This window comes from Mixophyes fleayi, chromosome 8 (assembly GCF_038048845.1).
Source record: "Mixophyes fleayi isolate aMixFle1 chromosome 8, aMixFle1.hap1, whole genome shotgun sequence".
NCBI lineage: Eukaryota > Metazoa > Chordata > Amphibia > Anura > Limnodynastidae > Mixophyes > Mixophyes fleayi.
The window spans coordinates 37533293-37605381 of NC_134409.1; the positions used below are offsets into that span (position 1 = coordinate 37533293).

The following is a 72089-nucleotide window of genomic DNA, read 5'->3' on the forward strand; positions in this document are numbered from 1 at the left end:
ATGAGCTCTGTGCTTTGCTGGTGCATTGTGAGTGTAGAGAAATTCTGTGTACAGTCTAACCAGGTCATAGCAATGCACTACATATGTATGTTAATGTTAATAGATTATAAATGCATATGTGCACATTTAATGGTAGTGATCAATAAACTACATTTAAACAGTGTCAATTTTATATTTTTAGATTTTAATGCTTGTGCCCATGAGTCCTTAGTGTTATATTGAATGAGAAAGCATTCATTCTTTCTCACAGATTCACTCAAATTAATCACCATCATTTTAGACTGTACATCTCACACCAATGATTTCAGATGTTTCAGTCAATCTGTGTGTTAAATCTGTGACTACCATTACGGAAGTTGAAGGGGGGGGAGTGAATTTAGAGTATTCAGTATTTGTTTTGTGCAATGATACAAAGCTGAGAGCAACTGTTTAACTTAATCCAGCAGCACCCTAATGTCTCTGTACTCCAGACACTGACGGGGATGAAAATAGAGAGGAAAACTGACCTATAGGCTCAGACAAGATTTCGGAAACTCTTAACGTTCAGGAAGTGGATATTGTGGTTTTTGGCGGCTGAACACTGCTTAAAAAAAAAAATAAAGCATCATTTCAAAAATAAGATTCTTTTAGATTGTAACTGTTCACAGCCACAATGCCCAAAAGTAGCGCAGCATCTCTGATTTCCCTCGCCAAACGCTAGGTAAGCTAAAAAGGTTTTAATTTACTCTGTTTCTAGACTGCTCCCCCTCATTCCTTTCCCCTTTAATTATTTTTTTTCCTGCCAAATGTAATAACACTAAAATGCTTACAGGGATGCTGTTAATATATTCTTCTCTTTAGTATTATAGTTATTTTGTTTTGTTTTAATTGTGCACGTATGCACAGTTGCTAAAAATGTTCAATAATACTTAACTTGCCAGTTTAATCCACCTGCTGGTAGGGAAGACTTCTCCAGAACTACAAGGATCTATGGCATGGCACCAACACAGTTCTCCTAGTAGGGATTAGTGGGATGTTATCTACAAAATACATATTAAGCGAGATAATAAGAGTAGACAATGAGATATATATCACATAGAGTGTAAGCTTGCGTGCAGGGTTCTTTTACCTCTCTGTCTCAATATATTACAGTATTGTTTTATTACTGTTTATTCCCAAATGTAAAGTGCTATGGAATTTGCAGCCGCTATATAAATAAATGTTGATGATGATATGATTTCCATACATAGAGTAAAGAGGACTAAAACAGAATTGTGCTGTACACTTGGTCTGTCATAAAACATAGGGATTTAAACATGATTTGCTGAGGTTGTTGAAAATACTGATAGTTTCAATCTGTGACTGCCATTATGGGGGTATATTTACTAAACTGCGGGTTTGAAAAAGTGGAGATGTTGCCTATAGCAACCAATCAGATTCTAGCCTTCATTTATTTAGTGTATTCTACAGCTAGAATCTGATTGGTTGCTATAGGCAACATCTCCACTTTTTCAAACCGGCAGTTTAGTAAATATACCCCTTGGTTGTGGAAGAGAAGGGTTTGTGTCAGACTGTTTGATTAATCATGAATATTATCTCCCATAGTTATGATTTTATCACTGACAACAACTTACATTTTTGTCTGCTTAACAAAAGCCTGTGCAGTTTTAAATGCACCCATCAGCCACATGCTGAGGCCTCATCAATAAGTAATTGAGGGCTGTGGACCTGCAGCTTTAGTAAACAATAGGTTTGGTATGTGAGAGGTAGTGAAGGGGACAGCGGAGTCTTTGAAATGCCCCCAGTGAAATGTCAGATCTGCTGTCAGCTCTCCCATATGCTGCTGCTCCTGGTTGAGTCCTGCAGTGGACCAGGTGGGATGGGACATATATTTCTCACATTAACAGCCATCATTATCACTATATCTGGCCTTCACATTACAAGCCTGGAGAAAGATTTCCAGCTGGGTATAAACAGAGTTGAGATTAAGTCAAACAGTGAACACATTTTAAGGAGTTCATAGTTAATCAGGTACAAAGAGTTCAACATAAGGCAGACGTGGGGGAGGATGACAGAGGTATATAAATATATCAAATCATTACTAGCTCCCACACAGTTGCTTTATATCTGGGATGGAAAAGCCACTGGTCCTATTGCCTAGCAAGATGGGCTGTTTTTACACTAATGAACACACGGCTGTGACCTTGCCGGGGTTCCCCAACACCTCCTACCCTGGTCGTCCCCCCCCCCCTTTAATCCATGTTCTAGTGTACCTGTATAGATGTATGTGCAGACAGGAGGCGTGGATCAGGAACCACTGTGTTTTTCTAATGGCCAAAGCAGGATAGCTGGCAGTAAATGTGCATTTTACAGAAGTTATATAAAACATAGCTATTCATAACACCATCAACAATAAAAATAATATATAAATATCTTTTTTTCTTTAACCCTAGACTGTGTTAAACAATTTAGTAAGAACCAATTTTAAAATAATTTTAAGCCAATTTAATGAAAGTATAAATATTGGCTCAATGTCACAAATAGTCCTGCAGAACTAATTGCAGGTAAATTGTCCATTTCTAGGTGAAGCACATTTGTGCGTAGAGGTTTATGTGTGAGATTAGACCAGAAGCCGGCAATCACCCTCTACAGCACCCATCATATCAGACAGATATTGGAAGGGTGACTGTTGCTGTTACGGAAACTGTCCATTCTAGAACCAGACCAGAATTTTTGTATATTATACCCATTCAGGAGCTGTTTTGTGGCACACAAACTGCATTCTTGGCGTATAATGTGCTTTTCTTTACGTCTGACATGCACACAAACTACTACATTCGGATTTAGTGCTTTGTGCGCTTGCCCAGAAGCAAAAATAAAATAAACGTATTATACGCCAAGAATGCAATTTGCATTCAATTTAACATGAACCCCTTAATCTGATAGAGTTAAAGGTGACTGGATTATTATATTAAGACTTTCCCCTTCCAGGTATGGGTGACAGCAGATGCTTTATGATTTATACAGAGACAAATTATGTTGTGTCTCCACCTTCTGCTGTCTCTCCTGGTTCCATCCATCCCGCACATCCAGCGGTTGTATCTAGTATATTTCTACCTTATGTAAGTTTATGTAAATTGTAAGCTCATATTTACTTTCAGTTTTACATCATTGTATATAATGTGTTTGTGTCCTGATCACCTCAATATACAGCACTGTGTAATATGTCAGCACTTTATAAATACATGATGATGGTGATAATAATAATTCCAGAAGACAGATGCATGAGGAGCAGATAGAACATCCCATTTAAACTTGTGCTAATAAATATTATTATTCACTTATAAAATACAAATACGTTCTGGACCTGTTGTATAGAATTAAGAAATAGAATAGAAACATAGGATGGACATTTACAGACACAAATGGAAAGCATACCCTTGGCCTAGGAGCTTACAATCTAAAGACTAAATGACACAATTTTTATTGTCTATTTTGTGCTATTAACAGTATTTCCCTATAGTATAATAAAATAAAGCATGTTTGTGTTTAAAAAGAATGTACCTCCCCCTTTAACAATTAAAGTGACACAGTGTTTCTTTATTCCATGGTATACTCCATATTCTCAGTAGGTCTGGGACAGAAAATCTGCACAAGAGAAACTTGTTCATGAATGGACGTTGTGTAAATAGATTTATCGCAGTACTCTGATTTGTTCCTGTGTAGTTCTAGTTAGGTGTGTTAATCTCAAGGATAAAAACATAAACAGATGTGGTATAACAGCCACTCTCCCACCAGGTTGTATGCCACATCTAGACATGCATTTGTGCGCTATTTCAGATCCAGGTGGCTGTCTACTTCAAACCACAGGCTGACACTCCTGAAACCTACATATAGGCTGTCGGTAATTTTGTGACTGCACAGTGTCGGTACTTTTGTGACTGCCCAGTGTCGGTACTTTTGTGTGTGTGTGTGTGTGTGTGTGTATATGTGTCTGTGTGTGTGTTTGTGTGTGTGTGTGTTTGTGTGTGTGTTTGTGTGTGTGTGTATGTGTGTATATGTGTCTGTGTGTGTGTTTGTGTGTGTATATGTGTCTGTGTGTGTGTTTGTGTGTTTGTGTGTGTGTGTGTGTGTGTGTGTGTGTGTGTGTGTGTGTGTGTTTTGTTTTATAGACGGTTTTAATTATTGTTTTTACAACTTGAATAAGATTAATAATTCGCAATCAAACATGTAAGGAAATAATAATACATAATAGTTACGTATTTCTGGCTGTGGGACAACTAACTATTAACCAATAAATAATAAATGAATAATAACGATAAACGATTACCATATTTTATTAAGTAAAAAATGTCAACTCATACTTAATAAAATAAATATTTAAATATGTAACATTTTTGAGTTCGAATACTGGTTGATAAATTGCTTATTGATCCTATTTTGCCTTAACCCCTAAATTTCGGTTGGATTCTGCTATACTAACACTCGGCCAGTGAACAAAATACTTCACCTGCACAGCACAAATACATCATTACCTAGATCATGAACCTAAAAAGTGCTAATATATTTATAGATGCACATACTAAATACACTGCTGGTATAACTTCACTTGTTCAATGTACTGAACGTAATTAAAAGATTTGTACCAAGCTTAAGCAATTTGCGCCTCTCCAACTGCTGCGGATCTATAAGACCCAAAATGCTGACATGGGGTGCTGGGACTTGTAGTACTACAACAGCTGGAAAGTTGGAGGTTGCCTACTTCTGATTTATGTCATATTTAGTGACAAATAAAATAAATGTGAAAAACGTTTGCACATAAACACAGACATCTAATAATAATCAGCAGCAGCGCCACCCTGTATAACGCAAATATATTCCGTAACGGTGTACATTCAGAGACTTGTAGCTGCTATAGATAAATATTTGCCTTCAGCAATCCTCTGGCTGGATGAAGGTGCTGGGCTCTGCCTAAACCTGGTTTATCTCATTCATCAGTTATTAGTGAGGAATAGGGAATGTATTTTTTTTTTACAATGCAGATTTAGTTTTTAAAACACTCTACATATTTCAAACAAAGATTTGACTCAATGTAAAACAGGGCAATACATCTATTTAGTTTGCAGCTGTTCTGGTTGATTTGCTTATAAATCAAGATGGGTTCATTAGTTCATGATGGAACAGATTTTACAGTGCAGCGCTCACTATACCCGGTTAGAAACCGCTCATATATTTAATCTTGTGTTATGAGTCAAACCTTCCCGTCTGCACATCTGGGGCTCTAGCTGAGGCAGTGGCAGTATGGTGTGAACATGTAGCAAGTGTGTTTATTTGTAATACTTTTACAAGATGATATTCGTTGACTATGCATTACTTGCTCGAATGTCTCTATAATGTATTTCATTTGTAGCTAATTGTACAATGGTTGTAACATTGGAGCCTGTAGGCGTCAAGTTATTACACACTATGAAAGTTGGTGGGTTTGCAGTGGCTTGAGCTGTCATAGCGTGATTCAATTGTACAGTGATATTTACCTTGTATAATGATAGACTTATTTGCGTTAAATGAAAAATGCTTCTAACTGTAATGTGTTATAATGATGGTCATCAGATGATCACATTAGAACAAATGAATCAGTAAAAGGCTTCTGCAGAACATCTTAGGATATATAGCCTTCAATTTATTTTAAATATGTAATATAGTAATACGATCTATCTATCTATCTATCTATCTATCTATCTATCTATCTATCTATCTATCTATCTATCCATCCTAATCTAAACTCTGTCATCTAGCTCTGTCTGCAGCCACGACATGACTCAGGCACCTTATTGCAGGATGTCTGCGGGTCTCCCGGCCACAGGCACTATGTGTGTGATATTTAATGCCCCAGTTTTGCAGATGACGGTCTTTGATAGTGTGCCCCATGGTGTGTGCACCGGCACCCTGCCCTTAGTCAGCTCGGGTGCTGCCGGCGATTGGGAGACATGATTGGAGAAATGAGAGGCTCTATGATGTCTCTGATAATGACCTATATCTGCTGGCTGGCTCCTCTGCTTCCATGTCCTGCAGAGACAGACAGCAACCGACTGGATCGGATATCCTTACTGATCTCCTCCAGCAACGATCTATGGAGCTATGCCCTACCAGCAAATCCAGCACCAACCACTTAGCACCCACAAAGTGGGCCAAAGATGCCTCATTGCATCCTTCAATCTGCATTATGTGTAGAAAAGATATGATTTATGTTCACTGCAGTACTAAACATTAAATGTGTGAAAATGCAATGCAAATATAGTTAATATTAAAATTAATTGTGTGTGTATATATATATATATATATATATATATATATATATATATATATATATATATATATATATATGACAGCTTTTCACAGTGTAAAGATAACGTGCAAAATAATAAGTGAGGATGCAAATGGTTAAAGCACTGCGATTTTCTTAGGAAGTCGTTTAGGTATTGCTACACTATAAGCACAAATCCCTTACACAAGTGTAGAATGGTCTTATCTCTGTGCTGCTTCTGCCTCTGCTGGTGTCCCACATCTTGCTCAAGAGCCTGCAAACTACTCTGTCACCAGCCCGGCCTCCTGATGTAAGATAAAGTGGGATTGAGTAACATGGTTTGGGTAACACAATGTCAGACATTGAGCATGGTGGGTTTGATTTCCCAGGTGGGCTGCGAGGAAGCTATAAGAAAGGCTGAAGACCCCCCCCCCCCCCCCCCCCCCCTCCTTTTCTGTGCATTGTTGGTGCATGGTAGGGAGGGTGATAGGAAGATGTCAGTGTGCAGCCACCTGTCTGAATGCCACCTGGTGAATGGAGCTTGTAATCTGTCCTGAAGCCCAGCCCAACGTGCTCTACCCCCCCCCCTGCTCTAACCACGCCCACACTCCTCTACTTCTCCCTCCCCAGCTCCTGTCTCCTCCTAACCAATGGATGTCAAATCTCTTGGCAGATAACAGGCAAGATTTTGGACTCTGAAGATATAGAAGCAGCTGCTGGTGGGTTTATTTGGTCTTTCTGGAACTTCTTGATAGTGGTGGAAATAGGCCTCAGAGCTGCAGCCATGCCGAGGTCATTCTTGGTCAAGAGCAAGAAGGCTCACAGCTACCATCAGCACAGGTCTACAGATGGAGACGACTACAGCCTGCAACAGGAGACTGTTCTGGCGTACATCTGTGCAGGTATGAAAAATCAGGACACCCTCTACACTTTCCTGTGACTTACTGTTCTTACTAGCAATGCCAATTAACGGTGGATATATGTATATATATATATATATATATATATATATATATATATATATATATATATATAAAGAGAGAGAGAGAGAGAGAGAGAGAGAGAGAGGTATATTTATAGAGGTATATTTATAGGTGTATTTATATATAAGTATATATGTATAGGTATATTTATAGGTATATATATATATATATATATATATATATATATATATATATATATATATATATATATATATATATATAGCTCCTGGGAGACGTTCTGATCTCTATGTTTTATATTGACACATATCACACTGTATATTTATATATAAATTAATCTATATTGTTACGTAGGTTACTGATTAAAAGTGAATTTACTGTTTGATATCCTCTTTTACTGCTGATTTCAAATAGTTCAGTTAACGAGTTTCAAAATATAAAAGAAAAATATTTTGACTCCAATACATCCGCTATATAGTTTAATTTCTATGAAACTGCGATTTGTGGCAGTCAAGATTGTGAATCTAAACATTTGCTTTGTTATACTTTTTCCGACCGGTAACTATTTATATATTCACTTACATACAAACCGGTTTCTGGAAGGGGTCTAGTGGTAAATACATCGCTCGATCTTTACAATGGGAACTGTCACGTGACTACACATCTGGCTGCCCTAGGCTTGAGCCTCGGTGGTCTGATCGACAACCTAGGAGAGCTGGTGCTTCTGCCAGATTATTTTACTCAAATTGTTTTCAATGCCATTCATAAATTAAAGTGATTGCTAATAATAAACGTAAGGACAACCTGAAAATTAGAAAAAAATCAAATTAAACTGGAGTAATATTATTTAATAACACATTCTGCATTTGTCATCCAGTCCATGTGATCAAGGTTGTTAGATGGGAGTTGAGTTAAATATGTTTTGCTCGGGTTATAGTTACAGATTTTGAATAATTACTTTCTGGGGAAATTAGGGAATTATTATTAATTCATTTATTCTTTATTTTCTGCAGAAAGCAAAGCTCTACCTGAAGTTGAAGGCAGCTTTTCCCCTGTGTCCTCTCACCTGGGGGAGTCTGGAGACGCGTCCTCAGACTCTCCCCGCAGCTGTGAAGACAGTGTCTGCGACACCACTGCGTCTGAATTCGAGGATTTCTGGAGACCCCCTTCCCCGTCTGCCTCCCCAGGTAATAACTGCCAGACTGGGGTTATGTACATCCTGGATCTGTCACTGCTGCATCTGATAAGACACCCGCAAAATACAGCAGACAGGTGTCTCAGTAATACAGACACAGAATAAATATACTCAGTGATAAATGTGATTATAAAACGAGCTGCCCTTATATTCCCCAGCTGCAGCTATAATATTATCACATATAAAACTCCTGTTGGTCTGCACAAATCATCGCAATCCTTGAAAACAAATACGATCGTTGTTCGTTGGTTGCAGTTATATTACAGTTCACTGTATTGCACACATTCTTAATTGTAACCAATGGAAATAATCTGTCTGTTTTGGATTTTATATCTTCGAGTTCCATATGTGAATCATGAGTAAATAAGTCTGGCATATTAAGAAATCTGAGGTTTGGTGTTGGGAAGTTAGATGGAATTAATACAGTGTAGATTTTCCCTGAAATTCCCATAAATTTTGATGTATCTTTGTTGTTGGTTGTCGTTTGTTATAGTAACAAAGTGTAAGAAAATAGCATCTGAAATGCAATGCACTTGCGCAGTATTAATGTATATGTAAATATGTAAAATATATATATATATATATATATATATATATATATATATATATATATATATATATATATACATCTATACAGACGTTTTTAAAGTCGCGATGTTTTGATCCAGAACAGACTGTAATTTCCCAGATTTTCTTATTTACATACTTTTCTATAACATTATGTGCACCAAACATTCTATATTAACCAAATACTGAGCAATATAGTAATTTTTTATGTTCCCATTACTATTGATTCGTACGGGGCTGCTATGAACAGTAATGCAGTTATTTTAATTGAATCTTATATTGGTTACATCTGAAACAAATGTAATTTTGTTTTGTTTTTTAAAACGTGTTAAAAGAATATTTGCACAATATGAAGAATTATTTTATAATAACCATGGTCCTGTTTATTGTTTGCTATAAAATCCCAGTTTTATTTGGCTGGAGCGGAAGAGGTTAATTGTGAATGAATTTACAACAATAAGGGGGGGGGGGGGACTGCATGCAATGTATGGTGATATAGTGAATTTGGTTTTGGCTGCTCATTTTGTGATACGGACATGGTAAAGTTATCGATCCCAAATCCCGATTTTGGGAAGAATCTTAAGCGTTGTATTTGTAATAGAAGCCTGTACTGCATCTACTCCGGACGTGTAGAGGTGGTAATTACAGTGTACAATTCAGGGATGTAACAGAGGTGTTATATCTAGTACACTCTATATACAATCTACATAGTTCATTCTAGTTGTATAATTGGCATGGTAATACTGTAATTTCTCCGTACATTTTTTAATTAGACCTTATGATGCATTGGTCACTTCATTATTTTATCAGTACCTGGCTTCTAATTTCTTTGCACCATTTGTTCAGAATCCAGTGCTTATAAATATATAATATATATATCATTACAATTTACATACCTCAATGTGGACTGGCCAATTATCGATTACCGATCTAGATACCATTCTCCCCTAATAATATGAGTACACCATGCAGGATTCATGTATGGCTGTATATCTATATATGACTGATTACTAAATTTCATGTAGTTTCCTACCTCCAGTAACATGATTGTTGGAATGAAGCCAGGAGTTGTATTCTAATAATAATTCAAAGGGAGGCTATCACTGAAATAATAATAATTATACTAATAGGTTTATTAAAGCAAAATAATACATTTTATATATTATTTAACATCAAAAATGAAAAATATATAAATAAGACTGGTATGTTCATAGTATATCTTGAATTCTAGCTAGGCAGCTGCAGGTTTCTGATTTTCTAAAATAAACAATTACAGTAGGCAGATAAAGTAGTATATTAAACTTGCATACATTTGTTATTTATTTTAAGGGAGGAGCACATATATATGCCCCAATTTGTAAATTATTTTTCTATAAGGATTATATGTATACACCCTAAATATTGCTTCCTTTTTATTTACATAATGTGAGTTCCACTTTCTTACAAAATTGGGAAATATCTGTGTTATAACACATACTGAGTTTCTAAGTACTTAGTTTCTTTTTGTGTTCTTCTAAATGTATTTAAAAAATAAGCAAAGTTGTGTCATGCCAAACAGTTTGCACCAGTGTCGTTCCTGTGTGCATGTTACATACATTACACACACTGTGTTGGCAATTACATTGAAGCCACTGATTGTGGGCAAGGCAGCTATATTATATTTTAGGAATAGGAAAGTAAATAATAGAATCAAACAATGTTAATAAAGGGTTGATGTTCCTTTTTATGTGAATAAAGTTATGGTGTTTTGAATATATATATATATATATATATATATATATATATATAGACTTGTTGACCAAATTTTAATTATCAAAATAGAGGGAGATGCGCTAGGAGAAAAAAACATCAAAGAAAGCAGGTTTTGGACCCATAACTCCATAAATTATATGCACTTATAAATTTGTGCTGAATCAAACAGACATTGGCCACTTTGGCAGTCCCCCCGTCCCTGGATGCAGAAGAGATTTGTGCAAAATCAAACAGAATATGGGCATTTGGACAGTCTCTTCTCCTATTTGAGTAACTTGTCCAGGGAAGCTGAAAGGAATCACCAGGGCTTGCCAAGCGGGAAAACAATTTATTTTAGATAATAATACAAATCTATGCACTTTTTTCAGAGATAGAGCACTTTGAGGCTTATGGTAGCCGTGAACCATGTAGAAAACAGGTGACCTGTATGCAGGTATTCGCCCTGAGACTGATTTCGAAGTGCAATACTTGTTCCTCAAGCATCAGGTGCACATATCAATGGATATATTTAGGGTTTTTACCAAGAATTAGAATTCCACCAACCAAATTTAAATCCTGATTTCCCTGCAATTTCCAGTACAAGACAGCAAATAAATTTGTTCCTGGAACTAAAAAAAAATAATGATATTATTTTATCATTCAAGATTTTCCTGCCCCATTTAATATATAAAATGGGGTATACAATTTGACAAAAAACAATATTTGGTATTTAGCTGAATTCTAAAATATGAATTTGCTGGATCCCTAAGTTCAAACACATGGTTATTTACTAAACTGATTTAATTTTGTGTTTAAGTAATTACCTTATACAGCATGATCTGCATTCAGTATGATATTATATGTTTGGCTAAAAACAGATATGGAATTTTGTTTAGAATATTTGTAACAGACCTATTACTTTTCTAATGTGCGCCAAAATATTTCCTAGCCCAACTTATTTAATATGCACTATTGTGTTGTTTTGCTACGGTTAGAAGTATTTTAACGTGAGTAGTAATGGTATAAACAGACAGATAATATATGAAATTATATTTTAATATTTGTAAAAAAATTTCAAAGTGTACGATTAGGCTACAGAGGAATAGGATGTGTTTATACTCTGTTATTTAAATTGTCGCCATCAAAGTGTTTAGGATGCACCACATTCAGGATTCTGTTTAGGATATGGCTAAATGTAAAAGGATGTTAGTGAATTTTGGATTCAGCCAAACCCTTAGTTATTAGCCAACTGAATCCAAAACGTGTCATTGCTCACAGAGCTAAAACTAAAGATAAGATCTTATCATTTGGGTCTGGCCACCTTCATATGAATATACAAATTAGGATTTGGTTTGGCAATTGGCTGCACAGAATGCAATATGGATTCAATGCATCCTTAGTATAAAGTGTAATGTTACTAAATCAAGGCAGCAGGGCCTTCATTGCCTGTCTGTAACTAGACATGTATGATCCATGTAAATGTAATATAGACATATCCTTTATTTTTTCTCTTTTACTTTCATTCATTTCCCAGCCTCAGAAAGGTCCGCCTGCCCATCCTTGGATGATTCTCCAGCTTTTCCTGTGTCCTTCAAGCCATATATGTGGAGCAGCCTGGCAGGGTCTGAGCTTAGACAGCTGGTGCAGAACTACAGGTCATCAGGACTGGAGAGAAGTTCATCCCTGAGCCTGTATGGAGACAGGGATCCACCAGCTCATCCTCCACCTCTCTACAGCTCTGACAGGGGTGTGCATGGGCTCTATGGGGACTATGCGCAGGGTGTGTCTCGCTACAGAGATTCCCGCGCCGACCCCGCTTTGTATGGAGAGAAGACACAAGGCATTAAGGTGGAGTCCGATTTGCTGTGCACACGACTGCTGCTTAACACCGACTCCTACAAATGTATAAAGTGCAGCAAGGTAAACATATATCATGGATACACCACATAACAGAAATTTTAAGTCAAATATCTTAATGGATTCATGAGATAGATTAGCCATGACTTATTCTCCAGATTGATTAATCATGTCTTCCTTTAGATTACATTATTAAGATAGTATTACTGTAATATATTTTCATTTGAATGACCACTCACTATTCCCCCTTTACTCCCAGGTTTTCTCCACACCCCATGGCCTGGAAGTGCATGTGCGCAGGTCCCACAGTGGAACAAGACCCTTTGCCTGTGAAATGTGTGGGAAGACGTTTGGCCATGCTGTCAGCTTGGAGCAACATAAAGCAGTTCACTCCCAGGTATAAAGGAGGAGAATCAGTGGTGCCAGTAATGGGGTTCTTGCATGTACACACAGAGGCTGTTTCTGGGAAGTGTGGAAAAAGGGATCTGTAATCTGTAATAAGAAAGCATATTAACAAATGTCTTGCAAATCACTACTACAGAAAGTAAAGGGGGCATTCCGTAAAAGGCAAATTATAACATTATGGCTGTGCAATATTATGAATGCGCCTGGCCCCTGTTGTATACACAGATACCCCGAATGACTGGCATGTGTGACAGCAAACTAGTCACCACAATTTTACATTATGAATTCAACATACCTTACAATGGGGCAATGATACAAGAATCCAGCCAATGATTGAGCTCGTCCCTTTGCTTTGCACTCTTTGTAGACATATTCACTAGAAACAGCTTTTTACGTTAACACCAATAAACTTCTTCATATGGTTTGCAAAGTAACCAAAATACTGTAGGAAAGAGTTTTGTGCCACTGTTTCAAACACACCATTACATATACATGAATACTTTTTCTTTTGCAGGAAAGAAGCTTTGACTGTAAAATCTGTGGTAAAAGTTTTAAGAGATCGTCTACCCTCTCCACACACTTACTCATCCACTCAGACACAAGGCCATACCCCTGTCAGTACTGCGGCAAGAGGTTTCATCAGAAGTCTGACATGAAAAAACATACCTTCATACACACAGGTGAGTCCCTAGCACTATACGCCGTACCCTTATAGCCTACCTGTAGGCTACATTTGTGGGGTTCATAGAAAAACAAACTTAACATCGTTGGACGTATTTTCCTTATTAACAAAAATATATTCAACTTAATCAAGAATGCATTGCTGGGTCCCACAGCAAAATTTGCATAGATCCCTGGTGATGCTGCTCTTCCCTTCCAAGGACCCACTCTCTGCTCTTAATAGATCAGAGCAGGGGGCTCTTCTGGGCATGCGTTGTCCAGCACATGCACTGGACTGGCAGATTATCAGAAAGGTCCTCTCTCTGATCTACTGAGAGCAAAGTGGGGGCATCTGGTGAGGGTGTCAGGGGGCAGTGATGGGCGGTAGTGGTGGGCTCAGAGATGTGGGGGGATCTGACATTGCTGCCCCCCCTACCTCCGAGCCCCTTAGCCACCACCCCCTGCAGCTAATCAATTTACCAGGATCTAGGATCCCAGTAACGCTGCATTGTTGTCATTGGTTCCTAGTGAATTGGTAATTTGTATCCTTATGGGTGGATTGTACCTAATATGTGGCTGCCTCAGCTATATGTAGGATGAAGGTTCCCCTTTAAAGCCTGTTTGACATGGAGGTAAAGCTGGATCAGTGACTCATTAATTAGATTCCACTGACAGTACTAGCACATATGTTTGCTGGATGTTACATGTTAACATTAGACTACTTTATAACATGTCTTCTATTTATTGGTAATATTGCCAAACATAATTTATTGGTATCTTTCCCTTTTAATCGTGAAGTTCAATTTTATTTATTGTTAACATCGTCTTCACATTAGATTGGCTTAAAGCTTTTTTTTTTACTGTACAATGATTCAAAAATACTCCAGTATGTGAAGTTTTACAACACTGACTTTGGTCTGTGCATCTCTTTGTGTCTCTACTAAGCTGAACCTTGACACCCGTATCGCTGTCAGTGGTTGTCAAGGAACGGGCAGAGTACCCGTACTGTACTGGTAAAGCCTAGCACCAGCTTAAGACTTGGATCTTTTGAAATAAATGCTCTGACTAGTTTTGTGGATTAATGAAACGGAAAGGAATTAGCAGATAATATGCTTTTTTTTGTCACCAGTGAATAAAATTAGGGTTAATTTCCATGTCTAAGTAAATGAAGGCAGAAGCCAAGCTGATGCTGGATCATAGGAAGCAATCCAGTGATTAGAATAACATCTCTGTACTTTAGTGAGTCCTTTAAATGAATATAGCCTTAATACAAGACACTAACCAAGAATTCCATGGACCAACCATCCTTCTGCCACCCAATAATTTTTTCCCTGTCTCTGTGTTTTGTTGGTTAAGAAATACTTTTGTTCAAATGTTAAAGCCATTTCTCATAGTGATTTGTCCATGAAGGGCACTATATTATTGATGTCTAGGAATGATATTCACTTAACCTCTGCAGTACAAATCTTACTACCTACAAATACAGACTCATATGCTCCCTTACAGGCAGCAGCTTGTGTCCATCTATTTTTTTAAACATTTGTAGAAAAATCCATTTACAATAAGCACTACTCATTAGTAAATTAATTGTATCATATGTCTTGTTTATTCTACTTCCGCTTTCTGTTATAATAAAATTGTACTGTATATTGTTGTATTTTCACGGTCTGGGCAAACTGTAAATTGTATTTCGGCAACCTATTGTGGGAGCCATGTCGTTTCACATTCTGAATTAAGCCCAATCCTGCTTTCTAGTTCATAACCTAGTCCGTCATCAGGGTACTAAATTCAGTGTATGAACAATAGTTGTGGAGAGATCTTCCTTCATTACAAGCATCTGTTTATCAATTGAATCCTAGCAATCCAATCAGTGTTGTTTTAATACCATCCAGCCAGTGTTTGCTCACCAGGGCTTTTGTAAAAGACGATTTGCAACCTATTGTTGGGCCTTGATTTAAAAGGACACTGAGAATGACAGGTGAACGGAGTTGACTGATGCTGAGCAGTGCCCCCACACACACCCCTGGGCTCTAACTCTCCATTGTAATATGTAGCTGAGTAAAAGTAAAATAGAGGGCTCTTTAACTTCTTCACTGCTAGTGGTAATTATGGTCCATTACTCTGTAAGAACATATGCTCTTACCTGGCAATGAAGAGACTAAGCAGCAACTAGTATATTTTCTATGTCAGAAACAGATAGAAACACTATGATTTGGTACTATAGGAGTTAAGTGCTTTTGTCCTAGTGTAAATATTTGTCTAACAATTGTCAAGCATCTATACAGATAAATTATGATTAAGAGTGCTTCAGACACGCATGAAATGATTATCTACAGCCTACTCAAGTTACAGTTCCTATATAAGAATTCTCATATTGTTCTACGTCAGGCAAAAATGGCATTTTAGTAATTTGCCTAAACAGCCGATCACTTGAAACTAGGAGTTCAAAAGCAGAATTCTAATCTTTAATTAATGATACATTGGCGTGTAAAGCTGGGTACACTGTTTTCGTCCAATAATCGGCTCAAACTGCAGACATACGACCACTCGTTCAAAAGTCGGGTCAGTGTGTACTGTGACACGATGGTCGAAAGTCTGCCCAAGTGGACGATTCTCGCCTCATTTGGTTGGTCGTACCGTTTAATATTTTCGTTCCAGTCTCGTTTCCGCTGTGCAGTGTGTATGAACTTCCGACCGATCCACGACAATCCTCCGATACTTCCTCGACCTGGGGGGCGTGTGTATGTAAATTTTTATGTCAATCCCAGTCCGCACATCACTGTGTTTTGTATAGATGTATATTGCACCTGTCTGGCTGCAGACCATTACACTTGTGTAAAGCACGTGTGTTATTACCCTTTGCGTCTATGTCGGAAATGAATGAAGAGACAGTGTAGTCTTCTCTTTTTAGGCAGCTTTGGGAGTTAACTATTGCGAAAGCTCCGCCCCTTTATGCTAATGTCTTTGGTATCTCGTTACATTTCCCGCAAATGTCGCTGCAGTGTGTACGAAATTACAGTCATTGCTCACGACAACATGGCTGTAAAAAGTCGCTAAAGGGACGTCCGCTCTTCCCTTTATCGTCCTAAACAAGGCTAGTGTGTATGCAGTCCATGGACCGAGCGATCGAACCATCGGTCGCATGTAAAATCGCTCGGCATAAAAAGTTGGTCGAAATTTCTGTAGTGTGTACCCAGCTTAAGAGTGACAAATGGCAATATTTAAACTCCAATATCATGTAAGAGCTATATATGTACTCAGTATGTAAACCACATATATGTGATGCCAGTTTAATTCCCATTTGCCACTTTTCTTTCAGGAGAAAAACCTCACAAGTGTCAAGTCTGTGGCAAGGCGTTCAGTCAGAGCTCCAATCTGATCACACACAGCAGGAAGCACACAGGCTTTAAGCCATTTGGCTGTGACCTATGTGGCAAGGGCTTTCAGAGGAAGGTAGATCTGAGGAGACATCGTGAAACACAGCATGGTCTCAAATGATCGAGAAATGAAAACTCCATTGTACCACACAGGAAACCTTTGTCAGCTGAGAACACTAGGTGAACTTCAATATGAAAATCTGCGGTGTTGACTCACTGAGCACTGATGAGGGTGGAATATGCAGAAATCTCAGTTCAGAGAGTGTTCATTAACTTGTATCATCAACAACAGTATCTTCTGAAGAAACAAGTCTTCCACGACCAAGATCACTAGCAGACTCCAAGGTCTATAGTCCGGTACACTTCCACTTGCGACTATAATAACTCTAAAGTATACAATTATGGATGTATGCTTCAGGTCTGGAGGATGTATACAAAGGAGTTACCAGGGTATTAAAAGCGTGCAAAGAGTGACTCTTGAACAAAACAAAGTGGGAATTGAACTTCTAAACCCTGACTAAATTAATTAGTAAAAATTATTTTAATGTGTGTGTTTATTTTTCTAGTCTATAATGGCAGGCATATGTTGTTACACACATACAACTGAAATATTCCTTTACTACAGTACCCTTATAGTGCAGTTAGAAAACAACTTTGCTTTGGTCTTTTAACAGTTTGTTCAATGTGAATCTCCCACCGACTTACTTGTGGTCTGGACTAGAAGTAAAAGCAATCTATCACTCTTGTGTCTTCTGTTGGGAAGGAAATGTCAGGGGACAGATTTAATTGTCATGTGCAATTGTGCTCTATCTGCATCTGGTGATGATACCAACAAGATGACATTTCCTATTCTCTTAAGTGCCCTTTAAATTATGTTTTCATTTGCAGATACTGTCACAATCGTTATCCACTTGTACCTATCATGACAGATGCAGAATCCTACTTCACTGTGAACCTAAGGGGGTGGGGACACCTCCAGATTACTTTAATTTATTGGCTTGCTCCTGTTGTCCTGAAACTTTAACGAAATACACTACTTTATCTTTCTTCTAGGTTGTTTATTTGTGTTGCCCTTGAAGACGGCACAGATTTGCGTTGATCTCTATACTGGATACAGTTATACTTATAGGGCAGCTCTGTGTTATATTTAAGGGCATCAAAAATAAACAACATTATTTTTAAGGGTCACAAAATAAATAACTCTGTTTATATGATATAAAGAAACTGAAAAGTACAGATGTAAGCCAGAAAGATAAAACAATGCATTTAATAAAAGGACGTTTACAGGAGAATAAATTGCATTTTGCTAAATTTCCTTGTTACATCTGCATATATGGAAGTCAAACAGATGTCGCTGGATGTAGCCCCCATCTATGGCAGATCACTCAACAAGCCAGGTCCATTTATTTTTTAAAACAATGGACGGTGTAGCACGGTCATACTGTTTATTTTTATTCTACTGTACAGGGACCCAAAGTTTACTATTTGTACCATACAGAGTGCCCTTATTTTCCTTCCTAGCAGTGGCTGAACTACCGTGGGTACAGGGGGTGCAGCTGCTACGGGGCCCGGGAAGCAGAGTCCTCGTCTCCCTGCTCTTTGCAGACCTGCATTACTGTACCCCTATCCAAACTATGTTATGGGGCCCAGCGATGCAGAGTTCCGCCCCTGTCTAATGTGCATACAGCTCTTTCTGGTGCATTTTTCACTATCTGAGAGATACTGTTAGGTACAATGTAGGATGAGATGTAATAAGATATGCTTCACACTCTTTGATTTGGTCATTGAAATGATTTGCCTTAAACAGAAAATATTTTCTGTGTAACTCACAGGTAAAGCTGTACTTGTAAGGCTGTTTGTAAATATATATCGGCATTGGACCGTTCTTGAGTGTGATTTGTTTAATGTTGGCTATTTATTTGGAAAAAATATATGTTTTAAATAAAATACAATTTCTTCATTGGTTGATCATGTTAAATTTTTTAAAATAATCAAATCTATCAATCTCAAATCTTTCTCATATCTTTGTATCATCATCATCATCATTTATTTATATAGCGCCACAGATTCCGCAGCGCTGTACAGAGAACTCATTCACATCAGTCCCTGCCCCATTGGAGCTTACAGTCTAAATTCCCTAACACACACACAGACACACAGACAGAGAGAGGGAAAGAGACACTAGGGTCAATTTTTTGATAGAGCCAATTAACCTACCATTATGTTTTTTTTTTGGAGTGTGGGAGGAAACCGGAGCACCCGGAGGAAACCCACGCAAACACGGGGAGAACATACAAACTCCACACAGATAAGGCCATGGTCGGAATTGAACTCATGACCCCAGCGCTGTGAGGCAGAAGTGCTAACCACTTAGCCACCGTGCTATCTATCATCTTTGTATCCATCTATCTATCTATCTATCTATCTATCTATCTATCTATCTATCTATCTATCTATCTATCTATCAGACCATCCCATAGTTGGCAATATTTGAATATAGTTTTCAGCGAGACGTTGCTTCTGGGTGGTTGCATCTCAGCAAATCCAAAACGGTGTTGTCACGGAGGACATTGAACACTATTATTATGACATTTTCACTCAACATCGTTAGTAATTAGAACACTGTATTCTATCTCATACAGCCTTGATATGCCAGGCTAAATCTGTACTAGTTCCAATACAAAGAACAAGAGAAATAGCTCTGTTACAGTCAGACACAAGTGTAAGCGGAACTTGCGATTGAAAAAATCACATTCAAGTGTATATGTTTGTATGCCGTATTCAGAGTGGAACAGACACCTCAGATACTTCTATCCAACGTGCAAACATATACATAAACCTTTTATTTTTTATGTTATGAATGCAAAATTGAATTACCTAGCTAATACAGCAGGAATAAGTTACATACATAAAAAGCAAATTTTGTTTTTATCTTTGCTAAAACATGCTCCACAAATTCTAATCTATGGCCCAGTGACCACTAAAGTCTCAATTAGTGTCTGTGAGTCAATTGTAGCCCTCTAATTACAAACAGTTCGCTAGTTCGGGTGTTCATCATCATCATCCTCTACTTATACCTGCATCTGACCACCCACAAATAAAAACGATTTTACAGCCATATCTGCTTTCTCGGCCTTTTGGCTAAGATCAAGTGAGTACCTGTCTGAGTAAGGCCTCGCCCAACCTGAAAAGACCATGGGAAAGCTTGGTCTGGCCAGAAGGCCGGTAGCTTGGAAGCCTGAGTTTAAAAAGTGCCCCTGGAGTGGTGACCCAGGGGTGCCGGATATCACTTGAGGTCTAAATTATCCTCACTTGACACAAAGGCACAGAGCACAATCTCACTTCCAGCTACCACCACCCTTTCTTGCCCCGGCCTTTTGGCTAGGCAGGAACAATTTTTAACATCTCGGCCGAAAGGCTGGGGCCGTCATGCACGGCACTATTTATTTACTCACCGTTTTGTCCCTATCACCTTTTTATATGTTTTTTCACTTGGATTTTATTGGTGCGGGTTAGGCCCTTATGGGCTCTCCCCCCGAAAGATCTAGGGGGGGCTGTGAGGCCCTGAGGTTCTGGCCCCCCTGAAAACACTGGAGGTCCTCCCCTTAGGGGTGGACTAGACGTAGAGCCCTGGGTGAAGCCTCGGTGGACCCCAGGGCCAAAGGGACCCCCCCTAGCTTTGCGGCGAAGGGGGGCCTGAAGACCCTTGCCCCCTAAGGGTCCTTTTTGGATCCGGGGGTCGGGGACTAGGGCCCTTCCTTTCTTAAAGAGGGCCACGTACCGCACCCTTATGCACGTTTTTTAAAGTTACGCACTTTTTTTTCGAGCACTAGGGTGAAAGCACTGCTTTTCAGGCTTTCAATAAAAAAAAATAATCTGTATAATCAAGTGTCGGATTATTTACTTTAGCACTTTGTTAGGACACAGCCCACAATGAGTCAATAAGTGCTGCATGCTTGAAAGTAATACAGAAATGCTATGGAACTATTTGTAAGTAGCAGGTATGGAAGGTTATATTGTATAAGGTGGGCTTCCTATCTAGCTGGGTAGATCAGGTGACACATGTGGGCAGTGCCTGGTTGTTAAGTGTAGACAAAGGCAGATTCTGATGAATACTAAGTAGCTTTACCTTCAGATTCAGCCAGCCAAAACCTAATTATTCAGATTGTATCGTTCCACCCATCCTGCTTCATTTTCATGCTGTAAATAATAGATTGCAGGACTCACATTGCAGGGGTGTTAAGCTAGTTGTAAAATACATTAACCACTTCTTAAACACTTTTCAGTGTTTATGGGTTTTCCAGTTTCTCATAAGAGTGGAGTAAACTAGACTTAATCATACAGCCAACTTAAACCTGCTGCAGTTCTCACAATACACAAAATGTTCTTGGAAATATAGTGGATCCTGGTTTATGTTGATATTAGCCTAATATTTGTTTTAGCCTTACCACCTATATAACACCAGGCTTCAAATAAGCAAATCAAACTGACCTCTGTGAACTTGTAAATTGTAATTTTATGCATGATAATTGGGTAGCCATTAATTCTATCTACAATGTTATGATCCCATTAGCTGAGAATAGTGATGCAAAGCTAATCAACCACTGATCAATAGTTCCACCATAAGCAAAGTAACCCCTGACCCAGTGGAGCACTGTATACATTACACACTTTCAATTTAGTTCCTAAGGCTGGGTACACACTAAACAGTTTTCAGCCGATTATCGGGTCAATCACACAATAAACGTCCAATATCGCATTAGTGTGTACGCTCCAACAATGAACGATCATCATTCCAAAGCCCATCGTATCGTTTAATTTGATTTTAAAACTGGACTAAAAATGTCGTTCAACAATGCAACGAGGTTCTAATCCTGCAGTGTGTATGTACTCATGACCGACAGTGTCCCTAGATCTCTATGGAGTGTGCAGAGTAATGGGGGTAAATGTATCAAGCTGCAAGTTTCTGGTGAGTTTGAAAAGTGGAGATGTTGCCTATAGCAACCAATCAGATTCTAGTTATCATTTCTTTAGTACATTCTACAAAATGATAGCTAGAATCTGATTGGTTGCTATAGGCAGCATCTCCATTTTTCAAACCCGCCAGAAACTCGCATCTTGATACCTTTACACCCTGATCTTTACAGCTGATTGTCGTGAACATAGAGAACTTACTATTATTTATATGGGTTAACCCATCATATAATTGTGAGGAATAAGGCCTACATCATAGCTGCAGTGTAAATATGGTATATCAAATGAATCCATTGATAAACTGAGCTACTAAAGTTTAAAATGTCAGAGAGTCTGTTATGTGTGTATTCGGTGGCTCTGCACATCCCTATGTTAGAAGATAGCAGTGTCCCCTGTGGCAGCTTCAAATGTCCCTGCAGTGAGCTATATCCTGGCTTGGGATGGAGTTTTGACACCTGAACAGACCTTTAGGAACCACTCAGCATGGTGTCTGGTTCAAGGAGAACATGTGCTATATTTTATGTAGACAAGAATAATTCAGTTTTAAAATATGACATTTAAAATCAATAAAAGTAGTGATCAATCCCATATTCCTCAATAGCATGACGAGGAGCAGCTCATATGTCAAATTAAGAATTCTGCCACACAGAGAAGTTGAGGAAATGGGTATAATGATACCCTGTACCTAGGCCTGTTTGCTATCAATAGATGGGTAAATTCATAGGGGATCTATTAATAATAAAATTGGGTCTGTGTGACACTTCACAGAAAAGTTAGGTCACATAGTAGAATTGGGTAGTAAATCAGGTAACATGCAAATGGAGATTGTAAAAAAGTGTCACAGACCACAACCTCCCTGGAGGTGGGGAAAAGGTAAAGGTGTCTTTAAAAAGCTGAGATCAGTTGCAACAAAGTGTGAGTTTCTTTGGGATCAATCTAATTGAAGGACTGTCCATCTTTTCTGCCAACCCCAAGGCATACAGATTATTATACGTAAGTGATGCTCTGTACTTTCATCCCATTTGTTTTCATAACTGTTTGCTATTTTTTATATGTATGTCAAATCATTATCTAAGTGTTTTATTATCTGTAAGCATTGTACCTTTTGTATATTAAAACTAACAATTTAATAGTTCTGTCCTTATTGCTCTAAACAGATCCATTGCCTCTGTAGAAGAGATAAGATTGCTTGACCATGCTAAAACCTTTCATTGCTGAGGTGTGAATTGCGAATACATTTGTATACCAAGCCTAGTGATGGCTGCATGTACATTTGTGTAATAGAGCCTTGAGGGGTTAAGGGTTAACCCTTTGATTGCTGGTGCCTTGCTAACAGTGTGTAACAAGGAGTGCTCATTGCGTGTCAGTGTGGGACAGGATATTGGGGTCCTATTGCCCGTATTCAAAAGGTGGTGGCAAGGCCAAAGTGGGTGTGGCTGTTGAGTGCTGTTTGGGGTGATTCAGCAAATCTGTAGCCTGTGTGATAGGTGAAAAGAAAATGGAGTGCTGGAATCCTGTGTAACCCCATTCAGTAAATACTTCCAAGTCACAAGTGTGCAAAGTGCGGTTTGTGACTGGTAAAGGTAGTTAGAAGTTTCCTGACAAAATACAGGCGATATATTGTCTGACTGTGTGAATATATGATAAAATATTAAATCAGGGCGTAGCCAGAGAGGGCTATACCTGACACTGATGGTAATTACAGATGAATAGCACAGATCTGAAGGTAAAACGTGTAAAGCGTGTTTAGTGTGTACACATGAATCGAGATGTTGATCGAGACTTTTTTTCTCTGTCGTTGGTAAAATCGTTAAAGATGTCGCATCGGGAGGAATTTTCTGTAGTATGTACCCAGTCTTACCCTTATAATCTATCCTCAATTCTTAATCTCGTTTCCCAGTCCTTAGCTCCAATCTCGGTCACCAAATTCACGCCTGTCAAACTGTTTCAGGGGCTTTTATTTAAACTCGTCTACCAAATTGTTCTAATTAGAATGACAAATAGTCATTAAAAATAAAAAAAATACTCCATGATAAAACATTTTAATAATTACTTCTTCTCAAAAGCTGCTGCAGCCTTTTTGAGAAGCTTTGTAGTTCCTTTTAAGTAAAGGATATACCCTTGAGTTTCCCAGGTTTGCTTATTTATATATGATGCTTGCAAAGTCACCATTGTTTGTGCTTGTGCCCTGCACCTGCCACACACTTTAGAGAAGCAAGTATGAATGTTACAATGTTTACTGAAGAGATTGAAAAGTCACAACATACAATATGGGGATAAGTTAGCCACTGCCCACCCATCCGTCTGTACATAGTCATCAATAGCTAGTTTGGTCAGTGGCAAATTAGGACGCTACTTACAACAGTGTGGACTATAGTATTGTTACATACTTAAAGATATAACAAAATAATGTATATTGCAGCCACAGAAAATGAGAGGTAACCAAGAGCTTATACAGGCAATAGAGGAATTTCAATATCTCCATCTACCCCAGTGAATATAGGAACTGGCATGAATTATAAAGACGATGTTTGGAGTATATAGTGTGTTTGTGCAGATCTCTACTCCACCTCTGGACCAACTCTTCAACCCAAGATGGCAGGAATAAGACCCAAGTCCACAAATGACCAACATGCTTTATCTGGTATTCCTACGGTTTACTCCAGAAAATGCATTTACACCTACTGTATGTCCTGCTATGATTGCCCATTCTCCAATTTAATTATGTGTTTACAAAACTGTCATCTTCACATGCAAAACTGTAATTTTCACACGCATAAAAAAATATAAATACATATATAACATTATAAAAAGCACAAATTATCTTGAACTTCCTCTCTTTCCCCCCAAAAAACTAATGAAAAATACAGAAGGAAACTCTTTGGTTTCTAAACCATACTTGTTTTCTAGGAAGGAAGTGAAAGACTATGAGAGACATTTTCCCAGTCACCTAAATGTCATAGAGCTTACAGATAAATCTGGCCTAGAGACAGTGCACATGTTTAAGGGAAGCGCTTCACTTACCATGGGAAGAAAGTCTGGTTACCCATGCAGAATTAGCGGTTAGGTCAGGTGACGCTTCTGTATTACATACAGAACAACCTAATCCGGATCCCAGTAATAAGTTATTTTATGTTTCAGTGTAATCTAATTGGAAACTAAAGTTAATGGCTTACAAACGATACACATTTACTATGTGGAGGTTCTGTAGAACTGCCGATTCCCGGCGCTTTCGATTCATTCTTTAAACCGGCACTTTTATTAAAGACAAAGCCCATCGGATTTTCAGTTTGAAGAAAAGTACTTCAAAGCGCCGGGAGTCGGTGGCTCTATGGAACCTCTGCATAATAAATGTACCCCTAAGAGTTAAAAAAAAGAAAAGCACTTAAATATATTATCAGACAGAAATATATATATTTATTGAATTAAATGTTTGTTAAAGCTTTGGGATAAAAATGAAACTGACGTTGGGTGCAGTAAGTGTTCCTTTAAACCATGTGCACAGACACATTCATTGTATATGTCATTAACTGTTTCAGACTTGGTGACATCTGAAGCCCAAAGGCCCAGAGTAATGTTTGTCTCCTATAAAGAAAATACAATACAAGAGACTTGCTAGGAATTATTATTCCAGACCAGATTGGCAGCTGGTTTGGGCCTGATCACATGCTGTGCAGGTGCTGGAAGGAATAGCGGTACTTATAAGATCCATTCAGTGCAAGGAACCTCTGCCAGATGACTGAGTCTCTCAGACCAGTGTCCTGTAATCCTGTGACCAGTATCCTGATCCTGCTTTGCACAGACTGCTGCTGCCTGCCAGTCTGACCCTGCATTGTTTATCATTTATTTCCTCACCTGTAGTCTGTGTCATAATGACCTACTGTCCCGGAATGTCTGGGAGACTCATGAATTTCTGGGACTCCTCCCGGACTCACAGGACTCCTGGAGAGCAGGGCAATCTCCCGGATCCCGGACAGTTTGGTATTTTAAATGGAGGAAGTGCGGCTTAGTGACGCGATTCACACGTCATTGTGACCTGTCCCTGCTGGTATAGAGCAAGTACGGTCTGTGTGCATTTGTTGCTGTGCTCTGTTCCTGCATTGGCTGTGTCTGGTTCATCTGCTGCTATCTAGTACTGATCTATTGCTGTGCTCCGTTCCTGCATTGACTGTGCCTGGTTCCACCTGCTGCTATCTAGTACTGATCTCTTGCTGTGCTCCGTTCCTGCATTGGCTATGTCTGGTTCCACCTGCTGCTATCTAGCACTGAGCTATTGCTGTGCTCCGTTCCTGCATTGGCTGTGTCTGGTTCATCTGCTGCTATCTAGCACTGATCTATTGCTGTGCTCCGTTCCTGTATTGGCTATGTCTGGTTCCACCTGCTGCTATCTAGCACTTAGCTATTGTTGTGCGCCGTTCCTGCATTGGCTATGTCTGGTTCCACCTGCTGCTATCTAGCACTGAGCTATTGCTGTGCTCCGTTCCTGCATTGACTGTGTCTGGTTCATCTGCTGCTATCTAGTACTGATCTATTGCTGTTCTCCGTTCCTACATTGACTGTGCCTGGTTCCACCTGCTGCTATCTAGCACTGAGCTATTGTTGTGCTCCGTTCCTGCATTGGCTATGTCTGGTTCCACCTGCTGCTATCTAGTACTGATCTGTTGCTGTTCTCCGCTCCTGCATTGACTGTGCCTGGTTCCACCTGCTGCTCTCTAGCACTGATCTATTGCTGTGCTCCGTTCCTGCATTGACTGTGCCTGGTTCCATCTGCTGCTATCTAGTACTGATCTCTTGCTGTGCTCCGTTCCTGTATTGACTATGCCTGGTTCATCTGCTGCTATCTAGTACTGATCTCTTGCTGTGCTCCGTTCCTGCATTGACTATGCCTGGTTCATCTGCTGCATTCTAGCACTGAGCTATTGCTGTGCTCCGTTCCTGCATTGGCTGTGTCTGGTTCCACCTGCTGCTATCTAGCACTGAGCTATTGCTGTGCTCTGTTCCTGCATTGGCTGTGTCTGGTTCCACCTGCTGCTATCTAGCACTGAGATATTGCTGTGCTCCGTTCCTGCATTGGCTATGTCTGGTTCCACCTGCTGCATTCTAGCACTGAGCTATTGCTGTGCTCCGTTCCTGCATTGGCTGTGTCTGGTTCCACCTGCTGCTATCTAGCACTGAGCTATTGCTGTGCTCTGTTCCTGCATTGGCTGTGTCTGGTTCCACCTGCTGCTATCTAGCACTGAGCTATTGCTGTGCTCCGTTCCTGCATTGGCTGTGTCTGGTTCCACCTGCTGCTATCTAGCACTGAGCTATTGCTGTGCTCCGTTTCTGCATTGGCTATGTCTGGTTCCACCTGCTGCATTCTAGCACTGAGCTATTGCTGTGCTCCGTTCCTGCATTGGCTATGTCTGGTTCCACCTGCTGCATTCTAGCACTGAGCTATTGCTGTGCTCCGTTCCTGCATTGGCTATGTCTGGTTCCACCTGCTGCATTCTAGCACTGAGCTATTGCTGTGCTCCGTTCCTGCATTGGCTATGTCTGGTTCCACCTGCTGCTATCTAGCACTGAGCTATTGTTGTGCTCCGTTCCTGCATTGGCTATGTCTGGTTCCACCTGCTGCTATATAGCACTGAGCTATTGCTGTGCTCCGTTCCTGCATTGGCTATGTCTGGTTCCACCTGCTCCTATCTAGCACTGAGCTATTGCTGTGCTCCGTTCCTGCATTGGCTATTTCTGGTTCCACCTTCTGCATTCTAGCACTGAGCTATTGCTGTGCTCCGTTCCTGCATTGGCTATGTCTGGTTCCACCTGCTGCTATCTAGCACTGAGCTATTGCTGTGCTCCGTTCCTGCATTGGCTGTGTCTGGTTCCACCTGCTGCTATCTAGCACTGAGCTATTGCTGTGCTCCGTTCCTGCATTGGCTGTGTCTGGTTCCACCTGCTGCTATCTAGCACTGAGCTATTGCTGTGCTCCGTTCCTGCATTGGCTGTGTCTCCTTCCACCTGCTGCTATCTAGTACTGAGCTATTGCTGTGCTCCGTTCCTGCATTGGCTATGTCTGGTTCCACCTGCTGCTATCTAGCACTGAGCTATTGCTGTGCTCCGTTCCTGCATTGGCTATGTCTGGTTCCACCTGCTGCTATCTAGCACTGAGCTATTGCTGTGCTCCGTTCCTGCATTGGCTATGTCTGGTTCCACCTGCTGCTATCTAGTACTGATCTCTTGCTGTGCTCCATTCCTGCATTGGCTGTGTCTGGTTCCACCTGCTCCTATCTAGCACTGAGCTATTGCTGTGCTCCGTTCCTGCATTGGCTGTGTCTGGTTCCACCTGCTGCTATCTAGCACTGAGCTATTGCTGTGCTCTGTTCCTGCATTGGCTGTGTCTGGTTCCACCTGCTGCTATCTAGCACTGAGCTATTGCTGTGCTCCGTTCCTGCATTGGCTATGTCTGGTTCCACCTGCTGCATTCTAGCACTGAGCTATTGCTGTGCTCCGTTTCTGCATTGGCTATGTCTGGTTCCACCTGCTGCATTCTAGCACTGAGCTATTGCTGTGCTCCGTTCCTGCATTGGCTATGTCTGGTTCCACCTGCTGCATTCTAGCACTGAGCTATTGCTGTGCTCCGTTCCTGCATTGGCTATGTCTGGTTCCACCTGCTGCATTCTAGCACTGAGCTATTGCTGTGCTCCGTTCCTGCATTGGCTATGTCTGGTTCCACCTGCTGCTATCTAGCACTGAGCTATTGTTGTGCTCCGTTCCTGCATTGGCTATGTCTGGTTCCACCTGCTGCTATATAGCACTGAGCTATTGCTGTGCTCCGTTCCTGAATTGGCTGTGCCTGGTTCCACCTGCTGCTATCTAGTACTGAGCTATTGCTGTGCTCCGTTCCTGCATTGGCTATGTCTGGTTCCACCTGCTGCATTCTAGCACTGAGCTATTGCGGTGCTCCGTTCCTGCATTGGCTATGTCTGGTTCCACCTGCTGCTATCTAGCACTGAGCTATTGCTGTGCTCCGTTCCTGCATTGGCTGTGTCTGGTTCCACCTGCTGCTATCTAGCACTGAGCTATTGCTGTGCTCCGTTCCTGCATTGGCTGTGTCTGGTTCCACCTGCTGCTATCTAGCACTGAGCTATTGCTGTGCTCCGTTCCTGCATTGGCTATGTCTGGTTCCACCTGCTGCTATCTAGTACTGATCTCTTGCTGTGCTCCATTCCTGCATTGGCTGTGTCTGGTTCCACCTGCTCCTATCTAGCACTGAGCTATTGCTGTGCTCCGTTCCTGCACTGGCTATGTCTGGTTCCACCTGCTGCATTCTAGCACTGAGCTATTGCTGTGCTCCATTCCTGCATTTGCTGTGTCTGGTTCCACCTGCTCCTATCTAGCACTGAGCTATTGCTGTGCTCCGTTCCTGCACTGGCTATGTCTGGTTCCACCTGCTGCATTCTAGCACTGAGCTATTGCTGTGCTCCGTTCCTGCATTGGCTATGTCTGGTTCCACCTGCTCCTATCTAGCACTGAGCTATTGCTGTGCTCCGTTCCTGCATTGGCTATGTCTGGTTCCACCTGCTGCATTCTAGCACTGAGCTATTGCTGTGCTCCGTTCCTGCATTGGCTATGTCTGGTTCCACCTGCTGCTATCTAGCACTGAGCTATTGCTGTGCTCCGTTCCTGCATTGGCTGTGTCTGGTTCCACCTGCTGCTATCTAGCACTGAGCTATTGCTGTGCTCCGTCCCTGCATTGGCTGTGTCTGGTTCCACCTGCTGCTATCTAGCACTGAGCTATTGCCGTGCTCCATTCCTGCATTGGCTGTGTCTGGTTCCACCTGCTGCATTCTAGCACTGAGATATTGCTGTGCTCCGTTCCTGCATTGGCTGTGTCTCCTTCCACCTGCTGCTATCTAGTACTGAGCTATTGCTGTGCTCCGTTCCTGCATTGGCTATGTCTGGTTCCACCTGCTGCTATCTAGCACTGAGCTATTGCTGTGCTCCGTTCCTGCATTGGCTATGTCTGGTTCCACCTGCTGCTATCTAGCACTGAGCTATTGCTGTGCTCTGTTCCTGCATTGGCTATGTCTGGTTCCACCTGCTGCTATCTAGTACTGATCTCTTGCTGTGCTCCATTCCTGCATTGGCTGTGTCTGGTTCCACCTGCTCCTATCTAGCACTGAGCTATTGCTGTGCTCCGTTCCTGCATTGGCTATGTCTGGTTCCACCTGCTGCATTCTAGCACTGAGCTATTGCTGTGCTCCATTCCTGCATTGGCTGTGTCTGGTTCCACCTGCTCCTATCTAGCACTGAGCTATTGCTGTGCTCCGTTCCTGCATTGGCTATGTCTGGTTCCACCTGCTGCATTGTAGCACTGAGCTATTGCTGTGCTCCGTTCCTGCATTGGCTATGTCTGGTTCCACCTGCTGCTATCTAGCACTGAGCTATTGCTGTGCTCCGTTCCTGCATTGGCTATGTCTGGTTCCACCTGCTGCTATCTAGCACTGAGCTATTGCTGTGCTCCGTTCCTGAATTGGCTGTGCCTGGTTCCACCTGCTGCTATCTAGCACTTAGCTATTGCTGTGCTCCGTTTCTGCATTGGCTATGTCTGGTTCCACCTGCTGCATTCTAGCACTGAGCTATTGCTGTGCTCCGTTCCTGCATTGGCTATGTCTGGTTCCACCTGCTGCTATCTAGCACTGAGCTATTGCTGTGCTCCGTTCCTGCATTGGCTGTGTCTGGTTCCACCTGCTGCTATCTAGCACTGAGCTATTGCTGTGCTCTGTTCCTGCATTGGCTGTGTCTGGTTCCACCTGCTGCTATCTAGCACTGAGCTATTGCCGTGCTCCGTTCCTGCATTGGCTGTGTCTGGTTCCACCTGCTGGGGGACTTGGGAGGGGTGACCTCTCGCAGAGAGGGGGAGGGGTGTTTGCTCAATCAGTCTTACTATATATGAATAGCTAATACATGTAACAACAAGATAGGCTATGAATTGGTTACTACATTTAGTATAGCTGAACCAGTTACAGTGAACATTACTAGCATTAGACAACTTACTTCTCTTGGGAGGATTCATGTAGGGGTGATAGTGAGAGGGCCGGGGAAGGGGAGGCTAAGCCCCTAGTTGCTCCAGCACCCTCAGTTGTATATTTGTGCCACTTAAACAATTTCATAGTGGGAGCTGCTGCTATATATATATATATATATATATATTTCTACTTCTTTGAAGTGTCAAGTTTTTATCTATGCATCTCGATTCACCTATACTTCAGGCCTGGATCTATATTATGAAAGGAGTATTGGATATGACCTAGTGTTCAATTTAAGAACTGGACTGTCCTTTTAAACTTTGTCATCTTGGTATTGTGCTGCATGGTGCCAGAGGTTGAGGTTATCAGCATCTGGGGTCTAATCCTGCTTGAGTGTAAAATAATTCCTGGCAGTATAGAGGAACATTAAAACCATAATTACTTACACAAGGCCATGACACTTCTCTCTAATTTATATGAGAATGTTTCACATTTATAAGTAACATCCACAAGCTTCACCTTCATGCTATGTGGGGGCATGTATATACCTATACCCCATGATTGCAGAGAGACATGGCTTGACACATTTGTATACCTGACAGAGAAATAATGCTGAACGCATCTTGAGATACACGTGTAAGGCTAACTTAGTGCCCACCATAGCGGCACTGTCCTATACAGCAGCCGCAGCACTGTCAAAGAAGCGTCCGCGGCGGTGCTGTATTGTATACAGCAGCGCCGCGGACGTTTCTTTGACGCTTTTTACGCTTATGTTTGGAGCACAAAATGCGTCTAGCTTATTGTGTATTCCTCATTCCCACACACCAGGGCTTTGGTGGGGAAGGGGGGGGGTGAGTTTGCATAGCCAAGCCCCTTCTTCACTCTGACTGGTTGGCCCCATCCCCTTTCCCCCGATGATCGGATCTCTCCACCGCAATATAATGGGATGAAGATTGCTTCTAAAGGGGGTGATTGCCCTGAATTCCCCCCTTTGGACCTGCTAGTTGTATCAGTAATTACTATCAGTAGGGACCTATACTTATCGGATGTGGTGCCTCCCTCCAAGTCTTCTTCAGCAGTTCTGTGGGGATGTGGTTTGGGGGCACCAGTGGCAACCTGTGAAATCCCTTGTACCAACACATAAACAAGAAATAACTAGTAATATTGCTAATCTTTACTCAGATAAACTACTTTTAGACACTATAAAGGCAAATATCTGTCTCTGTGTTACAATAATAGGAATGAAATAGAGTATACAAATAATACTTAGTTGCTCAGGGCATCATGACTAATCTGATACTGGAATGCCCACCCTTTGTTACAAGGGCTGTTATAATCTTCTCTTCATAAAATTCTGCCTCTTCCTCAGGTAAATATTTGATAAAACACTAATCTGTGAGGTACCTTGTCATGGTCTCTCACATAGGACAATTTGGCTCCTCTATTCACCGGGTCCATTTGATATAAATCTGTGATTGCTCCTTCCAGTGTCAGACTCCTTGTGCCAGGTGGTCTCTTTGTCTCTCCTTGTATATAGGGGACCAGAGCTCGACTTTATGCCCCCGTCCCCCTTTTAATACTGCCCTCTTGCACGAGGTCTATTTATAGTATTAGGGGTTTCCCACAACAGCGTGGGAAAATCACCTAATACTATAAATAGACCTCGCGCAAGAGCTAAGTTCATTGCGTATCGGAGCTTCTACAGTGTAGAAGCTGTTTACGCCGTCTGTTATCTTTTTATTTTATTTTTAACCAAGCATGTTCTGGATTAGATTTTACAAATATGGGGCCCTCCTGGCTGAAGATAAGAAGACTGCAATCAACAAGGGGGCCCTCCTGGCCAGAAGAACTGAAGATTTTTCCAAGCATGAACTTTTTGATATAAATTTATTTGAGACATTTACAAGCTGGACTATTGGAATTACAAATTTATTTGGGACATGGTCAAGCAGGGACTTTGGATAGAAATATATTTGGAACTTGGTTTACACACATTTTAGGATTAAAAGCTGCTGACGACAGATGAAAACATCACTGGTGAGTATATTGGGCTTTTATTGTTTTTAATAAAATGATGTGGTATAAATGAGGGTGTTTAGTGTCTTTATTGGGGTTTTATTATTTTTATTAATTGTATGTGGTTTGAATGAGGGAGTTGTGGTTTTGTAAACTTTTTATTTTATGGAACTGCATGTGTCAGCAAGCCATGTGTGTCAGGGCATGTTGGCACTTTTGGTTCTCCAAGTGCCAGTATGCCCTGACTGCCATGGGTATGCTTGTGCTTGCAGTTATACAAGTGTCAGCATGCCCAGACTGTTTATGGCACCCTGGCTGGCTGGGACTTGTAGTTCCACAAAACAAAATGGTGTCCGTTTTTTTAACTATACAATCTCTGTTATTACCCTACACCCACCGCCCAGGGGTATAGGAAGAGCCCTAGTGCTTTCAACACTGGGCTAGTTGTCCCTAGAGGGGGGGCCTGCTTGTTTTTTTCGGCGGACCCCACCCCTAGGGAATCCAGCCCAGCGCTGAACAGCCTGGGGTTGGTTGTCATTATGGCAGGTGGACCCCTGCCGCGTGTCCCCCTGCTATAGTGTCAGCCACCCCAAGCAGGTTTGTGGTTTGCCTAGTGCTGGTTAAGTGAAAATCGGGGGGACCCCATGCTAAATTTTTCCCAGATTTTCACGTAACCAGCAGTAGGCTGGCAACACTAGGGTTAATAGTGGCTGGGTTTTAAAAAACTTTTATCTATTTTTAACACTTTTGACAGCTGCCGGACCTCCCGCTATATAGACAGACAGTGTAACAGTGATGTGTTTAATAATCACGCTGCTAGGATGAGGAGAGTTTGCTAAATCGCAGCTTCATACATTTGTATAGCTAGAGTGGCAAACAGTTGGGAGTTTGATCTCTATCGATTTTGGAAATAGCGATTTTGACAGGAATACATTTCTGGCAATTTTACATGAAATCTCAGGTTAATACATCTGAGAATTTCAACTCTCCTGAGAAAATCACTGGATTTGCAAAATCGCACCTTGATACATTTACCTCCTGGGTTGTATTTACTAAACTGCGGGTTTGAAAAAAATGGAGCTGTTGCCTATAGCAACCAATCAGATTCTAGTTGTCATTTTGTAGAATGTACTAAATAAATGATAACTAGAATCTGATTGGTTGTTATAGGCAACAGAATCGTGTAAAAATTAGCATTGTAATTTACTAATTTTGGCTTGAAAAAAGTTGACTTTCCGGGGATAAATGTGACACATAGAAGCCCTAACACAGTCCTAGCTCGAACAGGAAATGTCATTTCAGCAGGTTATCATGGTGATTTCAAACATAAACAAATGCAATAATGGACAAGCTGCTATGTCAGAAAATAAATATATTTGTAGTGTCGCACAAGGTCTATACTGATTTATTGGGGTATACACTATTAAAAATAAAACAGTTTAAAAAAATATAGTAGTTAAAAAATGTAAAATAAAACCCGTAAACTAGAACAAATTACACATACTACATAGAAATAAACAGCAGAAATTGGGGAATACATTTTAGGATATATACCCTGGGTGGACTAATTGCTTCAAAATCATGTGTAGTATAATGTATGTATTTTTTTTTTTATTTAGTCAAAATAGGATACTTTTTGTTTACAAATACAACCATAAAAGCTCTTTGTTATTATTTGGAGATATATGTCCATGCTTCAGACCACTCTCATGTCATTATTTCTATTTACATTGAAATGTGTATTGCTGTTGTTATGCCTATTATTATATTTTTATTTCTATTTAATTGTTTTTGTAAGATTATTCACCCTTGTAATAAAAAAAGTTAATACAAAAAATTAAATACAACCAGAAGAAAGACCTATCTCTCACTAAAAAAACATAAGATTCCCTCTAATACCCTAGCAAATAAAAAAGCTTATTCTCATTTAGGGGGTCTATGCAACAAGCAGTTTTGACACTTAAAAGAGTGTAGTTGCTATGCATTAACTACCTAATGGATGGGATTTCATAGAAATCTACTCCGCAAATACAGTTCAGCATCGCAGTCTCCATAGATTACTACGGGGACTGCGATGTTCTGCAATGCATGAAGCTTTGATAAGCTTTGCATTGTACTGACAGATAACGCCATCTCAGGATGGCGTTATCTGTCATTTCCTATGGGATTCTGCTGAAGCCTCTTCGGCTTCGCAGAACCCGTTACTGTGGAAGTGCTGTGTGCATGAGCACAGAACTGGCTCCGGTCACCAGCAGCGCTAGGCTGCTGGTAAGCAGGAAAATACTTCGCTACAGAGGGGTCACTTCGCCGGGACTCCCAGAGTAGCCCCGGCATGGTGCATCTCAATGGTACATAAATATACATCACTGAGATGTACAGCAATGCATATTTAGTTGTACCGCAGTCAATTGATGCATAGACCCCTTAATCAGAAAAGTGTCTGGCCCCAAAGCCACAATATGCTCCTGATCATGAAGGTGTAAACATTAATAAACAATCAACATTCTATACAAACGTAGGGGAGATGATGCATGCAAAAAAGAGCAAACTTAGATATGATGAGTCGGATATATAACAAGATGTGTCAAGCTCTAAGATGGTATTTGCACCAGGCGTGTGCCAAGCATACAAGTGTGTATACTTATGCCCAAGGATAGTGCAGAGATGTGCCCTGACAACGTTAGTAGTAAATGCTAAAGTAACATTACCATATACTGTATGTATACTATGCAATAGAGTATACACAAGATATATAATATTTTATTGACAGCTATTAATATATCTAAAAGTATAAACACCTCCATATCTATTGTTTATACTGTTAAAAAGGAAATAGAATTCTTCTTTGCGGCAGTAATCCGAATTAACATGTCCATTAAATCATGCGAATAATTGTTTACAACTTGATATAATATGGCAGTAAAGCTAATGATTAAAGTACTAGCAACTGGAGGGGTCAATATGCAATTAGCCAGAAGCGGCTAGATAGTGCTAAATTGCACTAGCCCCCCACCACCCGCAAAGGTGTACACCTCCTAAAAGGCGTATCTGTGGATGCGTCAATGTCTAATTGTGTCACAATTAGGTGAACACACCCTTAGTGTACCCAGCCTACCATTGCCCACTCTCATCCTACCTCATGAGCCATAAGCCGTAACAATTTCTGCATACCGTTGACGCAAGTCAACGATATGCAAAATCTAGATACGGACGTATGCATACACATTGCTGGTGGCATGTGCAGTATGGAAATGCGGATCTTATGCAAAAACAAATGGTGAATGTCCAACTCTGAATGAGCCGCATTATCATTATTAGGTAATAACTTAATCATGTTATAACACAGTTCTCCAAAAGTAAAAGTAGAGAAGTCATAAAAAATAGTAAGGAAACTCAGGTATAAAAAGGAGATCATCTATGATCCCAAAGCCATTGACTTGACTGTAATTTTACTGACTTACATTATTTTTTTCTGACAAGTGAATTTTGGTTTCAATTAAATTTACTGACAGTAGGCAACCCTGGCAATAGCCCACAGCAATCAATCCAGCATTTGCTTTTATTATCTAACTTGCACTACACAGATCAAAACTAATTGCAGACTGCTTGCTATGAGTTAGGCTGGGTACACACTACAGGTTTTTCCCCCGATTATCTTGCTAATCACCGTTATGTCCGATATTGCATTAGTGTGTTCGCTCCAAAATTCATGTTTTATTGTACCAAAGCACATCATATTATTTGATTTGATTTTATAAACAGACTAAGGGCTAGATTTATAGGTTTGAAAAGAGGACAGAATCTTGACCTATGTAGCACTCCAGGTGTAAGGTAAATAATCAATTAATACTAATATTTTATTGGTATGCATTAAAAATAGTATATATAGGTATACAACCTGTATTAAAAAAGCAAAATATTTAAAAGTAATAGTGTTGAAAAGAATAGAGTTAAAATTAATATAACCCTGTGGTGGAGCCAATCTTTAGAATACTAATAGTAAGGGAAGGTCTGCCAAATATAGGTCCCTTTCACATGTATGTACAGGATAGGTAAGATGTAGAATAGCCAAGGAATATAAACCAGGTTATAAAATCCTATAGTATGGTAACAATATTGCTTTCACCAAAGCACTATTCCTGTTATATGGGCTAGATTTACTAAACTGCGGGTTTGAAAAAGTGGAAATGTTGCCTATAGCAACCAATCAGATTCTAGTTATCATTTATTTATTACACTCTACAAAATGATAACTGGAAATAGCTCATAACACTTATAATAAAGCAATGAAGGAATGAATGCAAAATATATCTAGTCATTCCAAATCTCCTTTTGCTTATAACACAAAGAAACAATGGCTAATAAACTACAAGTATCAGTCAGCATCAGGTCATAAATAATTTGCACCACACCTGTGTGCAGAGTGCTGGCTTTACATTGTGCGCAGTTCAGTTGGAATCTGCATTTTATACAGTATCATTTAGATTCGGCTAAACTACAATCAGTACACATTGCTGAACTGGGTGCAGTGTGACATTTTAAGATTGCAAAATATCTACCTTAATGTTATTACCTTGCAGCATTAAAAATTCAGCCAGTATATTACATAACACATTATTCATGAAGTAGCTTTAATACCTTTTGTCTGCTAAAGTAACAGTAGAGAAGGGCAACACGAGATACTGGAGCACACCTTTGTTTCTCCCTGTAAATTTTTAATAACACCTCTAGCGAGCCATTTGGTAGAGCTCCGATCCCTGCATAAGAGTGGAAAGGCACAGCTATCCCTGGGAAGGCTAAACCTTTCAAGAGCCCAGCTCAGTCTGTGTTCACCCACACTGTGGCTGATTATATTACATATCAAGTGTTCTCTGCTAATAGAATCCAAGCTAGTGTCAGCTAGCTAAACTACATCTGATTGATCTGTTCCATTTCTGAATCAGCCCAGTGAAGAGAATATAGTTTGTTTCTGGAAAGTTAGGTGACTAACCCCTTGAGTGAAAATGTGCATTTCAAGCAATATGACAAGAATATTGCAATAACAAGGTGAATCATTTCTGGGTATAAAGAAAAAACCCCCCCAAATATATGAAAACTATCAAATAATCATAATTGTTGAGTTTTGGATTTCAGTTTTGCCTGTTTCTAATGTCTTACTGTATATATTTTAGTTGATCAAAATAGCTTCAAACTCTAATGGTGAGAAAATATATTCACCGACTTCAGGGTTGGCTGAAAGTAGCTGTGAGATGTTTTCATCTGTTAAATATTAATTTATAACCTTATTTACTAAACCATATAGGTTTAAATTATTCTCCACAGATAACTATATATAATTATTATCCGTAGATGTTTGGACTTATTAAAGAGGTTCTCCAATGTAGAGATTTTCTTCTTCCAGTTTGACTAACCTGGCATACTACCCTATACCTGTGATTCAGAGCCGACTGCTACTACTGCTCTTAACTAGTTACCGGTGGTAGTGCGGCCCTCTACCCAGCAGCTAGGGCCACTTTTATTCCAGGGCACCTCAGCTCTATTACCAGCCTCAGGTGATACCTGGGAGAAGGGAAGGAGTTTGAGCAGGAGGACCAATCACAAACTGCAATGAAAAGATTGCACCTTGTGATTGGTCCTTCCTCTTATATACTCCTTCCATCGCCATCTAAAGGTGGGAAATTTAATTGAATTGATAGTTCTGTGTTTCAGAACTAGCAGAGTCCCGGTTAAAATGGCTGCATGTAGCAGCTCCTATTGCTTTTGCAAGGGGATGGGCACCCCTGTAATAGCACCTTTTACTATGGGGTAGTGCAGCTGTAAAGCAATAACCCTTATTTGAATATTAGGGGCATATTCAATTAGGTTTCCGGTCCGCGAGAACATGCCGGAACGGCCCGCAAAGTCAATCCACGGTACCGCAACAACGTAGATTTTCGTGTGCACCCCATGGGGTTGCGTAGGAAAATCAGCGTTATTGCAGTACCGTATTACTGTCAATACTGTGCAGGTTCTGGGGTAACGCGCGTTACTACGGACCAGAAACCTAATTTAAATATGCCCCTTAGTGTCTATACATAATAGCTTTGTGCCAAGATTTAACACTTACTGCTACCTCTGCTGAGTACAAACTAAGCACTGTCTGTAAACCGTTATGTGTTTTACAGCATTAGACCCTCAGGTCCTTTGTGCGCTACTAGTACCTATAGCTCATTATAATGTATTATACTGTGATAGATTATAATTTGCCAAAGTCAGGAGAACACTGCCTATCAAATAATGTGAGTATAATATTTTACAGCGCGGATCTGTGTACAGTGCAGAGCCTGCAGCAGTAGTGATTAGTGTAGGGCATACAGTCATGAGACAAGGAAAATACACCTTCTCTGAAATCTGTGTTTTACATATCAGGAAATAATTAACAATCATCTAATCCTCACCAAATCCTAACATTTCTATTAATCTAACCTCAATAACAAATAATCTATAACAGATTTTACATTTATGCAACACAAAATAATGAACATGAAGAAGCCATGTAAGAAAAGTAAGTACATCTCACCGCTTCCATATCAATAAAGATGGTATTTCATACTTGCCAATAATTCGTTTTTGTCCTCCGTGAGGGGACGGGTCGTGGCAAATTGCGTCATTTTGCCCCCGCCCCCGCGATGAAAGTGTCATTTTGTAGCAGAGGGTGGGGCCAAAATGACAGAATTCACAGCAAATCGCGACATTGAGGCTCCGATGCGGCCCACTTCACTAGGAAGTGGACAGGATGCTGGAGAATTTCCTGCTTTCCTGGGAGTCCGGGAGACCTACCCAGAATTCGTCCATATTAGTATAAATGGTACTGCATCTTACACCTGTGTTCTGTAAAACCTTTTACATGTACATTTAAGATGTTTTATAATTGAACCTTTATTTACTTATGCATATGTTTGTAAAGTACACGGAATAAACCACACATTGCAAGTCCAAACGATTTAATTTTGAAATATGCTGCAAAAATTAAGAGTTGAAAAATAAAAAATAAATCAATATATTTATATTATTACTATAACATTTGACTTTTTAATTGGTGAAAGTGGCTAGTGCTTTGTAGCATAACCTTCTGAAAAAAACTGAAACTTCTCCATAAAGTTTTATTTTTTTTACATCACTGACGATTGCCCTTAATTCTTTAAAATATTCATCAAGCTTTTCCATCTTCTCTACCCCACCCTGCAAAGAACTACCAAAATGTTGTTCTCCCTCCTAACTTTCATCTGATATGACAATGGTATCTAAGAGGAAAGGAAAAAAAAAAGTTTAGCATTTAACTTCTATATCTGTAATAAAGTTTAGTTCTTTTCCAACACCAAGTAAAGTCCCAATGTGCTCATCTTCTACACTGCTCTAAATAAGTTTATGTTGTGGTCCCTCTTGTTGCATCTCAGCAAAGATGCCCTTTACCTACATAGGTTCTGTGAAACAGGCGGCATTTTGGTTATTATAACGATATACGTTTCTCCCCAAAACATTTTACAGTTTCCACTTGTCACTTCAAATACCTTCTTTTAATACATCATTTTTTCTTCAAAGTCGGTATCTATTTTTTCTGCTTTAACAAGTATTTGTTCAGCTTTAACATTTTCTGTTCTAAACAGAACACGTCAAATAATTGCCCTTCCTTAGCAAAATCTGTAGCCATATAAATAAACTGTGGAATTCATTTACAGATGTCGCTAAGGGAGGTGAGTTATTCACAATCTATAATGTTATAATCAGTAATGTTTCAGTACTATTCCAAGTATCAGAAGTTATTCTAGTAAATTGTGGCAATCAGTATAATTAATTTATTTGGGTAACGTCATTTTAAGTAAAGAAATGATAATCTTTCTTATACCCATTTACCAGAAAGCTGTATACTTTTGTTTGATGTGGAGGAACAATTAGAATTCTCTTCTAGTTGTTATATACATAATAAGTATTTTTAGAGCACCCTCCTCTACACACAGGAAACTGCTTACAGAACTGTCATTTAATTTACCCGGCCCCCAGAATAGCACCTATTCAGTCCTGCTAACTTCTTCATATTAGTACAGGCGTAAGCAATATGTGTCTCACCAGATATGGTGAAAATGCAAGTTTCAGTATATAGCAATCAGCACTTTGGGACTTGTAATTCCACAAGAGTGGATAAGCTGGGTTGTCGAAACCATCTCATAGCAAAGTCAACCAAAATTGTACAATGTAATCCAAAAGTTTCATTTTTGAACATAGTTTCTTCTGTGTTTTTTTTTTAAAGTTTCCCTTATGACCTCTTTATAGGGGTGTTTCCTTTTGCAAAGGTGACAACTAAACAGGATACCATGAATAAGGCTTATTGACAATAGTGCGAACATCCAGCACAAGTGCCGTTTTGTGATGTCAAACACCTACTTAATGCTTCTGATTTTATGGCAGAACATTTTGCACATTCTTATGGGATGAATAGGGCAAAGTGAGAGTATTTCATTGTAAAGTGCAGATAGTTCCATAAGTGTGCCTAACATACAGGACTTAAATGAGATAACGGGGCAGAGTAGACCCAGTTACAGGACATCACCTGTATTGGTGGAGGATGGTGGAGGATTTACAGCCTTTTTCCCAGCCAAAAAAAATTAGCTTTTTCACATCCCCTGAGGTGGAGGAGATTGGTGGAGACTGGCCCTCATCCCAAACAGTGGGAAATATTTTGTACTTTTATGAAAAAGAGCATTTCTAGGTGCACTTCCACCAACCCAGTAAAGACTTTCAAGTACACAAAAGTAAGACATGCAGTAGTCCAGATGTCCTCTTACTCTCACGATTGATTAAAGCCATAAATGGAGCTAAACTGAGTAGTATTTTAGGAAAAAGCTGGAACATTTTAAACTAACACTAGTCTATGTCTATCTATGTCTGTGTTATGGAATTTAGAGTGTAAGCTCCAATGGGACAGGGAATGATGTGAATGACAAATATTCTCTGTACGGCACTGCATAACCGGAGACACTACATAAATAGACGATGATGATAAAATTATAAAGGGGTGGTGCTAAAGTGGTACTAATTTGGGCTTTGAAGTGACATTTTCAATCTTTCGGCCATGCAGGTGGATTTGCATATCCAGGAAAGTAGATGGAGATTGATTATCCGAGGACTAAAGGGTGGACGTGCACATTGAAATGCACTTGGTTGACATATAGGAACACTTGCATCAATAAACAGGATGAGTCCGCATTTCTTGTGGCTAATAAATGAACATTAATGAATGGGGTGGGTATCCAATTACTTAGGATTTACCCTGTCCCTTGTCTTATGAATCCATATCCACTCCATCAATTTTTTTATAGGTAATTGAAACAGGTTAAGCAGAGTGAGTCCTATGCCAGTTTGCATAGACTAAATTGATTTCATTCTGTGCATGCTCACAAAGAGAATGTGTACATATGCAGGCATGCTGACCTGTGCCTCTGACTCTTGTGACTCCTTACGCCTGGAAAGGCAGAACAGGGGAGGGAAGGGACAGTCTAACGTAGACCCAGTACAGTTAAGGGCAGCTCATTCACACCAATACTTGTGTGCATATATACCTTTTAGGAGGCATATCTTTTTGACCTGCTAGTATACAGGTATAAATACACAATGGTGACTGGCAACATTACCTAACCTCTTCTGACTGGATGATTTTTTTTACACAATTAACTTTATTATCACTATGTTTTCCTTTAATGCTTGAAAGAGCTGTTATTTAGGGAGGACACATTTGCAATGAAATTAATTGAACGCTACAATACTTCCATCAACAATAGCACTTTGCTGTGCCACCGAAAGACACATAATATTGTTTAATGTGAGAAGGTATTTAATGTAATAGTTCCAATAAACATTAATCAATAGTTTAGCTAGTAGTCTTCTCGACTTAGAAAGCTGCTTTAGCTCTTACTATTTTCCTGATAGTATCGTACATTTATTCAGATAGTGTTTTATGCTTGCTTGTATTGTGTGTTTTTCACTGAGCACTGTTTCTATATGTTGTTCTGTTCTATTACCCACACTTATTAGAGGAATAGTTAGCTCACAATAACTTGGAGTAACTCTATGATTCATTATACTCCAGTAATAGTTAGCCCACTATAACTTGGAGCAACTCTGTGATTCATTGTCCACTAGGGATAGTTAGCCCACTATAACTTGGAGCAACTCTGTGATATATTTATTAGATACTCGTACGGAAATACTATAAATCTATAACTGTGATCAAGATACAATATTATCAGATAACCCTTGGTTGCCATATAACCTCATAATAATAGACAAACTATATGTGCTCTTTATAGTGGACAATTAATAGTTCCTTAATCAGTGGCTACTACCAGATTTAACTACAATCGTTTTACACTTATACCTCACTTTTATAACAAATTACTATTATTTTGAGGACATAATATAATGTACTATTTAGATTAATTAATTCAATAACTCACTACACTTTATAAATCTTAACAGTTCACTGACTTCATTTCTAGCTAAATAGTAATAAATTGATATTTGAAATAATTTCAAATAAAGTTGAGTTTTTAAATTATTGATAGGTACATATTCTAAAAAAAATAAATGTATGTGATACAAGTAATTTTTTTATATTCTTTACAATAATACATGTATTCTGCCTACATTTATTATAAAACATTGTCTTAAATTAATTCAGTCGGTAGTATAAAACGTTGCAATTCTCGTCATAAAACTTCCCCCCGCCCATTGCCAGATTAAGGTCCACATGGGACTGGAGCTGAAATTTGCAAAGGGCATAAACCCCATACTGTCTAAAGGGACATTGCACACACACAACAACTACATCTACAAGGTGAGCTGGCGAAGGTGGAACCAAATACAACAGAAGCGACAACGTTTTGCCCTGTGCCGGCTCATTTTAGCCTCTGCCTACCACCATATACACACACACAGTACACATTACACACATGCAGTGTATATACATTCATAGATTCTTCAAAAAGAAGTTTAAAAGCTGTTTTATTGCACAATGGCAACACATACGCGTCAATACTATTAGCACATTCAGTCTACCTTAAAGAAACATATGAAAATTTGAAAACTGTTTTGTACCTGATTGGATATGCTAGACACAACTGGTTAATATGTGGAGATCCATGCATGGTACTTGGCCAGCAACAAGGTTACACCAAATTCCCATGTTTTCTCTGTGAATGGGATAGCAGAGCTAAAAATTTACATTGGCAAAAAAAAACAATTGACCAGCTCGAAAAAGTTTAGAAATTGGAAAAAATAATGTCATCAAATTCAGTCTAGTAGATCCAAATAAAATTAGGACTGATGAAACAATTTGTAAAAACATTGCCTAAAGATGGAGAAACTTTCAAATATCTTTGCAAGGAATTCCCGGACATATCCGATGCTAAACTGAAGGAAGGCATTTTTACAGGCCCTGACATTAGAAAGTTAATAAAAGATGAACATTTTGGACGTGCAATGAATACCGGGAACTTTCGGCGTGGACTTCGTTCAAACAAGTGATTTCAAAATTTTTAGGCAATGTCAAGCATCCAAACTACAAAGAAATTGTCAGGGAAATGCTTAATAGTTACAGAAACCTTGGCTGCAATATGAGTTTAAAGGTACATTTTTTGAATTCCCATATTGAGCTTTTCCTGAATAATCTCGGAGACTACAGTGAAGAACAGGGTAAACGGTTAAACCAAGACGTTAAAGATGTAGATAGAAGATACCAGGGGCGTTGGGACTTCAGCATGATGGCTGACTACTGCTGGATAATACACAGAGACGACACAGAAAAAACTTATAAGCGAAAAACAACAAAACAAAGTTTGAAGACAAAAAAAACAAGATATTGAACCAATAATTATGGTATTGTTTCTATTATTGTTTGATTTTATTGTTATTTTATTATGTAATTAAGACAAAAATACAGTTATATCATCTACACTTCTTCCTATTTCACAATAAATATGTCAAGGACAATTAAACTTGTTGTTTTTTCTTAAAAATGTATGTAACACCCTTATAGGTAAATGTGATGTGGTAATTGTATTTTATATACTATTTCTTGATGTACACAGGATTATAATTAAGAATATAAAAGCCTTCAATACCTTAAATTCCGCAGACCTGTGTTATCATTTATTTAGTACATTCTACAAAATGGCAGCTAGAATCTGATTGGTTGCTATAGGCAACATTTAACAGTTTGATAAATTTACCCCTAAAACTGTAACTAACAGTCACCACTATCTGGAAGTATATGTTATTTATTTTTTACTGGTACCCCTTTTCATAGTCCCCTATTCTGTACCATGCATGGCAGAAAGAGGGTACTGATTTCTGATCTGCAACTTCCCTGTCTTAACTAAAGGACTGTGATTCCCATAAATTTGATTCATTTATGTTTGTAAATTAATTATATTAATATTATTGATTTCTTAAAATGATTTGCCTACACCCTCTCCCACCCACTCCCACACAGAACATGCTAGCCCTCATAAAGACGTAGCGGTTTATATAAACATTTCGGAGTGCGTAGCTCACAAGATTCCAAAGGCGCTGGAAAGTGACATTTTGCTTTGCTTTAAGACGAGAAAATAAATGAATCAGAATCTTGACTCACTAATACCACTTTCATACTGCCGCCCCGGCAATATCCCGGGTTTTTCAAGCCGGGTTTTTGCCGGGGCTCAGAGCGTCCCAGCTCAGAAACACCATTCAAACTGCACCTCGGACCCGGGAATTTCCCGGGTTGACCCCACAAGTCTGTGCCCTGGCAATTTGTGGGAGTCATCACCAGAGCAGTTTTCATTGGCTGAAAAAGACTGGATGTTGCTCCAGTGTTTAAATCCTGGCAGAAAAACCTGAACTTTGCTTCCTTTCACACAACTAGTATTTCCCAGACTTTGTACCTCTGTAATGTTGGATATCAGCTACATCAGACACCCAAATAAATACACAGCACTGCACTTTAATCAGGACAAGTAACCTTTAAAGGGAAATATGCGCTATCTATTAGCATGGTTTATATATATAAAAAAGTACAATAGTGATGTTATGCCTTCTCTATATATCTCCAATCATGTATACCCAATGGTATATTTATGTATGTAATAGCCATTAATAAAATTTCTGTAAACTGCCCTTCTTTTCATATACATTCTTTGTATTCTCCTGCTTTAAATCCTCCAGAGACAGGCAGACAGCCAATCATCTTGTTTTCTGTGCAACCCGGGTTGAAAAACCCGGGTTGCACCATTCATAGTGCAGGCAACCCGGGTCCGACCCGGGAATTACCCCTCGATAAATCCCGGGTTGAAGACCCGGGTTTTTAGACCCGGGATTTTTGACTTGTACCATTCATACTGCACCAAGACCCGGGTCGTTTGAGCTCGCCCTGGGAAAAACCCGGGATTTTGGTGCAGTATGAATGGGGTATAAGGGAATTATTATGTACTATTTGTACTTTCTTTGCTTGTGCCTAATTACTGTTTGTGTAGATCCTATATCTGTGGGCTGCATTGTGCATTTTGTAGATAGGATTTGAGAATGGGTGCTTCTGAAACCCTATTTACACAGTTTATTAATGTGTTAATCCAGCAATGAAGATTCTTGCTTTCACTTGTGTGCTATTACTTCACTGTGTTTATCACATTTATACACTTTTGGGGATCCTTGTGTACTCAGTGAGAACCAATTATCTGTGATGAGGTGCTTTGTCCATCACAGTGTCATTACACTCATCAGCTATCACAGGCGAACATTGTGTGAGCTGAACCAATAAGAATCAGAAATCAGACTATTCTATCTATGTCTTCTTTCATTTCTGGTGTAATTAATTTCAAGATACTATGTTCAACCACTAAGCCAAGAATTCATTCAAGAAGGATTTGGCAGTGGCTTCTATCGTCATGCTATTTTAGGCAAAGGGGTATATTTACTAAACTGCGGGTTTGAAAAAGTGGAGATGTTGCTTATAGCAACCAATCAAATTATAGCTTTCATTCATTTATTGCATTCTACAAAATGACAGCTAGAATCTGATTGGTTGTTATAGGCAACATCTCCACTTTTTCAAACCTGCAGTTTAGTAAATATATACCAAAGTCTCTGTTTTGTCCACCCTACCTGACAGCACTTTGTCAGAAAACTCTTGTGGGGTGGTCCATCCTTGTTGTCAAGCAACTCACATAAGGATTATTATCTCGTAGAGAGATATACCATTGTGGAAGGACAATTTCAGAGACATTTTCTTATTCTACTATACTTATCACTAAGATTAATTTACTAATACTAATTTTAATACCAGTTATAACATCCATGATGGAGTTTGAAATCCAAGCTCTTCAAAATCTGTAGACTGTTTTTCCATCAAGACAGAGAAGTCACTTTATTCCTAAAGAATCTCATCTATTGTCATAATAGCTGTCTTGTTTCTGCTTGAGAACAGAGACTATTAATTATAGCAGAAGTTTGCTGTAGTCAGCGAGACTGAGCACCTTAACAAATCACATACCAAAGAGTAGCATTGTTGATAAACGCACCGTGGAAATACCTTAGGTCTTGTTTTAAAAAATATATATTTTTCTGCTGTATAACAAGTGTAAACTTTAGGTATAAAACACACACATGCATTACAATCAACGTGCATTTAACATGTGCCAGCAAAGCCTAGTACATGCTCTCTAACTCCAGTGGGTAAATGTTGTCGAAATTAAGCAAATTGGATTGCATACTCTAGTTAGTGATGTTAGGCAATAAATGTTTAAAGTGATACCAACTGTAATATGCAAATAGACTAGTTGAAACTGGATTCTTGGCGGGAAACTCGGAGCACATCCCCTGGAGAGATGACCCCCACCTTTGTATATTTTGGTTTGAACTGGCCTATGACCTGCAGTGCACTGGACCTTCCTGAAGCCTGGACCAATAGAAGCAAGCCACATCATCTGCATTGTTGTACTGTATTTCTGACTGCATATAAGCAGGGGCTCTGGGCTTAGTGACCAGTCTTCTTTGACCACAGCCTTCAGACCTGAATGACTGTTCACTGGATCCAGAGCGCCTGCGATAAGTAACGACTGTACTTGTTTTGATTTCACTTGAATTATTCTGCTACTTTTGGATAATAAATTACTTTGTGCTTTGAAAATACAAATCGAGATTCGACAATCGTTATTGGATAGCGACAAAACGTGCATAACAATGTATTAAGAAGCGATTTTTGTAAATCGCCAATATTCAGCAACTTTTACAGCTAAATTTAAAATGGCAATCTGTTTAAAGGCAAATCTTGCCTTTAAACAGATTGCCTTTAAACATCTTGCCTTTAAACACATCACAGTTTTCAATTTAGCTGTCAAAGTTGCTGAATATTGGCGATTTACAAAAATCGCTCCTTAATACATTTACCCCCAGGGCTTAAAAATTTATTTAAACATATTCTCATACACACAGGGGCGGGCACATTCCAGTCCGAGGGGCGATGCGGCCTCGTCAGTGATGACGCGGCCACATCGCGTGTCATGTGATACGGCCGCCTGTGCGCTGACGTGGCTGCATCGCGTGTCATGTGACAATCATAAATGACTGGTAAAATATAATTTAGTTCTATGGGAACGCCTTTCAAAGCTCTATATAAAGTACACGTACGCTATGCGCCAGCGCAGCTTTGAGATATATTAATGAATGCGTGTGGCAGCTCTTTTGAAGTCAGGTCGAATTACTTACACTTTATGTACATTTTCTTCAACACCTCTGTGTTTGAACTCTTAGTGCGGCTTTACCGTGTGGTTTTATTCTCATTAATTGTGATGTAGAGATAAAATCCTTACACATGTAAACTCTACTCTAGAAAAGTGGATTGTTTCTGTCATCTTCTGAGAAGCATCCAGTAACGATATTATCATGTAGCAGACATATACTGGAACATATTATATGGGAGAAAAGAACAGAAAATGATTGTTTTACGGTAACTAGAGGAAATGAGCAATCTATGAACAGAAAGTGCAGCTATTTCAACTTCTACAAAGTTTAGTGAATCTGAAAAGCTTTGCTTCCTTATTTAACACGATTTGTTGTCCCAAGGTCACATCCAGTATCACTAACCTTTAATTAAGTGTTTTGCAATAAAAATAGAAACCAGTGCTCGACAGGAGATCACTGCCAGTCCTGAGGTAACTCAGACAGACGTCTGTAATGTGTTCCTCATTTCCACACTGTTATGAGCTAGGGCTGTAATGTCTTATGTAATAAAACGATTACTAAGTAGACTTTGGGGTATAGTTACTAAACTGCGGGTGTGAAAAAGTGGAGATGTTGCATTAGCAACCAATCAGAGTCTAACTATCATTTTGTAGAATGTACTAAATAAATGATAACTAGAGTCTGATTAGTTGCTATACATCTCCACTTTTTCAAACCCGCAGTTTAGTAAATATACCCCTTTATATTAACAACACTATCAGGGTTTTCATATTGGTTACATTTTCCAAAATGTTTTTCCATAATAAAGAAATATTTAACGTGAGAGCTTCATGCCAGTGTTTCTCTTTATAAATAGGATGTGTACAACTATTTATTTTCTCTTTTTGTTTATCTTTTCCAGACACCCTTAAAAATGGAACTTGCATCCTCAATTTAGTCAAACATCCACTGACATGATTTTATTGCTTCTAGGTAAAGATGAGCTGGAAGATTCAGCTAAGTTTGAGTGCCTAGAAATATTGGATGTTTGCACATAACCCACTACGACAATAGAAAAATGACCCCTATTGACTGACAGGCTGCCATATTACCCAACTCTTCCTATTGTTTTACATGCACTACTTGGCCAAAAGTATGTGGACACCAGAACATCACATCCATATGTGCTTATTGAACATCTTATTCCAAAACCATGGCATTAATATGGAGTTGGTCACCTCAATCACCCCTCTTCTGGAAAGGCTTCCCGCTAGACTTTGGAATGTGGCTACAGGGACTCACAACCATTAGTCATAAGATCAATAATGAGGTCGGGCACTGAAGTTGGGCGATAAGGCTTGGCATGCAGTTGGTGTTTCAATTCATTCCAGAAATGTCCGAAAGGGTTAAGGTCAGGGCTCTATGTAGGCCAGTTTATTACTTACACTCCAAGCTCCTGAAAACCATTTTTTGATGGAACTTGCTTTGTGCAGTTGGTAGTACGCATTAAGGTAGGAAATGTTCTCCTGGCTTCCGCTAAGCCCTGATTCGTCCATCAGACTGCCATTTGGTGAAACGGATTCGTCACCCCAGAGAACATGTTTCCACTGCTTCAGAGTCCACTGGTGGCGTGCTTTACATCGCTGCAGAGGGACGTTTGGCATTGTGCATAATGATCTGAAGTTTGTGTGGATCTACTCAGCCATGGAAACCCAATCCATGAAGCTCACAAATACCAGTTCTTGTACTGATGTTACTTCCGGAGGCAGTTTGGTAGTGAGTGCTGGTAGTGAGTGCTGCAACTGAGGACAGATGATATTATTGTGCCACACACTCCCTCACTCAGTGGTCCCTTTCTGTGAGCTTGTGTGGCCTATCGCTTTGCGACTGAGCAGTTGTTGCTCCTAGACATTTCCACTTCTCAATAACACCACTTACAGTTGACTGGGACAATTCTAGCAAGGCAGAAATTTGACAAACTAACATGTTTGTGGTATCCTATGAACATGCACATTGAAAGTCACTAAACTCCTCATTATGATCTATTCTACCGACAATGCTTGACTATGAAGAGTGCAAAGCTGTATGCTTGATTTAATGCACCAGTTAGAGGTTAGTTAGGTGTGGCTGAACTGCCCAAACACACTAATTGGAGGGGTGTCAATATACTTTTCGCTATGTAGTATAAATATATATATATAAATCTATCTATCTATCCATCTATCCGACACAAAGGGCTGCCACCAGACATTATGGGGCCCAGTAAAACCGTGATAACACAAATTGAGATTTGTCAGACCAAGCAACGTTTTTCCATCCTTCAACTGTCCAGACACGATGAGCCTGTACCCACTGCGGCCTCAGTTTCCTGTTCTTACCTGACAGGAGTGGAACCCTGTGTGATCCTATGCTGCTGCTGCCCATCCACTTCAAAGATTCATGTGCCGTTATTTCAGGGTGCTTTTTTGCATACCAGTATTGTAACAGATGGTTATTTTGAGTTACTGTCACCTTCCTATCAGCTTAAACCAGTCTGGCCGTTCTCCTCTAATCTGTTTCATTAACAAGGCATTTTTGCCCACAGAACTGCCACTCACCTAATGTTTTTTATTTTGCGCATCAATCTTTGTAAACTCTAGAGGCTGTTGTGCATGAAAATTCCAGGAGATCAGCAGTTTCTGAAATTTTCACACCACCATGTCTAGCACTAACAATCATTCTACGGTCAAAGTCACTATGATCAAATGTCTTCCCTAGTCTGCTGTTTGGTCTGAACAACAACTGAACCTCTTGGTCATGTCTGCATGCTATTATGCATTTAGTTGCTGCCACATGATTGGCAGGTTAGATATCTCTATTAAAGAGCATGTGTACAGGTATAACTAATAAAGTGAGCACTGATATTGTGTGTGTGCATATATATATATATATATATATATATATATATATATATATATATTTAACCCAATCAGACACAACATTAAAACCACTGACAAGTGAAGTGAATAAAACATTGATTATCTTGTTACAATAGCACCTGTCAAGGAGTGGGATATATTAGGCAGCAAGTGAACAGTCAGTTCTTGAGCTTGATGTGTTGGAAGCAGGAAGAATGGGCAAGCGTAAGTATCTTTGCGACTTTGACAAGGACCAAATTGTAATGACTAGACGACTGGGTCAGAGCATCTCAAAACAACAGGTCTTGTGGGGTGTTCCCGGTATGCAGTGGTTAGTAGTACCTACCAAAAGTAGTACAAAGAAGGACAACTGGTGAACCTGAAACTGGGTCATGGGCGCCCAAGGCTCATTGATCCGCGGTAGGAGTGAAAGGTCCTCCATCTGGTCTAATCTCACAGAAGAGCTATTATTGCACAAATTGCAAAAAAGGTTGATGCTGGCTATGAGAGAGAGGTGTCAGAACACACAGTGCATCACAGTTTGCTGTATATGGGGCTGCGTAGCCACGGACTGGTCCACTAACAAAACCACCTACATGTGGTACGCGAGCGCCAGAACTGGACCATAGAGCAATGGAAGAAGTTGGTCTGGTCTGATGAATCACGTTTTCTTTTACATCACGTGGACGGCCGCGTGTGTGTGCGTCATTTACTGGGGAAGGGATACCAGGATGCACTATGGGAAGAAGACAAGCCGGAGGAGGCAGTGGGATGCTCTGGGCAATGTTCTGCTGGGAAACCTTGGGTCTTGGCATTCATGTGGATGTTACTTTGACTTGTACCACCTACCTAAACATTGTTGCAGACCAAGTACACCTCTTCATGGCAACGGTATTCCCTGATGGCAGTGGCCTCTTTCAGCAGGATAATGCAACACTGCTAACCCTGCAACACTGCAAAAATTGTTCAGGAATGGTTTGAGGAGCATGACAAGGAGTTCAAGGTGTTGACTTGGCCTCCAATTCCCCAGATCTCAATCCGATCGAGCATCTGTGGGATGTGCTGGAAAAACAGAAAAAAATGTCAGAGCCAGGGAAGCTCCACCTTGCAGCTTACAGAACTTAAAGGATCTACTGCTAATGTCTTTGTGTCAGATACCACAGGACACCTGCAGAGGTCTTGTAGAGTCCATGGCTTGACCGGGTCAGAGCTGTTTTTTCCGGCACAAGCGAAACCTCCAGAATATTAGGCCAGTGGTTTTAATGTTGTGGCTGATTGGAATAATATATACAGTGCTTTTTTTGTAATAAAAAAAAGTGCCGGAACTCACATCACATAGTCAATCACTGTACACACACCCACATATGTCAGTTGTATAACGAAACATAACGGTCGCCGCCCGCAGTAAGCTCTCAGCGTTCGACCACATGACCAATCACAAGCTGAGCAGCGCCACAAGCCGAGCATACGTCCGATTCAAGCTCCGGGCTACTCTTGGGTACGTGATTTGTTGTCGTATCACTTGTACCAGCTACAGGGCAGGTGTTAGTGATAATTGCTTGATAGTGATGACTGATGCTTATGGATGCCAGAACATGTGTTTGCTTAAGAGATACTGTAGGAAGGCATTATATATACAGTGGGTATAAACAGGGCCGGTGCTAGGGTCCGTGGCGCCCTAGGCACATTTTCAAAATCGGCGCCCCAACCCTGCACACTTACAAAATAGTGTGTAAGTGTGCAGGGTGGGGGCGCCGATTTTGAAAATGTGCGTCTTTTCTTACCTTAACTTGCCTCCTCTCTGCTCCGTCTGCTCCCCTCCACTCACTGACACTGTCGGGCCGTGATGAAGATGTCACGCCCTTCAGTCAGTCAGTGAGTGGAGGGGAGCAGACGGAGCAGAGAGGCGGCGGTGGTGAGCAATAGTCCCTCCCCCCCTCTCCCTGTGGATGTATTTGAAGCTGTGCGGCGGCCGTGAAAGGTATGGTCAGCGGTTGCCGCACAGTTATAAAGGAATTTTTAATCTGTGGCGCCCTTTAGGCGCCCTCCAGATCCCGGCGCCCTAGGCAAGTGCCTAACCTTGCCTAATGGGAGCGCCGGGCCTGGGTATAAAAAAAAGTCATGATATATGTATTTCATGTAAAAAATGTTTTACCAAACCCCTTTTTTTAAATGTATTTTTATTAATAATTATAGTATTAAGAGTTGTTAATGTATCTTTTTTTTTCATGTGTTGTGATGGAACTTTATATTGCACATATCCATTTTGCGTTACCTGCAGTGTGTTCTGTCTGTCTGCATATGGCAAGTACCGTATAGCCAAAATGTACTTTTACCCGTATTAAAAAAAAACACATTTCTCGAGATCCTCTTGTACCTGAATACGGCCTTACGTGCATGCAAATCCCGTTCGGTTTTAAAAAAAAGCAGATTGCGTTCACTATGTTTCCTAACTTTGTAGGCTTTGTAAGCGAATATTTATTAAGATATTTGTAAAATGCAGAAAATTAATTTAGAACTATATTTAATACACATGTTATGATAGAGGTTGTAGTGCACCACGATCCACAGTAACATGTGAGTCACCAACCTGGTGTTGCCCCGCACCCGTCTGTTTCTAGGGAAGCGGCACGAAAAAGTTGCTGTACTTGGGCCTGGAATTCCTATTGGCGGCCCCCATCTTCTCACCTACCGCAGGTACTCCGCTGCTGTCGGCATTCAGATGATCTTATTGGCCACAAGCTTTTCTATCCCCGCTCACTTCATATGTGAGCAGGGCCGGATTAAGTGAATGGAGGCCCCTGGGCTAAGGGCGCCTCCATTCACCCGTGAGGCCCCCAATGTGAGCCACCCGCCGCCCCCCCCCGTACCCCGTGAGGACCCCCCCCAAGCGCTTACCTGTCACTGTAGTCTTCCGTACCCGGCGCGCTGTAAGCTCCTTACTGAGGAGATCTCGCGAGAGTTCACTCGCGAGATCTCCTCAGTAAGCAGATTACTGAGCGCCGGGGACGGAGGACTACAGTGACAGTGCTCAGCAGCATTGATCGCCCCCACCCCCGGACCGATCAATAATGCTGCTGAGGACTTTGATGGGCCCCCTGGATGCCCGAGGCCCCTGGGCTATAGCCCAGTTAGACCTCAGGTTAATCCGGCCCTGTATGTGAGAACATCATGGATGAGAAGGAGATGAAGACTGAATTAATAGAGAGATAAATAATTGTAAGAAAATAAATATTTTTGGACAAACTGGGAATGTTATCAGAAGGTAATTAACCTACCAGTATGTCTTTGGAGTGTGGAAGAAACTGGACTGCGTGGAGGAAACCTATATATGGGAAATATATGGGAAATTGTAGGTGTGTTTCACAAGGGTGTGAGCTCCTAGGGCCTGATTCATTAAGGATCTTAACTTGAGAAACTTCTTATTTCAGTCTCCTGGACAAAACCATGTTACAATGCCAGGGGTGCAAATTAGTGTTCTGTTTTGCACATAAGTTAAATACTGACTGTTTTTTCATGTAACACACAAATATCAACTTTAAATTTCAGTGTACAAATAAGCTATCAAGTATTTGTGTGTTACATGAAAAAACAGTCAGTATTTAACTTATGTGCAAAACAGAATACTAATTTGCACCCCTTGCATTGTAACATGGTTTTGTCCAGGAGACTGAAATAAGAAGTTTCTCAAGTTAAGATCCTTAATGAATCAGACTCCTACTTTGACTTTTTGCACACTGCATATAAAGACAAACAAATAGCTACAGGGAGAACAATATTTCAGGGAACATAACACCCATAGTCAAGAAATAATAAAACCACTAAACCTATTTACGGCATCTATCTATTCTGTCATCACAAAAGGAAGTTTTATTATCACCATATAATCAGAGACGGGTCAAGGCAGTATATAACCGTACACATGCTAACATGTCTCGGCCCCTGAAACCTCATTTCCTGTCTCAGCTTTAACTATTTATCTCGAGATTGCTTTAGTTCATAGTTTTCATTGTGTCGTCTTTGACACAATATATATATATATATTTTTGTTGGTAAAATTGTTAACGATATGGCATTGGTAGTGTGTACCCAGCCTAAGCCTCTGATTGAAGGGAGGCATGATGGATCTTATAGTCCTCCCTCAAGTCTGGGGTATTTGCATATCTAACTCTTGGCAGGTAAGGGTTAATGTATATAGGTAAAACCAAATGACAACCGAAAATTAGGATCCAGGAACATCTTAGAAATACTAAAGGTGGATTTATGAACCACAGTGTTTCACACCATTTTTCTCTTCACTATAAGAAGGAACTAACTTCCTTTAAGTTTTTAGCTATAGAACCTGTATTATTAGGAACTAGAGGGTGTAACAGAGAATTAAAGCTCTCTCAAAGAGAATGCCATTGTGATTTTCTACTCAATAGTCTTGTACCATTTGGTTTAATTAAATATATATGTATTGTTTCTTTATGGGGGGCGGGGTAATATTATTGAATTCTATATATTATTTATATACATTTTTATTTATTGTTTTCAGTGTACTTGTTTACTGTCTGATGTATGATTTTTTTTTAGATTGATTTAATTATTATTATTATTATTAATATCATGTTTGATTTTATGGATGCACACTTTACCATTTTATGTATGCATTTACAGTCATTAATTGTATTGTGTTTTATAATGATTAAATTCTTTATCTACATAACAATAACTATTTTACTTTGTAATGTACAAGTATGTATTGGTTGGTGTTATTGAATGTTTACTAGATGCACATGCCCGCTCACTTCTTGGGAGCTTGTTGAATTTTGCTTTCCGCACATAAAGGGTTAACTGTATCAATTAGGTAGCATAGCCCTTTGACCATGGTATATATTGTATTATACATGTACAAAGATTTCAGGAGATTTAAAGCGGCAAGATTTAAAGCTTCAATGTCGGGCCCCTGCAGGTTAAGTGTTTAAACACTTAACCCGACATTGCCGTTTTAAATTCAGATTAATAGACGTCGCGATGACACTAAACTGTAGTGCCGGACAGCTCTTCAGTTCACTTGCGGTCAGCATACTGCTCCATCGGTGATCTGCACAGTCGGTTTAAAGCATACTTGCCAACTCTCCCGGAATGTCCGGGAGACTCCCGCATTTTGCGAGAGTCTCACGGACTCCCGGGAGAGTGTGGTAATCTCCCGGATCTGCCCACTTCACTAGGAAGTGCCCATTTCCTAGTGAAGTGGGCATAATTAGGTCCCAAACACTGCGATTCCCAGTGAATCGCGGCATTTGGCCCCGCCCCCGCAGTCAAATGATGCGTTTGCGTCATTACGTCACAGGGGGCGGGTCCAAAATTATGCACATTTTGGAGCCCCGCCCCCCATCACGCCCACCTCCCCCGCAGGCTCCCAGAAACCAGCATTTTAAAGTTGGTAAGTATGGTTTAAAGGTAAGTCTATTAATATTTACATCGGTTTTTAACACTTTCGTTTTTTATTTGTAGGTGAAGTGGGTGTCGGGTTTTTCGCAATCGAAAAACTGTACCGAACCTGTGGCAAATTGTATCCGTTTTTTTATTTAGGAAAGTAGGGAGGAAATGTAAATGCTTAGTAAAGTTAAGCCAGTAAGCAACAATTTTTTAATAATAATAATAACTATTATTATTGTATTATAATAATAATAATAAATATTAATATATTGGTCAACACGAGCATTGTGTTACATGTCCTAATCTGAACAAACTTACACATAACAATAATAGACAGATCGATATAGCCCTCTGTGAATAATGACTTTAGCTGATATGTTTTACTGAAAATCTACATAGCATTCAGATGAAAGTAAACCACAGAAGAGAATGGCTGCTCTAATAATTATAAACCTATTGTTCTGCAATCAATGTAAATATTATTCAATCCGCCTGCAGTGCAAGGGTTCAGGTCTGGAGACTTATTTCTCTAAATCACTCCTTTAGCTAATGTTTTAGTAGATAGACACGCGACACATCTGGTACAAACCAAATATTTTCAGTCAGTTGGCGCCCAAAGTAAATATTTGCTGAAGAAATTACAGCGACAATTAGGAAGTACTAGTTATGTCAAGAGGAGAAATTAACCCTTTATTGCAGCTGTAGTGTCTGATTACGAAGTGTCAGATTTAGTAGGGATCTCCCTGTCTGGGCATTATGTTTCATAGAGCACTGTATAAACAACTCCACTCTCCCTAAATCTCACCAGTGCAGCAAAGCCTTCCATGCATATGATGATGTGGGTTATAGATTGACAGTCAGCTTCACAGGTTCGGTGGTATTTAGTCAGGGACACGTCTATAACATAGTGTGTGAGGAACAGAGTTTGGGAACTTTGTCACAGTCAGAGTTGAATAAGAACAAAGGGGCCCTTGGGAAGGTTGTACTTTGGGGCCACCACCACCAAAGTGCTGTCACACATGAGTGAACCAGCAATAGGTCCTCATATTTGTTCTATACAAAGCCCTATTGAGCTAATGAACTGCATTGCAGAGACCAATATGCACAAACACCTGCCATTGCCAGAAACATTGTATTGAAATCCCCATATTGTCTGCCACATTGCTGCCAAACACCCCGCTCCACTTGTACAATATAGAAAGATGCTTATAGTGATCAGGGCCGGATTTACCACTAGGCAACCTAGGCAATTGCCTAGGGCCCAGCGGTCCCCAGAGGGCCCTCCCAGGGCCGGCGGTGAGACCACCCTTTAAAAATGGGACGCTACTTATGGGCCAGTGCTATATGCTTGCCCCGCCGAGCTAAAGTCTGCCAGCCAGCCCCTGAATAGGGGTATATGTTATGCTAAAAAACTATAGTGCTTGCCTAGGGCCCCATGAGGTCTAAATCCAGCTCTGATAGTGATGAATGAAAGGTACAGGGGTGGAGGCACCAGGGGGAAGCTCAGACACCCCTGCTAGGACACTGGGTTCCTTTCCTTCTGGCCCAAATCTAGTGCAGTGAGTGACAGTAGAGGTGACAGCAAGTGTGCCTGTGACCTCTGCTGGCCACCAGTCAGTGAGGACGGGCAACTTGTGTTTGTTGTAGCTCACTCCGTCATTCATTCATCCAGGAGAGTGAAAATTAGATCAGGGCGCCTTAATAAAGCTCCTTTGTGGGGAGTCCCTTATTTTTTTACCTACCAAACTAACAGATAAATAATTTGTTATTGTTGAAAATATCAGGTGGAGGAAGCGGAAACTATGGACACCACCACGGTGCTGGTTGCTCCCATAAGAGAACCACTTGGCTGGAGTAGCTTTCAGAGACACACCACAAACAGCCAAGCCACTTAGCTCTTAGAGGAAAGGTCATGAGGGACAAAGCTGAAGTCAATTGGGTTGGAGACTTAAAATCGTGAGTGATGAAGCCGAAGTTGATGAACAAGCAAACAAAATAATGCTCTATGAAACTCCAGCATAGAAACACAATTCCAACTGTGTTGGTGCAAAGATTGGTAAGAGTGAGGGTCTTATAAAAGCTGCATATAGATGAGGTCTCTTATTATCTTGACCTTTAACAAAGTGCTGATTGCAGTATCATACCTCCCAACTGTCCCAATTAAGGCGGGACAGTCACAATTTGAGGACTATTTCCCACCATGCAAATTAGGACAGTTTTGTCCCGATTGGACCAGAATGGTGGGAGAAATGTATAAATCCATTTACGTATATTCAGAAGTGAACAGGTGTTGTATGAGCGCAACAATCTAGCAAGAGGCGTCCAAGTGACTGAGAAGCACAATAAACGCCTGCAGGGGTGTGGCCACTCCCCCCCCCAAAAATTATATAACCCCACCCCTGTTGTTACATGACCACACCCCATCACCCTTCCTGTCTCAATTTGAACAGTCACAATGTTGGGAGGTATGCAACATTGAAAAACAATGTGCAGTTGTCAGTATCCATGCACTCATCATCTCCCGCCTGGATTACTGCAACCACCTCCTCACTGGCCTCCCCCACTCACATCTCTCCCCCCTCCGCTCTGTACTCAATGCGGCCGCAAGACTCATCTTGCTCTCACGACGCTCCTCCTCTGCCTCGCCTTACACTGGCTTCCCTTCCCCTACAGAATCCTTTTCAAACTCCTCACCACCACTTACAAGGCTCTCTCCCACTCTACAGCCCCCTACATCTCTAACCTCCTCTCCATTCACACTCATGCCCGCCCCCTTTGCTCAGCCAATGATCAACGCCTCTCCTCCACCCCTAACACCTCTTCCCACTCCAGAATCCAAGATTTTTCCCGTGCTGCCCCCCTTCACTGGAATGACCTCCCTCGTTCCATCCGCCTCTCTCCTACTCTGTGCTCCTTCAAACGTGCACTGAAAACCCACCTCTTCCTTAAAGCCTACCAACCATCCGCATAACCCCTTCATCTCCTCCACTCGCTCTCTCCCTTGCCTCATCTAGCTCCCCTTGTGCCTGTTCTGTCTTCCCTCCCTTAGGATGTAAGTTAACTTGAGCTTGGCCCTCTTGCCTCCTGTCTCCTCACCTGTTCTTCTGCTCCGTGTTTATTGCTTTAATCTGCCTGGAGTTCCTGAAATACTGGTATCTCTGTTTTTTTGTTTTGTACTGTTTCACCCTGTATAATGTACTGTCTGTATGGTGTACGGCGCTGCGGAAATCTTGTGGCGCCTAACAAATAAAGGATAATAATAATAATAATAGTAATATTGATGGTGCACTGCTACCTATTGTATGCAGTTGGTATTGCTGCGGATCCTCACTTGTTGCAGTCGTCAGTGTTATCGGTGCACTGCCATCTGTGGTCTGTAATTGGTATTGCAGCAGATCCTAGCATTGTCTAAGACTTTCCACAAAGACACATTTTTCCTCCGATTCCTCTGATTTATAAGGTTCTGAAGAAAATCAGAGAGGATGTAGCTGACTATTAACTATTACTACTATGGCTATTGGAGTTTAAGTCCCTTCAGATTCCAGAACTACTGATATTTCTCCAGGATAGAGGTGTGAGGAATTCTTTAGACGTAAAGTAATGGTCATCTTTTAATAATTCATTGATCCTAGGCTTGATGCTATATAATCAGCCCAGAATAGTTTTGGCTACAAAGTATCAGAGGCTTGCCATACGTGGCACAGAAGTACATTTATATCAGACTTAACTCTTCTTTTCCTGTACCTTAATTAAGGAGTAGGCATAAATCTCCACACCCTACTTCGGGCCAGTAAACACTGCAGGGTTGAATGAGGAGGGGAGATTATTTGGATTAACTAATTTCTGTCCTGTACAGCAAGGGCTTATCTAACTGGTCAATTATAGGTAAATCTGATATATCTTTGTAAGACCAGCTTTTCAGGGCCACCATCAAGGGGGGTGGTATGGCCAGTACGGCTGTGAGGGGCCCGGACAGACGGGAGAGCCCGGACAGACCCCTCTGTCTGTCGGGCCCCTGGTCTGTCTGAACCCCCATACCCCGGCTGCATTTCTTCTATCCCCCTCTCAACGTGGTGGCTCCCAGACACTGATAGGCTGGGAGCGTGTGACGCAGTGATGTCATCACTGTGCGGCGGGCTCCCAGCCTATCAGTGACTGGGACCCATTGTATCATGGAGGGAAACAGAAGACAGGTGGCCAGGCAACAAGGTAAGTTAATTAGATTATTTCCAGAACTCTGTAAGGCATAACATGCCTCTCTTAGGACTATGGGGTTAAATGTTTTAAAGTAAAGCAGGTCCTTCTGGCACAAGTAACACCTCTCATAGTCTTATGATAAAATGTGATTCCCTATTATCACTTTACTGCTCAGTCTGCTGATCTCATGTGATCACAGAATATAGTAAATATGATCTATCATGAGGTAAGACAGTAAAATCTGGTGTTGTGTGTCATGGTGGAATGTACTGAATGCTTCTTTTACCATATTTAGAAATTCAGCTCCAATAGAACGTTGAACATTTAAGAGTATTCAACAGTCAAAAAAGCCTTTGAATTAGGAAGACGGCGCAGGCACTAACCATGCCGTCTGTTCGGTGCGCTGTGTGTACGTGTCCATAGCAGACTGGTCTGTGAGAGTCTTCATACTAGTTTTCTACAATGACTGAATTCCCTCTTGTTTCACATGTATGCACTTTATGTCATATATAGGTATTTTACATTGCATTATATTTGTATTATATCTGTGGGTATTAGTAATAAAAATCCCATAACAAATGTACAGTACTACAAGTATAAATATAATCATACAATTGGACCAATGTCAACTACAAATCACAATTGTTACCACCTGTGTAAGTTAGGAAATAATAGCACATGTAGGCCTCCATGCCCAGGGAGAACACAGCATCAGGAGGTCAGACACACTCTCCATATTCACATGTGACATGGAATGCATCACCTTAAATGTACACATTCCCATAATGTTTAGTAATGCAGTGCCCAGTTCCCCAAGCAGTTTAGTGGGGGGCCCCTCCTCTGCGACCTCTTTCTTCTATACCCAAGAGACCACTGAGAGATTGGACATCTACAAAGGAAGAGTCGATAAACAGACCTGGTTGAAATGGTGTCTAATGCTGAAATGTCTTTATTCTCTACACCAGCACCAACGTTTCTGTACTAAAACTTCCATATGTAACTATGTTGGGGAAATGAAATGGCAGCAATACACGGTGGGGAAAGGACATGACACACCTGTCCTGTCAGTTCTACTTATCAGCTCTTCCTCTGCGGATACACAGTTTATTAAGGCTTCAACCAAAGCAGAAGAAGAGACTCACAGTTATGGTAGCCGCTCTATACATGTAAGGGAGACTAAAGCTGTATTATTAAAGGGTAAATCCTTTGAGGACTTTCTAGTACAGTGTAGGTACTTATTGTTTTGTCCTTTACTGAGCTGACATATGCAAAGCTCTGATTTATCTCAACCTCCAGGTCACATACTCAACATAATCTGTTTTAAAATGACTAGAAAGAAAAGCAAAGCATCTACTGTGATGAGGGGGGAAATGGAGCAGCATTTACTGTGATGAGGGAGCGGGGGGAGCCCCACAGTTTCTGATGGCAGCCCTGCAGGTTCTATTGTATTACTCTTATGCTGGAAAAATGCATTTTGACAGTCATCTACATCCTTCCACTATGTCAGGATATCATCACATGGCAGCTGAATAATAATACCTTGTAATTCTGTCAGCACATTTTTTTTTTTACCAGGGAGGGGGGAGGGGGCAAAATGAAGGGAACTCATGAAATAAAATGTAAAATTTTCTCATAATGTAAATCAACGGTTCTTGCCTTGTTGGCAGATCTAATGATAACAGTCACATGTATTTTATAGTAACACCTGTACAAATGTTTGTGGTATCTTAAGGGATGTGAAGGGTGTCTTCTCCATGACAAGATAAACCACTGTGCATTCTATAATAACACTGATTCACTGTTTTACACACGTTCTCTTCCACCAGATACATCTGGGGCCTCTTTTAGGGGTAAATTTATCAAGCACCGGGTTTGAACAAGTGGAGATGTTGCCTATAGCAACCAATCAGATTCTAGTTATCATTTATTTAGTACATTCTACAAAATGACAGCTAGAATGTGATTGGTTGCTATAGGCAACATCTCCACTTTTTCAACCCCGCAGCTTGATAAATGTACCCCTTAGAGTTGGATGCATTTGTACACCAAATGAACAGAGAAAAGGATGTATGCAAAAATAAATGTTTACATTAGAATATGCATGACAATATAATCACTTAGTATTTATATGTAATCACAGATTTAAAGTTCAACATCCAAGAGATCCTATGAGGGTTTCACATAATAACTACAGACATATGGAAATAATGGGTTACCAATCAAATCTTGAATTATTTCTGATATACAAGTAAAAATGTTCTGCAAAATAATTCACTATTTATTTACCTTGTTCTCTTCAGTGCTAGACTGAACAGGGCAATGATCTATAGATGTCTATAGAGGTTATGAAAATATTATACCCCATTCATACTGCACCAAAATCCCGGGTTTTTGCCGGGGCGAGCTCAAACAACCCGGGTCTTGGTGCAGTATGAATGGTACATGTCAAAAATTCCAGGTATAAAAACCCGGGTCTTCAACCCGGGATTTATCGAGGGGTAATTCCCGGGTCGGACCCGGGTTGCCTGCACTATGAATGGTGCAACCCGGGTTGAAAAACAAGAAAACAAGCTGATTGGCTGTCTGCCTGTCTCTGGAGGATGATGTCATCGGTGGGAGCCCGTGGAAGATTCGAGAAGGAGTTTAGGAGAAATGGTGGATGGTGGAGTGCAGATCAAGCTGAAGCAGGAGTTTGTTGGAGAAAATTGCTTTTATTTCACTGAAAAAGTGTGTATTAACAGTAAACAATCACCACCCAGTTTTGCATCATCTTTATGCGTCAAAAAAAACAGTCACCTTTCAATGACATCACCATTTTTCAGCCAATGAAAACTGCTCTGGTGATGACTCCCACAAATTGCGAGGGCACAGACTTGTGCAGTATGAATGGGGTCAACCCGGGAAATTCCCGGGTCCGAGGTGCAGTATGAATGGTGTTTCTGAGCTGGGACGCTCCGAGCCCCGGCAAAACCCCGGCTTGAAAAACCCGGGATATTGCCGGGGCGGCAGTATGAAAGCGGTATTAGTAAGCAAATGAGATGCAGAACCTTTAAAGCTGCACTACCGCATAGTAAAATCTTTAACAAAGGTGGGCCACCTCCCTAGCTGCAGTGCCTAGGGCCTCTACATTCATTCATCTTTCCTGGACCTTCACTTGGGGCATGAGCAGGAGGACAAATCCCAAGCCGTAATTAAGAGATTGTGGCTTATGATTGGTCCTCGGTCTCACCTCACCTCCTCTGCCCCTATTTAATGTTGGTTAACAAAATGTATTTTATGATTCTGTATTATGGGATCAGCAGTACCCCTAGGTATTATCGCAACTTTAAAGAGGATAATCTGCAAAGTACAAGATATGTGAGTGTTGCATGATCAATTACTATCAAAATAAAGATCAACTCGTATATTTTAGCAGCCTACATTTGTTACAGTACAAAAATACAGTTGTCAGTGCTTATCCTTTACACTGCATATCTATGTGTATCTAGCAAAATGAAAAGTTGAAGTATTAGTTCATATTTTGATCAAAACATTTAAGCCTGCATCCCAGTGTCAAGGGCACCTCATTATATGCAGGTCCTACACTGACCTATATGTTTTAAATACCATTAAAATTCAGTTAAAATCAGATGCACTCACCTCCCAGGTATAGAGGTTTAAATCTAGCAAAGGCTGGCTTGTGAGCAGGGCCGGATTAACCATAGGGCTAACTGGGCTACAGCCCAGGGGCCTATGGCATCCAGGGGGCCCTTGAAAGTGCTCAGCAGCAGTATGGATCAGTCGGGGGCGGGGGCGCCCCCGGCGCGATCAGTGCTGCTGAGCACTTTCACTGCGGTCCTTCTCCGGCGCGCTGTAGTCTCCTTACTGAGAAGATCTCGTGAGTCTCACTCTCACGAGATCTCCTCAGTAAAGAGCGTACAACACGCCGGAGAAGGAGGTAAGTGCCAGGGGGCGCGGGCAGCTCGGATCACGGGGAAGGGGGGCGCGGGCAGCTCGGATCACGGGGCCCAGGGGCCTCCATTCCCTTAATCCGGCCCTGCTTGTGAGCCACACCCAAATGTGCCTTAAATAGGCTTGTTGGACAGCTGCTATGACAAGAAGGCAATATTTTGAAACAAAACCAGAGGAAAAACATGCCCGTGCTCGGTGTATCCAATATTGTATATGGTACCAGCTGCATGGCAATATAAATGCCCATATATACATATTATATACATATATACATTTGTTACAGTGCCTGACTAGTTATCAGATTAGTTTGCCAAAGCTAAACAAGAATGTTACCCATAAACATTCGTAGCACCAGGATAGAGTGGATGAGAAACTCTGCACTCATAGTGCAAAGTCTTCTGCACTATAGACTGGTCTCCAAGCATCAGCAGAATCCCAATTTTACTGAACAGAAAAAAGAGCTCTCATGGAGATAGTAAGTAACTTATGTTTTACCCTTAGCAAACTGCTATTGAGAACACCTGGCAAAGGGCCCCCAGACATGTCTTTCAGCTTTGACAACCAAGACAATAATGCCTTATCAATATGAATAAAAGCAAATCTATAAGAAACAGTGGATCAGACTGAGTTAGTTAGTTGAGTTTACTGTATCATAAACTATTCATTTGGTGGAGAGCAGATTGCAGACCTGCTCCTGCACCTTTAATCAGATGATCACATGTCACGTCTGCTAACAATATGTGAGAGTTTAAGCCAGAAACCCTCAGCTAGGACTTGTCTATTCCTCAAGTCTCTGCCACAACTTAGTGAAACAAAATTGTAGCACATCAAGGAACCTTTGCCTCAATAATTTTGTTGACTTTAAATGGTATAAAATAGCTTGTAAAAAGCATGATTGTGTGTGTTTGACGCACATCGATTTAATCACCTAACAGAAGGTATGCACTACAGGAGAATATCTATTTCCTGTTCAGCAGTATAAAACATTGACCTTCATAAGTATAAATGTTTAATGGATTTCTCTATAAACATATGTGTACATAATCAGAGAAATTGGCATTAGGAGAGTTTGAAATCTGAAAAATAAAACACTTAGGGCCTGATTCATTCAGGAAAGTAAAGCCAAGAAAGGAGTAACTTTGCACCTTGGCAAAACCATGTTGCATTGGAAGGGGAGGTAAATTTAAAATGTGGGGACACATTTATAGTTGGGGTAGAATATGTCCTAGATCAACTTTAAATTTCAGTGGAAAAATAAATCTATCAAATATGTGTGGGCTACATGAAAAAACAGCCAGTATTTATATTATGTGCAAAATAATAAACTAATTTTCACCCCTTGCATTGTAACATGGTCTGTCCAGAAAAAAACTTACTCCTTTTTTTGCCTTACTTTCCTTAATGAATCAGGCCCTTAGCCTCTATGCATCTGATATATTGGTAAATGTGCCCCCATGCTGTAAATTAAACTAGGAGAATGTGAATTCCAAACAAAGTGATCTTTTACCATATAAAAACACAAGGCTGCAAGCTGTATGCTATTATAAAGGGTATAAAATCCCGAGGGGACTTCCCATAACCATAAACAGTAGTGTTATGTACACATAATATATACATACTGTGGGCGTCATGGTAAGGGGTCTAGATCAGTGATGGGCAAACTTTTTCAGGGGCGGGCCAAATAAAAAAGGAAAACTTTAGGAGGGCCAATATAATTTATTAGAAAAACTCGAATATCGAAATATATAATACAAATTTTTTGAATGGGACGGGAGGGTGTTATATATGTTACCTCTATAAGTTCAGCGATCGTACAGACACAGCACTTATTTCAGTAGGTTGTTGCAGATCCGTCTTTCTGGTGAGCCACTAACTGACAACACAGCAGCCAATCGAAATCCGCCTTAGTATATGGCCCAGCCCATCTCTTCTCACATGACTTTCAGCCATTAGGGGACGGGCAGGTGTTTGAGTGATTGACATACGACGTGTCCTTTTAGGAAGGAGGATGAAGTGTAATGGAGGAAATAGCTGGGAAGGCATAAAAATGAAGGTTCTGACACACAGGGTCGGCCCTAATAATTTTATGCATATTTGAATGAAATTTTTTAAAATATTGGCGGGCCGGATAGAACCTCTAAGTAGGCCGGATCTGGTCCGCTGGCCATAGTTTGCCCATCACTGGTCTAGATAATGACAATCCATAAACTGAATTTTGAATAAATGAGGAAGTGGGTTGTCAAATAGTACGAGTTCCACTTCAGCACTAGGGCTAACTAGTCAGATATTTTCAGAGGTCAATGGGGCCTGTTAGTAGGACCACAAGATGGCTACATACATGCGCCAGTAATGGTCATCTTCCAACCACATTTTCCAAAATGCCCAAAAATGATCCCATTGATTTCAATAAAATCATCATTACTTATAGCCGCCGTTTCGGGGCCCACACATGCGACAATGCAACATGTGCAGACAGCATTCGCTTTTTTTGTCAATAGTGTGCAGGAAATTGGTGCAGAGAAAGAATAAAAAAGACAGCCAGCCATACAGAGTCATAGCAGATTGGTTTGACTCTACTTCTGCCTCACAGCACTGGGGTCATGAGTTCGATTCCCAACCATGCCCTTATCTGTGTGGAGTTTGTATGTTCTCCCTGTGTTTGCGTGGGTTTCCTCCAGGTGCTCTAGTTTCCTCTCATAATCCAAAAAAATACTAGTAGGTTAATTGGCTGTTAACAAATTGACCCTAGTCTGTATGTGTGTATGTTAGGGAATTTAGACTGCAAGCTCCAATGGGGCAGGGACTGATGTGAGTGAGTTCTCTGTACAGCGCTGCGGAATTAGTGGATCTATGTAAATAAATGGTGATGATGATAAAACTTGACATTGAAGTTCAAATTTAAACATGCTGGGCCTGAGTCATTAGGGCTCGCTTTTAAATCAGTTCTGCATACTCCCGAAGTCAATAAGGAACGGAACTAAAGATACGCGTGGTGTTGATGACGGATGTAAGTTTACTCTGCTCTACTAGACCAGACACTACAGGATACGTACAATACCTATGTGGAATATAAAATCTCAATACAACCCACAGAAAAAAAACATTTTTTAAGCAATTAATGTTAACTGTTAATAATATAGTAATTTATGATTATAAATTTTAAGAAAAGTGTTTTTTTATGGTTATTTATTTATTTTTTACTTATTTAATTTAATTTATTAGGCTGTTCTTACTGTCTACTGTACATAAAATACTTACTCTTGATTGCAAACACGTTTTCGCATACATACTCAGCGTCAGCACTAGTATTCAGAACGTAAACTAGACCCTCCAGATGGAGCAAGAGATGCAGCAAAGAACGAGCGTACTTCTGTGTGCACCTGAGTCTGACATGGAAGTGGCTGCACGAACACCCTAACTGTATATTGCTTATGTGAGACATCTCATTCCCACCCTGTTCAATTCCCTAAATCATAGGCAGTCGTAAGTGTCGTTTGTGCTCGAAGCTGACAACGAGTGCGTTCTGTTGCGTGTCATCCGGTTCTGGGCATTTTTGAGAACAACAAAACTTGCTGGTCCGCTATGCTTTGATTTTTTTTTACAATATCAGTTGTATTTATACAGAAAAAATCAGTTATACTACACCTTGGAATCAGTTTGGAATATAGCTAAATAGTAAGGGTTTTTATCAAATTTTCGGCTGAACTGAAATTTTATTTCCCTGTAACTTTACTGTTATCACTTACATAGGAATAAAATTATAAATAAAAACATGACTAGGAAAATTAGTGTTTGGATTGAGTTTAATACTATGGGGCCTATTTATTAGAGGTTTTCCCCCTGTAAAATCCCTGAAAACAACAGTTTTCGGCGATTAAACACTAAATTGGTATTTATAGTAGCATCGCAGCAGATATCTATGATATCTGCTGCTTTGCATCTCCTATCGTTTTACTGAGCACTCCCCATAACAGTGTATGGGGAGCTCAAGCTGGCGTACATTATCATTAATGAAAAGTTTCAGTGCTGTCAGCTCTGCTCCGAAGAGCAGAGCTGGACAGTGCATGTGTGGAGGGATCACATGATCCCTCCCTGTCACTCACCACTCGCTCGCTGCAACTATAGTTGCAGAGACGGAGCGGAGATGTCTGTGCGTATGCCCGAGGGTTTCACTCGGCGCATGCGGACTGGAGTCAGAAGAGGAGCCCCATTCATCGGATGCTGCTTCGGGAACGAAGATTGAGTGGTAAGTATATTTTCCACTTCACAGGAACATCAGTTTTTCGGAACTGCTTTTTTAATAAATATGAGAAATAGTTCAATCCTTATCAATGCGATAAGGATTGAAAACTATTTTTCATATTTTGCGAGTGATGATAAATGTGCCCCTATATCTTTATATCCCCACTTCTGCTGCACCACTCTGCAAATCCCTACACAGTGCTCTAGAATCCGATTCAAATTACTTACCCTTACCCACAAAGCTTTCAACAGCCCCAATCCTTCATACATCTCCAATCTCATCTCAAAATATTCTCCCTCTTGCTCTCTTAGGTTTACCTCTGACATGCTCCTTGTCTGGTCCGTGATGACCACCTCTCTCTCCCAGCTACAAGACTTCTCCTGTGGCGCTATCCAGTTTCTTACAGCCTGCAAATCTTCAAAATGTCCTTTGAAAACCCATCTCTATTAGAGTACATCCTACTCCCACTTCTACGACCCACATTAATGCACACTCACAACTGACCCTTACCCCACTACGAGCCATACTCTCTCTCTTCTTGTTTCAGCTCTGCCCTTTACCATTTACCATGGTAATACAATGGATGTGAGGGCAGGGGGGCTTACAGTAATAAAATGTGCCTGAGGGCAGGGGGCTTATGGTCATTTAATGTGGGTGAGAGATAGGTGGTGGCTAATGGGTGCTATTTTATTTGTGGGGTGATGGTGGGGTAATTTCATTTAATAGTGAGGCCTATTAATTTAAGATGGGATGGATTGGGGGCTATTACTTGAATGTGGTTCTGAGTTTGGGGAGAATGAGGTCTATTTATTAAATGTGAATATTAATTATTGAATAGCAGTGATGGTGGTGGGTAATGGGTATATTTATTAAATGTAAATGCAATTAATTTATTGCCAGGGTGGGGGGGGGGTCTCTACTGTTATTTAACTGGGTGGTAGGCTATTAATCAAATGGTGGACTGTGGGTCTGAGCTAATTATTGTTATTATTAATGGTGGGCAGGGCCGGACTGGCCATCTGGCACTTCTGGCAAATGCCAGAAGGGCCGATGGCTGGATGGGCCGGCCTGACTCCTCCTGTCTTCTTGGTGGCTGGTTACTCCCCAGGAACCAGCTACCTCTGTTGCGCGCTGCTCAGCTCCCTCCCCCGTTATGCTGTGCACTAGAGAGTTTCCAGATTTTTTTTATCTGAAAGGGGTGGAGGTCGCGAGGGTGCCGCGATTTTCACGCGGGGGCAGGGGGGGGTCACGGGGGTGCCTCTATTTTCACGAGGGGGGGGGACGAATGTGGGGGATGAGAGCCACAGTAGAAGGGGTGCTGTGAGAGGGGATGAGAGAGGCAAAGGGGAAGGGGTGCTGTGAGAGGGGGTGAGAGAGCCAAAAGGGAAGGGGTGCTGTGAAAGGGGGTGAGAGAGCCAAAGGGGAAGGGGTGCTGTGAGATGGGGTGAGAGAACCAAAGGGGAAGGGGTGCTGTGAGAGGGGGTGAGAGAGCCAAAGGGGAAGGGGTGCTGTGAGAGGGGGTGAGAGAGCCAAAGGGGAAGGGGTGCTGTGAGAGGGGGTGAGAGAGCCAAAGGGGAAGGGGTGCTGTGAGAGGGGTGAGAGAGCCAAAGGGGAAGGGGTGCTGTGAGAGAGCCAAAGGGTAAGGGGTGCTGTGAGAGGGGGTGAGAGAGCCAACGGGGAAGGGGTGCTGTGAGAGGGGGTGAGAGAGCCAAAAGGGAAGGGGTGCTGTGAAAGGGGGTGAGAGAGCCAAAGGGGAAGGGGTGCTGTGAGATGGGGTGAGAGAACCAAAGGGGAAGGGGTGCTGTGAGAGGGGGTGAGAGAGCCAAAGGGGAAGGGGTGCTGTGAGAGGGGGTGAGAGAGCCAAAGGGGAAGGGGTGCTGTGAGAGGGGGTGAGAGAGCCAAAGGGGAAGGGGTGCTGTGAGAGGGGTGAGAGAGCCAAAGGGGAAGGGGTGCTGTGAGAGAGCCAAAGGGTAAGGGGTGCTGTGAGAGGGGGTGAGAGAGCCAACGGGGAAGGGGTGCTGTGAGAGGGGGTGAGAGAGCCAAAGGGGAAGGGGTGCTGTGAGAGGGGGTGAGAGAGCCAAAGGGGAAGGAGTGCTGTGAGAGGGGGTGAGAGAGCCAAAGGGGAAGGGGTGCTGTTATAGGGTGTGAGAGAGTCAAAGGGGAAGGGGTGCTGTGAGAGGGGGTGAGAGAGCCAAAGGGGAAGGGTGCTGTGATAGCGGGTGAGAGAGCCAAAGGGGAAGGGGTGCTGTGATAGGGGGTAAGAGAGCCAAAGGGGAAGGGGTGCTGTGAGAGGGCGTGAGAGAGCCAAAGGGGAAGGGGTGCTGTGAGAGGGGGTGAGAGAGCCAGGGTGGTAGGGGGTGCAGTAAGAGGGGTGAGAGAGCCAGGAGGAAGGGGGTGCTGGGAGAGGGGTGAGAGAGCCAGTGGGAAGGGGGCGCTGGGAGAGGGGGTGAGAGAGCCAGGGTGGTAGGGGGTGCAGCAAGAGGGGTGAGAGAGCCGGGGGGGGGGGTGGTAGAGGGTGCAGGAACAGTGGTGTGATTGCCAGGGGGGTAGACGGTGCAGGAAGACATGTGGGAGCTAGCGGAGAAGGTGGTGCAGGGGGTTAAGTGAGAGGGACAAAGGAGAAGATGGTGC

General features: G+C 40.9%; 1 protein-coding gene across 2 annotated transcripts; it reads left to right on the forward strand.

Annotated features, from left to right (window-relative positions):
* Window positions 1-433: 433 nt before the first annotated feature.
* Window positions 434-18963, forward strand: GFI1 (growth factor independent 1 transcriptional repressor). Of its 2 annotated transcripts, none has more exons than XM_075182375.1 (7): window positions 434-700; window positions 6914-7185; window positions 8238-8411; window positions 12252-12637; window positions 12834-12971; window positions 13494-13659; window positions 16959-18963. In XM_075182375.1, exons 2-7 carry the CDS (start codon window positions 7068-7070, stop codon window positions 17135-17137), a joined length of 1161 nt encoding a protein of 386 aa, XP_075038476.1. In that variant the 5' UTR covers window positions 434-700; window positions 6914-7067; the 3' UTR covers window positions 17138-18963. The 2 variants fall into 2 exon arrangements, with proteins under 2 accessions (XP_075038476.1, XP_075038477.1); XM_075182376.1 differs by having other exon boundaries at window positions 6957-7185.
* The last annotated feature ends 53126 nt before the right edge of the window (window positions 18964-72089 follow it).

Bases quoted from the DNA above. Each gene is read 5' to 3' on its own strand.
- GFI1 (XM_075182375.1), top strand. From the start codon at position 7,068: ATGCCGAGGTCATTCTTGGTCAAGAGCAAGAAGGCTCACAGCTACCAT. The intron at 7,186-8,237 runs GTATGAAAAATC...TATTTTCTGCAG, and splicing joins TCTGGCGTACATCTGTGCAG to AAAGCAAAGCTCTACCTGAA. The intron at 12,972-13,493 runs GTATAAAGGAGG...TTTCTTTTGCAG, and splicing joins ATAAAGCAGTTCACTCCCAG to GAAAGAAGCTTTGACTGTAA.